Genomic DNA, 55,235 nt, shown 5'->3' with positions numbered 1-55,235 from the left:
CCACATATCTCTAATACATACAGTAACTACTCCGCTGTGTATACTAAAACGCTTAGTTCTTTCTCTCGCATAATTTCATTAATTAATTCATCTAAAAGGTCACAAAATTCGGACTTCGTTTTAACAGCAATATCATAATGTTTACAAAAGTCTTTCAACTTACTGTCAGGAGAGTTGTATTTGATTAATCCTTCGATGTTACACGTGAACATATCAAATGAACGATGGCCTGCACATCACATTTGTTTACTGATGTTAGCCTGATTTAGAGTGGCCTCCCCGTGTGAATCTGTACTTCCGGGTCCAAACAAACACTCACGTGGGTTTGCCGACTGAGTTGTTCTTATTTTGATGGGGAGATGAGCTTACTTTCACAATATTTCTGGATTCCCTGTCGTACCTGAACACTTCATTATGAGCTTATTTAGACGTACTTTAGGTCGTTTTCCAGTTTTCTGTGCCTGTGAAAACCAGCGTGAAAGAGCACGCCTCTCCTCCCGAATGCCTGCGGAGAATCCTCTGTCACTCGATGTTGTGAGTCTTTTGATAGCCTGTCTCTCGCTCGTCTGGGATTGTAACTTTTATCCGATGTTGTCACAAATTTGGCGATAATTGGTGACCTTCTATTTCTTATTTTAAGTCTGTGAGCTATGTCAATGAGGATACCATCCACATGTTGAATCTCTAGTGTGTCTGACAAGAACTTTCTGTTCCGACTGTTCCCACGTTTCATCTCCCTTTCCGCCAATTCCATGGAAAATCAAATTCTTTTTTCTGTTACGACATTCAAAATCGTCTAGTTTGTCTTGCATAATGATAAGTGATAGTTTTCTGACTTCAGTCCCTCGACCTTCTCATGCATTTCGGCTTCCATGTTGTCAACTTTTTTGTTCAAATTTTGAAAGCTTTGTGATAATGAGTGGCTATCCGATTTGATTTCTCTGAGTATATTGAGTACCTAGCTTGATTCTTTCTCCGTGACGTGTAGTCCAACCGCTCCATCCGGGTCGACGGATAACGTGGTTTGTTGTGTAGTGGGACGGGCCCCGGGATGGACTCCACACTTCCACATGTTACTAACAAAGTGCTCAACAGCACCAAGACTCTCAGGCATACAGAAACGTAGCATGTCTGAACATAATAGCATTTCAGTGTCTTCATATAATATTGACTAAAACATCCTATCTTGAGTTAAACATATCCGTATCTCGAGAGCTCCGTTCACTGACATGCGCACAATCACATGATAAGTAAATGTGTAAACAATAATTATTGTTTGACACAGCGATCAATGTATCTTTTGTTTAATTGTACGCTTTCTGACGTGGGAAATGTGTCGCCCATGTATTTGTGCAATATAGAGTGATTGACAGTATATATGTGGCATCTGGTATTAGTGATAATCCGATATCGAATTTAAAAGTTTCTAATGCTGGGATCTCGAATTTAAAAGTTTCTAATGCTGGGATCTCGTCAGTCATTGCTATATAGGAAATGGAATAATAGGCCATCATTGTATTGTACGTGTATGTGAAGAGGCCTTTTAATATTAGGGCTTGTATTGGAATTGGATGCCTGATTGTAATCTTGTTTGGGCCCGTTTGGATGTTTTGCTCCTTGGTAGAAATATGAACGCATAGGACGGGAAATATATAGATATTAAACAAATTAAGTTGTATTTATTCTGTTCAGAAAACCACACAAAAACCAATAATAAGTCTGCGATGTATACTTCATTTGGAAATGTCACTTTCTTCCAGCTGACTGAGGAATGATCAAGTACAAAAACCTTCTACAAATATGACAACTGTATTATGTAATGTATACGCATGAACACCCACTAATTATGAATGAATCGGTATATTCTACAGAGTTTGTGTACTGAAAAGGGGCGCAGGGATGGTAGAGGTGGGATATGTTTTACACTACATCAACACAACAAGCTATAAGTCGTATATATAATCATAGGGGCATACAGATTTTATAAGGGGACCATGAAATTCTTACCAAAAACAGCCATTTGAAACGTAAATCTATAATAACTGAAAGAATACAATGCCGTTTTCTGATCAAGTGGAAAACATCATAATGTGATATTATATATACCGCACACCAACATGAATACTTGTGAAATGATGTGATGATTAATAAATCTGTATGTTCTCTAGAGTTATTGAGGAGATACTGTGGTCATGAGTAAACTAACCAAGACTTACAAGGATCAGTTATGTACCTGGATAGGAGGGAGGAAGGACTTCAATCTGCTGTACCAGGCAACCAGAGACGGGTGTAGCGGCCGCAGATGATGCAGCAATTGTCGGCAAACTGAACGACACTGATTCTGAAGAACTGTATAAAGAGGACATTAATCATTTTACGACTTGGTGTGCAGAAAACCACTTACTCTTAAATGTCACAAAAACAAAGGAACTGATAATTGACGTTCCGAGTAAACCCACAGAAATGCTTCCAGTGATAATCAACAATGAATGTGTTGAGACAGTGTCGGAGTATAAGTATTTGGGAACCTTCATTGACTCTAAGCTGAACTGGAACTCTGACACTGAAGCCCTATACAAAAAGTGTCAACAACGTCTTCATCTAATGCGTAAACTGAGATCTTTTAATTTTAACCCATCTGTGATGTCATCTTTTTATGCAGCATTTATTCAGAGTATTTTAACATTTTCCTTCCATTGTTGGTACGGGTCTCTCACTTCATCTCAAATCTAAAATAGACAAAATTGTTAACACTGCAAGTAAAATCGCTGGAGTCAGATTTGAATGTTTATCATCAATATATGAGCGGCAAATCGCGAATCAAGCTGTCAAAATCATATCTGACCATACTCACTACTTAAATTCGGAATACAACCTCCTCCCTTCAGGCCGCCGCTACAAAGTTCCAATTGTGAAAACTAAGAGAGCCCGTACATCCTTTATTCCAAGTACCATATCTCTCTTAAACAAATGTGAAGATACCTAAATCAAAGAATTTATGTAAATATGTTTAGTATCTCTCTAATGTGTCAGTAGCTCTGCTGATGTAACACAAATTCCTGAAAAGGCATTAAAGTATTATTCTATTCTATTCTATATGAGTGCTCATGTCATACTATGTTTACGACACGAGTGCCTAAATGTTGGTATTTCCCGAGCGAGAGCACGAGTGTCGTAAACATAGTATGATATGGGCACGAATATAATATTCTGTTTATTACCGACGTCGTCAAATTGAGGAAAATAAAACCAAATCTACTTTCAAACACAGGCAGAACGCAACGTCACAGAAGAAACGTGACGTCATAGCCTTGTTCATGACGTCACGTCACCATGAAAATGCGATATTTTGCCCTAGGGCATCGTATGAAAAATATGAACCCCGATATGTTCGCCCTCGTAGGTAATAAATAGAGAATACTACACGAGGTCTCATTACAAACGAATTATACGAAACTCGTGTCCTTCCTTCGCACGGTCAGATACCATAGGAAGGTCACGAGTTTGATTTGCGATATAGGGTGGAACAGTGTGATTGTTTAGAAAGAGTTCACCGTTTACGATTTTAAGGTGAGAAGTTTGGCGGAGATTCGATCCTAAACATACGAAGGTCTGTGCTAATCAATAAATTTTAGCAGCCAAAACTGTATACCTTAGCCGTGTCAGAGATACCAATAATATCACGAAATTGCCAACGATTGACCCCTATAAAAGCCGAAAAACGCTGGTTTATAGTTTCAATAATGCGCGGTATGTACACATTTCTAAACAGCGCATGGTATGCCATGCTTATTTCGCAGTTGATTGATGATGTATTTATTTATTTATTTTTATTTCCCATATTTCATGTACAGGCAAACATGTATAGATAAGTTTCATAATTATACAATGGTATATGTATACATGTATGAAAATGTACAGTTGGCTGAAAAAGTATAATTGGCTGGATTAATTTCCAAGTAATAAATGTAATGTTGACCAATATTGAAAAAATAATTGCTCAGTTCCCGCTGATAGGTAAACATATCTTGACATATCATGGTGACGGACAATTTCATTTTTTAAATATTCTAACTTTGGTTTGAAACCATTTATGCTGCATCTGTAGATATAATGTTTGACTACTGAAATGATTTCATTAATCGGATTATTGTTTTATCCTTTTAATCCCAATATAACGATTTTATTTGTGAGTTCAACTTGTAACTATACTGAGTTCAACCATGATTCTATTTATTTCCATAATTTAAAAACAAATTCACATTCTCATAACATATGATTGATAGTTTCTCTTTCTTGTTCACAAAATGGCCATATTGGTGAGGATGTGTATCCAATTTTATAAAGTTGTTGTAATGTTGGGGGGATATTGTGGATAATTCTATATTGCAACCATTTCAAGTCTTTGCTTCGCGAACATTTATTTGCAATAATGTTTCAACAATTCCAGTCATTTTCATTAAAATCACCCTTTAGAACTCTTTCCCATTTTGAAAAACTTGGCTACCGAACAAATTTTGAGTTCAAGAGGGAGGCGTATAGTTTTTTACTCCCAATTATGGTGTCAATGTTTGAGAAATTAAAGGGATAAATTGGTTCGCTTAATTTCTTTTTAAATTGCTTTATATTCAGTGTTCGAGCATATGTTATAATTGCCTTTTTCACTGATTCATATGTTAAGAAATTGGTTTTCATTGAAAACATATTGGAAAATTCTTTATATGTGAACAGTCTGCCTTCTTCATGTAGTAAATCATTTACAAAAACGACACCTTTTTTGTACCACTCAAGATACAGAAAGGGATGACTATCAATTCTGATATTGTCGTTATTCCATAAAGATTGGCATTGTATCTCTTCTTCATTTACAATTTCTCTTTTACACATGGATATAAAGTTCGACCATTCTAAAGGTATGTCTTTCCAAAAGGAGTTAGTTGAAGAGGGAATTATTTCATTTTGTATATAGTAACTATCCGTCAGTAAAAATAGTGTCCTGATTTTAAACTGACTGGTGATGAGAAACGTCCATTTGAGGTCATGACCGCTTATTCTATTTATCCATTTTAATTTTTGTGAAGATATAATTTTTTTAATATTTGGAGTTTGTATCCCCCCATGCTCTGGGTTTAACATCATTACATCTCTTTTAATCTTATCAGGTTTGTGGGGCGGTGGGGTAGCGTAGTGGTTAAAGCGGTCGTTCGTCACGCCGAAGACCCGAGTTCGATTCCCCACATGGGTACAATATGTAAAGCCCATTTCTGGTGTCCCCCGCCGTGATATATCTGGAATATTGCTAAAAGCGGCGTAAAACTAAACTCACTCACTATCAGGTTTGTTTTTCCATATGAAATTAAAACACTTTTTTTAAAGTCTTTCAATGACACGTTTTTTTCGGATTTGGTAGAGATGAGAATAGGTGGTTAAGCTTAGGTAGTAGAAGTGATTTAAGAACAGTATTTCTTCCGTACCGGGTTAAGGTACGAGCTGACCAAATGTTCATGTGCCTTTCAATCTGAGCTAGTTTTTCGTTGTAGTTTATTTCAACCATATTATCAAGATCAATATCGAAATGTATTCCCAAGAGCGTGAAGTCTGTTTGTGACCAGTCAAAATTCCATTCTTTACATATCTTATATCGGGATATCTTTTTGGAGCCTATCCATATTAGTTTAGTTAATCTACGTTGACTTTTAAACCTGAAAAACGGGCAAATAGTTCTAAAGTACTCAAAACTGCATAGAGGCATTTCTCTGATCCGTCTAATGGAAGTGCTGTATCATCTGCGAACTGTGATAGAAGATATGTTAAACTTCCAAGTTTAATCCCCTTTATATTTTTGTTGTTCACGTAATCTAGTTTTTAAATTCCTGATATGGGGCGATGATTTCGTCCTCCTAAAAGAATTGTCCTTATTTCCAGTTATTCAAAATTCATTTTTTATATCATTTGTAAATAAGCATTTATAAATTTGCGCCTGTGTTCATTTCTTCTCAGCTTTCAAACTTTTGCATATTAAATAGTTCTCACCGTGACACAGTCTCCTCGCATAATATAATATTTAAGCGAGGTGGTTGTAAAATGATTAAGCGTTCGCTCGTCATGACAAATACCCGGGTTCGATTTCTGGAGTCCCCCGCCGTGATATTGCTGGAATATTTCTAAAATCGGCTTAATCTATAGTCAGTGACACGTATCGCAGTGTCACTGACCAATTATAGCCTTAAACCGAGGAGATGCAGGAGATTTATAATAAGGTGACCAACGGGATGGATGGGTCAGGCTTGCAGACTTGGTACATGTCATCGTATCACAATTAAAAAGTGCTCTTGATGTCAACCACTGGATTGCCTGGCCAAGACTTTCACATATTGCTGAGTGAGGCGTTAAACAACAAACAAACAAAGCTTATATGTTTCGTTTATGTCACGGAGATGTTGCTATTATGGGATCAGATTTATCACTTGATAGTTATAAGTTCTTAGCATCACGTCGATACGTGTTTCTTAAATTTTTAGTAAGATCATCTTCAAATCTTCTTCTATTAAATTTTCAATTTTTACGAGCATTCGCACAAAGCAAATATTGATGTTATGGTGTTCATAAAGGAAATACTGTATAAAAATATACGCGTGGTTCGTTGACTTGTAAGTAAGGAGTACATCAGAAGCTTTCAAGTTGATTGGCTGATAAGACAGCTCTGACACGCTCACCTGGAGGTGTTCCTAGATCCTGATGTAGAGAAATATAGCCTGGTATAGAGAATAAAGCGAGAAAAGAAACAGATGTATCCAGCTCAAATGATCTTTACAATCATTTAGGACGAAACAGCCACAGAAATTAATCATTGTTTTGATGTTTAGTTTGTGTACACATCGAGGTGACGGGATCGAGCCCACCTGTGACCGGTTGTAAAAAGCTTTGTGTGCAGACTGTTTCAGTGTTGTCACAACCACTAGTGCACTTAAAAGAGCCCACGAATCCGTTGGTATATGATCAGATGGTGGCCACATGAATACGTGCAAACACCCAGTTGCCGGTACAGCAACGTGCAGTAAACGTGGACAAGGTATTGTGACTATGTGTCCCAGTCCACCCAGCTGTGAATGGGTACCTCATAAGGATGGGAATGCCACACTAACTCGGTGCGCCTAGTTGCTGCAAGAGTTGTATGATCCCCAGGGAGTTGAGATTGACAATAAGATGTGCCGTTGAGATTGACAGCCAGTGATGGAGGGAAAAACAAAGCGCCTTTGAGCAGCTGAGCTGGATATGGCGCTATACAAATGAAACTCACGGGCGAAAGAAACGTCACCTCGCTTTTTTACATGTCACAAAACAACAAACTCAGATTTTGTAAATTTAACAATCATATGTGGAAAATTAATGGATTTAAAGATTCATTGTGAATGATGAAAGTGTGAACTACAGATATGAATAATCACTTAGTGTACGATAAAAGATAAAAAAATATCATTTTGGTGACGTTTCGTTTCTTTCGCCCGTGAGTTTATGTATGTATGTATGTATGTATGTATGTATGTATGTATGTATGTATGTATGTATGTATGTATGTATGTATGTATGTATGTATGTATGTATGTATGTATGTATGTATGTATGTATGTGAGGTGAGGTGAGGTGAAATTGGGTTTAACGTCGTGCTTGAGAATATTTCGCTCATATGACGACGTGCATGCGTGTGTATGTGTATGTGCGGCTGCTTGTACTAGCCCAGACTTAAGCTGGTTTTATAGTGCTAGCTCACTGAGATACCATGCCGCAATGATGCATGAATACCCCACTCAGACACATTATACTGACTCCGAGCTGACCATTCCTTGTTGTACCCATTAATGCCGAGCGCCAGGCAGGGACCAACAAGTACCATATATTAACGTCTTTTGGTATGACGCGGTCGGGGATCGAACCCGCGACCTTCCGCTCTCCGGGCGAACGCTCTAATCACTACACCACGGAGGCGGTCCGTATGTATGTATGTGTGTATGTATGTATGTATGTATGTATGTATGTATGTATGTATGTATGTATGTATGTATGTATGTATGTATGTATGTATGTATGTATGTATGTATGTACGTACGTACGTACGTATGCATGCATGCATGCATGTATGTACGTACGTATGTATGTGTTTTTCAATAGAATGTGAGTGAAAAATCTTCTTGATCTGAAGAATGGGAGTGTCATAAATTTTAAGGTGTTATAATCTGTGGTTCATTAGACGAACTGCAATTCTATATGTTATTTTCAAATTGCATGCCTCAGATGTTTGGATAACATCAATAGAATCTGTTTGTGGCGGAAATAAGTCAAACAAGCCCTACAAAATGTTATAGTTACTTCCCTTTACCTCAGGCTTCGCTTTCCTGGAAATCACGTGACAGGAAAGTCTCGACAACTCTGCACAGTGAGGTAAGTACGAGAGGATCAGTCAGACAGGTAGTCAGTGTGAGATTTAGTGGATGTGTCGGAGTGAGTGAACAAGACTGTGGAACTATTGTAACAGTAAAACCATTTCTGTTATTTGGATATCTACCAAGATTTGTACTTGGGGCGCCCAACCATGCTACAATGTGTTCAAAGTTCTACTTTCGCTATCAAACCCTGTTATCAACCCGAGACGGGACCGTTCATGAACAGTTTTTCATCACTGATAAGAGTCGTCAGTAGTGATCCGCTTAAACTGCACGCGTTGACCGGAAGTAAGAATTTCCGCCCCATTGCCTATTTGTTGTTGTTGTTGTTTCTTTGTCGAGGTGTCAGTAAATTATCTCGGGTTGACGCAAGAAGGGAGCAGAATGCATTCGAAATCGTCCTCTTTGAAAAAAACATACGAATCATGCTGACGTATAGGATTATCCCACGGCGACATGGCGAGTTGTTAAAGTGGCAAAGCAAATACCACATTTCAGTTCAGGTGATCCACTCATTTTAAATGTTATTTAGGTCATGTTGAATGATATCTGCAACGATATCTGACAAACAAGCGAGCGTAATTAATAGAATAATGCGGTATGTTTAACACAACCGTGTTCCCCTTGACAATGAATGTACTAGTATTTTAAGTAATAATGTACTCTTTAATGTAACCACATCTCAACATTTATTGTAAAAGAACTGTAATGTATTCTAACTGTAATGTATTCTGTAATGTGTTCTACACTACACACACCAACTAGTTCTATACAATACATTGTCTGTTAGTGGTCAAATATGTTTCTGTGGCAGTGTTACACCACGTCACAAACTCATATCGACGAAAGCATGTCAGATATCAGAGGTAAAATCATTTCTTGGCTCTGCTTTTCTGTTTACTAGGGTCGGTCAGAAAGTAGTCGGCCTAACTATATTCTCGATGTCCACTGTTTGAAAAGGTTCCATTTTATTTAGAAGGAATCATGAGGAAAGCCATATCCAACATTTCACATATGTGGGTAATGTGGTTAAAGAGTTATGTTAGTCATCACAACACATTGGGGTATAATATTTCTGAAAATATTGCAGAAATGAAAAACGATCTGTCATTTGGTGCCTCTTGGATAACGGTATGTCCTCAGATAATATCGTATAAAATATGTTCAGTATTGTATTGGACTTCCCGCCATAATCAACAGTCAAAGATTTGGATTGCTTGACCCCAGCCATTTTAATAAACAATGTGTCCAGATATTTAAGCTGGTACTGTTTACAATATATTGAGTGCTGACACTTGTGTGACCATTCAGTTTTTAGTTTGAACCCTTGTATGAATAAGTGAAAACATTAGAATAAATTATGTCCTTATGATTACGTCATCTGAAAGGGGTTGGGTAGTGTCTCCATAACAAGCTCTTTCAGTAAACATCATGGGGGAGTCACTTTAACAAGCGATTGTAGTTTCAAATTGCATTTTTATGGACTTTAATATCTACGTTTGATTCTACAGGACCCCTGCCTATCTCAAACACACTAAATGTTTCTTACATATTTTGTGTCCTGAAGTTTGTGATGCATTAATTGCAGATTTTGTGTTTGTGGGGGGTATCAAGATAAACAGCCAACCAAAATGGGCATCATGGGGCTGGAACATAGCAAAACCAATTTGCGTGAGGTTGACAGATAATATGTAGAAATTATAGCATAAAACAGCTGCATTTGTATCATTTCTGGGTGAGACCGACTACAAATGATGGACGGGACTGACTTTCAGCACACAACAACAGAGAGAATATTTCGATATTTCTGGACATTTAATCTCCATAAAACCAACAACGTGTAAAAGTGTCTGTGATAATAACATATACAAGATGTGTTTGCAATGTAAGAGAACATGCTGCCATCAGGTACCGTGGACTTTTGCTGCAGGTCCTTATTTGTGACCTCATATTCCCATAACCCCATTCCGTTGAAAGCACTGTCCGTAGACGAAATCTATTTGCCACGGGCCTACGGACAGGCGCTTATTTCCAACACAGAATACAATAACGCGTGGTTAATTAGTGTTTTACAACATCAGATCATGGAACGAACTTTGACGAAGAAGGATCAGAAACAACTGAACAGATGGTTAAACGCAAGGAAGGACTTTGAACTGCTGTACAAGGCCACCCGAGATGGTTGTTCCAACACCGCCTTCCACCAGAAGTGTGACAACAAGGGGCCTACAGTCACAGTCTTCTATAACACGTCGGACTGCGTGTTTGGTGGCTACACCTCGGTCAGCTGGGACTCTGCTGGTGCCTACAAGGTCGACCCGACAGCATTCCTGTTCCGTTTGTACTTCAAAGGTTCCAGCAGCCCTAAACAATACCCAGCAACAAACGGCACCAATGCAATTTACGGAAATGCTAGCTATGGCCCTACTTTTGGGACTGGTCATGACATTTACAGTTTCAATGCGACTGTGGCCTTGAGCGGTGCATCCTTCCCACTCAATGGTTCTTTGGCTCCTGGGAACAGCTACGCCATGGCGGGAGACAATGCCGCATCACTGGCCTGTTCCAGTCTCAACTGCTACGATGTGGAAGTCTACAGTGTGAAAGGTGGGTTTGACAGACAGTTTGAATGTCAGGAGTTATTGTCGACCAATGACGATCGGGGTTAGAATATGTTTTCAGCAACCCATGACTGCTAACGGGTTCGGGTGATCAGTTTCGCAGACTTTGTTGATGCATGCCATTGTATGTCAGTTGCGTAGGTCGATGTTCATGTTATTCCTCAGCTGATTGTCTGGTTCAGACTCGATTATTTTGCAGACCGCCGTCATATAGCTTTAACATGGCTGAGTGCAGCGTTAAACAACAGAGTTATTGTCATAATACTTTATACGAGTGACCACATGGTCAGAATTGTGAATTGGTTGATTGTGTGTCATTAGACCCTGGCGTTGTTGATCATTACCCACAATAGTAACTGGATTTCGCGGTACAGACTTGATTAGGCCCTTCCTGTCATGCATCATATACCTGGAACAACAAACACGTGTATTGTAATTGCCATGATTCTTATTAATATCATGACAGAAACATGCACCCTAACTTTTGCAGATGGAAGCATTATCAACGACGACCCATGGAGACAACTGACAGAATCTAATTCAGTAACTGAATTTTGTGGTTCAGACTTGATTGGGCCCTTCCTGCCATCATATACCTGGGATATTGCGGGGGTGAAGCAGCAAACACATTTATTGTAATTGATATGTTGTTGTTTTTTATTTATAAGATGCTTGAAACATGCGCCATAACTTTTGCAGATGGAAGCATTCTCAACGACGACCCATGGAGACAACTGACAGAATCTAAATCAAAGGTAGACAGCAGTTTTCCACGTCTGAACATATTTATATGTCAACTCAATTTCTGACATTAATGATTAGCTCCCTTTGAGGAAACTATTTCAGAATAGATTTCGATTACACAAATAATGTCACACCAAATTGTCCTGGAATATTCACTTACTAAGCGGACACTACAGAACACCGTTAGCGTTAAGATAGCCTTTCTGTCTATGTCCAGAAACGACAGGCGGTAGTGTATGAGCTCTTCGACAAGATTCAAAACAAGGCAGGTTTTTGATTAAATGGTTCTTTGGTTGGGGCACCAGCCTTCATATTCTGGTGGGTACCTTGAAACAGACTCCTACTTCCACAAATTATCCACCTCCCATTCATACATTGGTTGGCGTATCTCCCGAACTTAGTACCTTTTTGGTGACTTAAAATACTTTACCTCTACCAAGACTCCAGTCCCACTCCAGCTCTGTTTATTTCAGGAAACGAATCCATTTCCTGGAACAGCTAGTGAATCAAGCGAATCTAAAACCTGTCATGTGGATATTTTATTTTAGTAACTTGCATGCAGCTACTGACATCAGTGTTGGTGCTTCAGGTTCTGAAATCCGAGATCGAAACATATTCACCCATCGATGGGGTGAAGGTAGGACGAGTCAACATTCTACTGGTGGGGGCGGTAGGAGCCGGTAAGTCCAGCTACTTCAACACCATGAACTCAATCTTCAGAGGTCACGTGACTAGTCAAGCCTGTAGCGGAAGTGCCGAACACAGTCTTACGACGAATGTGAGTCGATTTATAATATTTGTGTGTGAAAGTTTCCGTTTTGATCATGCATCTTCACGAGGTAAGGGAGGTAACTAAGAAAGTCAAGTTTCCACCCTTGAGGAACTAGGCGATAATTATGGAGTAATAGTTTTGCTGGCATGAATAGTCTATGCATATTCTGAAATCACTCTAACCCCTAAAACGAAATTCTCCGTAAGTGACAAATGCTTAAAATGTGTTCCGTATATTATTCAACTTTTACAACATCGCTAGACAATTTTTGTCTTCACTTATTAATCAGAGCCACCATGATAATAGTTCATTCTATCGACAAACCTGAAATAGTGAAGGCTTACTCGTAGAAATCTGTTAGATGCTATGTACAATTTAAAGCATGTGTTTTTTTAAAAATTGTTGTTGACATATTTTATTGATGATTCATAGATATCTGAGAATACGCTGCAAGATTTATGTATATAAATTTTACTCTAAACACATTGCTAGACTTATATACTTTTTATTTATTCATTTCAGATGTGTGAGTATAACAGTCACAACGTTTTTAATCAAGTTATGTTAGCATATCAATGAATCCATGTTTGTGTTAAACACATGAACCCTAGCGTAATGATACCAAAGGCAGGAAACTGACATGTATTTTTCTCCTAGTATCGGAAGTACAAAGTCCGGTCCTCCGAGACGGGTAAACCACTTAAGTTCCGACTGTGTGACACACGAGGCCTAGAGGAAGAGCAAGGCCTGGACGCGACTGACATGGTAGCCATATTGGATGGCCACCTTCCTGACAAATATATGGTACTTCATGGTGCTATTTAGATCTCATATCATCAATGCAAAACCCAAAATGATCATTAGTGACATGTCGGGTCAAATGCCTTCCGGGTGAATGTATGTTCCATGTTCGTCCAAATATGTGCAACGTAACTCGTTTAAGTTGATTTAATCCACCATTTATCTTCTGCCCTAAATCCTTATTCACAATAATTACTCATAACGTTTAGTATGATCTGAGATCCATGTTGATTGGACCTAAAGAAAGTTCTGGAACATTGTCCGCTTCAGGTATTGGTATTTCATGAAGGTCCATAAACGACATTAATGTTTTCAAAAACATACAACAGATCCTTTTATGAGCGCATGATATCTAGATGTCACAGAATGTATTTTATATTAGTACTGTCTTGGATCAATAAATGTGTACTCCCATGTTTTTTTCGAATCATTTGTCACCACTCGCCCCTTTCCGTAACAGGTATTCGGCTTGTCCCGGAATAACACGAGTTGGTCACTAATGATTTCGAATCCCAGAAGGCTCCCTGTGAGTCGGTGCTTGTTTGGAGGCTTTGTGACATGGCTGTTCACACAACACCGTATCCCGGTGCTCTTTATTGCGTTGTTCGGTCCGTAGTCTATTATTTACAGTCTATGATGTCTCTGTAATACTGGGGTAACCTTACAGGTAAAGTGTCCGCTCATAACGCCGAAGACATTGATTCGAGTCCCCACATGTTTCAATGTGTGAAGCCCACTTCTGGTGTCACCATCCGCGATATTACTGGAATATTGCTAAAAGTGGCTTAAAACCATACTCACAGAGTCTGGAATATTGCATATTGTGGTGTTTAACAGTATGCACGCAGAATATGTTTGTTTCAAACCTACCTTTTTTGTTCCCAGTTTAACCCAGCTGTGTCAATTTCGCTTGACACCCCAGGTTACAATACGGCCCCTGTAACACAAGACAAGATACACTGTGTGGCATTCGTCATGGATGGCTGTTCCGTGGACGTTTTCTCGGACAAAATTCTGCAGAATATGAAAGCAGTACAGCAGAAAGCAAACCAGAGAGGTACACAAACTCAAACATTTTAGAGCGCACAATCCAAATTAATAACATATTCAGCCAATGAAATTCGAATTTGTTTTGAAGCTAGCTTGAGAAACCTACTACCCTTTGCCAAGAGTAACAAACCCGTGAAGATCCGGGTCTACAGCAACCCAGGAAGGAGTTACACTTCAATTGTGAAGTCCAGTTTTTACAGTTGTATTGTACAGTGTATTAAAGTTGCAGTGGTTTCACGTGAAAATTCAACGACCTGAATCTAACTAGTAGCCTAACCCGTAATGCCTAGTGTTCTAAACCACTCGCCTCTTTCTTTGAATTCTTTCCATAACCCGACTGCCACATTGTGTCTCTATGAGGTATCCGGTCGCATTTTATTTTATAGATTTTGTTTAGACTGCGCAAAAGCTAGTTGGCGTTTAACTTTTCCTCGCCCAATCAAATCTTGTTTTAATTTCTTTAGACTAGATTTCACTATAACTCAACAGGAAGGTAGAATTCACTTCCGTTCTAATTTTATTCTATACAGGTATACCACAAGTGGCCATCTTGACCAAGGTGGATAAGGCCTGTCCACATGTTGAAGAGGATCCGGGGACCCTGTTCTACAGCTCTGCAGTCAGTGAACTGGTGGAACAAGTGTCCCAACTCATTGGTCTGCCCCGTGCCCACGTTCTGCCCGTGAAGAACTACGAGAAGGAAATGGAGCTGGTGGATAACGTGGATGTTCCTGCTCTGATCAGCCTCCGTCAGATGCTAAGATTCGCCGATGACTATCTCTACAACTTCCTGGATGAGGAGGAAGATTAGAAAGGGAACCATACTGATGCCAATGATCAACGCAGATGTTCTGTACCTTTTCGTTGTATATGTTTTGGGTTCCTCATTTTGTTCATGGTTTCAAAATAGCCTGTTTGAAAGGTGGTAGGCGTTTTCCGATCAGACTGTTAAGAAAATATGAGATATTATACCTTTTGCATTTACACATTACTCATTTACTACAACATTCAAATTGTAATCTTTGATAAACATATGCATAAATTGTTGATTTCAATAATTTTGACATGCTTAGAATCATATAAAACACGCTTATGGAAGACAATAATCGTCAAACCTAATCATAAATGATAAATCGTTCCTCTCCCCAATATATATCTATAGTTAAAAATGTTAAACGGCATCGTATCAGGTCAAGTCAAAACGATAACAGAGAAGTAACTTTATTCAGTATAACAGTTGAGAACACATTTTAAAGGCACTATATTTCACACCACACTTTTCTAAAAATATATAATCCATTTCTCTCAGTAATACTAACTATCAGCCCCCGAGAAAGCTAGTATATAGTATATTCCAAAACAAATTACGTATTTAGATTACAGTGTTAAATTAAAACGTTCGAATGAATAAATGCAACTTTGCATTAAATCGACTCTTGCGCCCTCTACCGGCCGGACATTATTTCAAGCGAACCCCATAGAGTGAAAAAAAGAAGCGTTTTATTTGTCAAGTCTGAATCTCTTCCGTTGACGGACACATTCAGCGATTGGTTTGACATGCTTGTACATGATCTGTGTGCGTTGTGGACAAGCGTGTTTTTGCGTCTATAAACACATTTTATATCCATACATGTGTCTCGAGCACTTATACGTTCCTTTGGCAGAAACACTGTTTGCAAATATTTGAAACATTTCCATCTATATACATAGCTAAAACATTACTAATATGATGTAAACTGTGGACGCATTCACTGATAGTAAAGTTCGTTATTCATCATATTGAACACTGAACGTGACCGAAAAACATTGTGAAAGAAGACAAGCTGCAACTCCCTTTATTTACTTTCCGTATCTTATAAGGTTACTCCAATATTTGTCATATCCAAGCTAACTATTTTTTCGTTTGAAAACATCCTATGTATGCATCTTTCTCTTTTTATATTTTATAATTTAAATGTGTTTTTATTCCTTTTATACAGTCAATTCATTTTTAACAAATACCTTTACAATGTATGTATATTTAATTATCTTATGTATCACACCACACTTCTATAACGGTAAAGTTCGTTATTCATCATATTGAACACTGAACGTAAACGAAAAAGATTGTGAAAGAAGAACTCTGTTTTTTTACCTTCCTCATCTCATAAGGTCTACCCCAATATTTCTTATATCCTAGCTAACTATTTTATCGTTTGGTGACATTCTATGTATGCATCTTTATGGTATATTTCCCTTTTATATTTTACATTTTAAATGTGTCTTATGTCATTTCGTTCTATATTGTCTATCATAACCCATTTTTTGTGTGGCTTGCTGTACTTTTAAGTAACTTCTATGTTTGTATTTTATATTAATTGGTGAGAGGTGAATAAAAAAATCTGTCTGTCTGCCTGTCTGTCTCTACGATCGGGAAGGATGGGGGTAAGAGGCTAGGGAGGGGGATGTGGGAGGAACACACTGAGTTCATAGACATACTTCCAATAACGATGAGAAGTTTGCTAACGATGATGGGTGGTAAATATGCAATGATCAGATGAAAATGGAGAATCCACGAAATGTATCATAAACTAATGTACGACAGTTGCCAACCTGTTACACACAGGATATTCAGGAGAAATTCACCTCTCTTCTCGCGATCGGGTGGTCAGGCTCGCTAACTTGGCTGACACATGTCATCAGTTCCCAATTGCGCAGATCGGTGATCATGCTGTTGATGACTGGATTGTCTGGTCCAGACTCAATTATTTACAAACCACCGCCTTATAGCTGGAATATTGCTGAGTGCGGCGTAAAACTAAACTCACTCACTATCCTCTCCTCTACTGGCAGATTTGAAGAATTGTTTATATTTCGTGGAATCGTTGATCCATCGAACTGAGCAACCGATCAATTGGTTGCAAGACACGCATGAGGGGAATGAACTTTTTGGCAGAATGATACCTCATTATCATTCCGTTTCATTTTTATGCTTTAATAATGATATTGGTTTGTTTGTGGTTTGCTATGAAATATGGTTGGAATGGGTATTGATGTTTGGCTCCAGAGGGGACTACAGTATACGTACTTGTACTCATAAAGTTCAGACATCTCTACCTGTGGTTCGACTATGACTGTCGAATTTTTGGTGCAAAACGGATGTGTATGATTTAAATTGGAACGTGTTCCGACAAATTAGCTAAACATGACATTGTTTTCAATCTAACACAAATATAGAGATGCTGAGCATAACTGATAAGATGTTTTGGATGGACACTTTTATTCGAAAGTGGCGTTTTTTCGTTTGGCTTTTACCTGCCGTATATCTATGACCCTTAGAGTGATATGATTTTGAATAGACCATTAAGCTTCGGCATTTTCCATATATGGTCAGTGAGCGAGTGGGTTTAGTTTTACGCCACAATCAACAATATTCCAGCAGTCTGTAAATACTGTACCAGACAATCCAGTGATCAACAACATGAGCATCGATCTACACATCTGGGATACGATGACATGTGTCAACCAAGTCAGCGAGCCTGACCGCCCGATCCCGTTAGTCGCCTTTAAGGACAAGCATGAGATACCGAAGATCAATTCTAACCTGGATGGTCAGGGGTTGGGTGAAGCAATAGGCCTGGTAGGGTAGGGACAGAACCTCAAATTAAAATCAAAATCCTAAAACCCATTCCACAAAACCTATTCCACAACCAAATACTAATAACTAGATTCTAATAGTAATACCAATACTAACTAGTCATATTAATTCATAGCTACATTCGATACTGAATAGTAACTACACCATATACACTATATACTAACAGCTTTATGCCAGTATCAAGATTAATTCCATGCAAATAACTAAATATTAATATTAACATTAATAGTAACTTTACTGTATGCTTTTACTGTGGGTAACTGTAGTCATGGAACCTGTGGCTGCCCCTATGTATTACTGATAAGTGTGTATTGTTCATGTCCATCATTTCCCTACTTAATAATAGTAATAAAGCGCTCCTGTGCTCTCTAACCCATGGTCCAAACAGACAAATCTGTGATATCAACAACTTAAGCATCCCTCGAATGATAATAACTGGTTCAGGTTGTACCGTTGTAAAATGTTGTGTTATTTCCTGGATTGTTTTACATAAAGGGACATAACTCCATGACCTAGTTTACAAGTAGGCGAAACTATCGCTGTACACACGTGGTTCCGGAGGAGTCCAAACGTTGTGTGATTCAAAGGTACATACTTGATTTAACTGACGATATACGTTGGTGTTGCAATACATCCTTGACATGTCAACTAGTTTGTGTCAAATATAAGCGGAAGCCGAGTTCATAACGCTGATAATATGTGCTTGGTAAATAGCTGTCAACCCCTGATCTCGAGTTCCAATGAGTGAGAAGCCCCAACGCCAAAATTAGTTTTTTGGGTTAAAATGATGATTTTTGTGTGAATTGTATCTAGTTTATAAGAATTTCAATAATGCGTGAGTTTAGAGAGGTAATGCGTGAGTGCGTGACTTTCGGGGTAAAATGCGTGAGTTTCCCGCAGGATGCGTGAGAGTTGACAGATCAATTAAAGTACCCAATACCCAAATAAGTTGAAGTACAGTCAAGGCACGACCCTGCATCGCGGCTCTCTGATACCAATTCGTTAACTAATCTTGCATTGCAAACGTGTTTTTCCATTTCAGCTGACGCTTCGAGCGTAATCAGGCGCCGCTATCTGTAAGAAATTTACTTATAGGTGATACTCTGTAGGATCATGTCGGCTCTTAAAGGTCTCGGTACCCAATACCCAGAGGCTACAATGTTTCATGTAAACTTACAGTCATAACAATTTAGGGTTGAAGTAGCGTAAAATAATTATCCTCCGAAGAGGGCACTTAATTAAGACCACACCAATTCAGAATTTTAATCGTAGAATGTTTGTAGTTTTAATTTATGGCTAAATTGCTCAAAATTCGCCAACAGCCGAAGGGATGATGTAAATCCAGCTAGGTTCCATGCACGTAGCAAAAGTAATATAAGTCCCCATGGTCCCTAGCATGGTGATCTACTTTCAGTTGCTGGCGATATCGATCCATACCAGATTTTATATTGTGTTGTTTTGAAATGGTTTAGAGCATTTTACAATAACCTCAAACTACTGTAGTTTTAATTAATTTGTGATAATCTAGTTGTTACACTGTCCTGAGCTGACAGGTTTTTAAAAAGTATAAATATATTTATTCTTAGTACATAACAATTTAGTTCACTTGTGTGACTGTCCGTTTTCACCTACAGTTTTCCCAGAAATTATTGAGAAAATCTTTGTTTCCTAAAACTGATAATAGAGTATCACAATAGGTGTTACATTATGATTGTAGTAAGGTACTCAGTATGGGAGGCAACTCTTGTAGGCTGAAGAATGAACCTTACTACATCAATAGTTATCTCCCCTGGTGTAGCAGACAGCTTCCTTTGTTGACATGCATATGGCAGATTTGACAGCAGACGCGACTAGAGGGCTGGATCTAGATGATTTTAAATGAGTGTGATTAATGCAATACAGTTAGCTGGTAGACATGACATTCCTCTGTCATAGAATATTCTATCAGGAGTTGGGATTGAGCACAAGACAGGGGCAGGGATGCCAAGGAAGTTCAGTACTACGGATCGCCGGCGACTTGGTCAGATTGTGAGTAGGGGAAAATTGAAAAGCTTTGAATATCAGAAATGAGATTATTACTAAAGGAAGTCCTCAGGTATGTAATAAAACCCTTAGCCAAGAATTAAAAAAACTTAACTTGGTGAAAAATCGCGGATGTCCCTCACCATTGATGACAAAAAGAAAGACGTTTAATCTGGTGTAGGGCGCACGAAAATCAAGATTGGGATAATGTTTTCTTTTCTGATGAAAGCTCTGTCTGGCTTTTTCCGAACTCTGTGAAAATTTGGACTAAACCTATCTACCAATGGCATTATGCCCAAAACATACCTTTACTTCGATATTATCCATTACTATACTCAGCAGCAAAAAAAAAAGTCACTACGAATTCAAAATTAAATAGGCACTGTAATCAAATCATTACAGAAATGGACATAAGCGGATCCCAAATTTTTTGTGTGTACAATACCTTGACACAACAATAAATAACTCAGCACAATTCCAAGACATTACGTGAACGTTTGCAGTCCATTCAGACTCTTGACTTCAGTATCTAGTGAGACACACTACGAGCGGCAATATCTGCAGCACAGCGTCTATGCATGGAGTGCACCAATCGATTGATGAAGGCCATGGCACCTTGAACCACACACTGAGAGAGGCCTGGCGCAACAAACCGGCTGTGTTCGGCCTTGGTATGACATTATTCAGTCTTCTGTGAATTTCATCCCAATGCTGTTCAACTGGGTTTAAATCAGGACTAAGGGCTGGCCACTGCATAATGCTGACACTGTTCCGCTGTGGGAAGTCTGGCAGTATTGGCCCGGGCGTTATCATGCTGGAAAATGTTGTTCCGGTGACGTGCGAAATGTGGTATGAATTGAGGTCTGAGAGCTTGGTCGATGTAGCGCACCGCTGTGATGCGCCTCCCCTCCCTGGACCAAGGTTCTGGAACACCACAGGACCAATTCTCTGGTTCAGGTATATTCCACCCCATAACATGATGCTTGCACCTCCCTATGAGTCTCTAATTTCCATAACACATTGGTCTGAGTAACGCTGGCCAAGTCGTCGCCATATTATTGTTCTGCCATCTGCAATTGATACGCAGTGCCGACTCTCATCTGTGAACAGAACAGTTCTCCATATCATTGCCTGTATCGCCAGAACTGATGTATATTTCATTTGGAAATGACACTTTCTTCTAGCTGATTGAGATATGGCAGGGCCATTTGAAACGAAAATCTGTAATAGCTGAAAGTAATACAGTGTCGTATTTTGATTAAGTAGAAAACATGGTGTGATGTTATATGTACCACTTACAAATATGACAACTGTATAATGTAATGCATATGCATGAACACCTACTAATTATGAATAAATCGGTATATTCTACAGAGTTTTTGAGGAGATACTGTGGTCATGAGTAAACTAACCAAGACTTACAATGATCAGTTATGTACCTGGATGGGAGGGAGGAAGGACTTCAATCTGTTGTACCAGGCAACCCGAGACGGATGTAGCGGCCCGACCTTCCATCAGAAGTGCGACAACAAGGGAGCAGCCGTCTCTGTCTTCTACAACACTGCTGGGTATGTGTTCGGTGGCTATACATCGGTCAGCTGGTCAAGTGATGGAACCTACAGATCAGACCACCAGGCCTTCCTGTTCAGGCTTCAGGCTGCGAATAGTTTTCAACCGCAAAAGTATCCCGTAAAGACGGAAAATGTGCAACATACCGTTTATCATAACCCTGACTGTGGATCAACCTTTGGAGGAAGACATGATTTGTTCCCTTTCAGTTCAACTATTAATAAACAGAACAATTATTTCCAAGGCAATGGATACACAAGTCCAAACTCTTACAACATGTTAGGAGGCAGTACATCCACCTTCACAGGAGACAATTTACAGTTTACTGATGTGGAAGTATGTCAAGTTACAGGTGACAATCTCCTATAAACTTTATTGAACAAGTCACTCCTTACATTCCGTTTGCCCTGAACGTTGATACCAGTGATATCCTATTGGAGCGTACTGATAGACTTCACTCATTTTTGTTTTTTTCTGTCTATTTGAGTATGTCCATTACCTCTCTCTCACAATATGTGACTCCAGGTTGAACTGAAGTGAAATACTCCAGAAGCTATAATTCATAAAAGTTAACATGTTGTCAAGCCTGAATGGTATTAATTTACTTCCTGACAGGAGCGACGTCGGTCGGAATATATCATTCAGTAATTTCTAGTGTTTATCTCGATCAGCAGCTGTTGTTTGTAAGGGAAACGACTATCATGTTCGAGGAAGACTTGGATCTCGACATGGATGTTGATTTTGTTGTAACTGAAAACAAGTCAGTCACTAGAGTTAAATTAAACTCTTTAACTCAGTTTGTTAGTTGTCACATTTTTGATTTGCTGGGAATTAGCTAAATTATAGGGCCTATACAATCTGATCTGATGAGGACCCGCCACTTTTTACTTGTATGGATCTGGGTCCAAAGGTGGACCAGCAGCTTTTCAAGGTTAAGGGCAAACAATGCCTGACAGTATCAACATAATTGTCTGTCTGTACCAATTGTTACCATAACTCTACCATGAAGCGTAGAGTTTTAACTAAAAGAGAGATAGAGGCAAGCAAGCGATGGCGTCTTGATAACTGGTCACTTAAGGCTGTCAATGCCGTGAGGGTCAAGATTGCTTGAACGATATGTAGCTTCAGGTTACACAAAAGTGAAATAGTCCAGAAGCTATAATGTTGTCAAAACAAGGTGACAATTATCTCTCACAATACCAACCAGTTTATGTTGTACTACAATTTCCTCTTCATACCAAGTGTTACCACAAGTTCAACACGAGGGTCAGTTAGCAAATGTCATGTTCTGAAAATATCACATACTATGCATAAATGAGGATATTTTCAGAACACGCTGCACGCCAAGATGAGACACCGTGGCGGAAACTACCTGAGGTGAAACAAAAGGTTTGCATTTCGAAGATTGTTTTTTCTAACAAACTGATATATCGCTGAAGACATTTGTAAAACTTTGCTTTTGGTCTGATGGTGTAGTTTTAGTCACGTGAAGCGTAAGAGTATTTTGTACATCGGTCAAATAACCATTAGCTAATGCTGGAAGGTATGTCTGTCATGTCACTCTACAGAGATTTTAATGTTCAGTAACAACCTGTTGCGTGTAACTATCATTTCATTTGCCACTGTTGCTACCCATTGAGCCTTACCGTGTGTCCACAGGTACTGAAGTCTGAACTGGAGACGTACTCACCCCCGGGGAAGCTGGATCATGTGAACATCTTGTTGCTGGGGGCGGTTGGATCGGGCAAATCCAGCTACTTCAACACCATCAACTCTATATTCCAAGGGCGGATAACCTCCGTCGCCTGCAGCGGAAGTGCAGAACACAGTCTAACTACTACCGTAGGTTGATACGTATCCCATCTAACTGCTAATTCAATTATTTATTTGTTATGTTTATTAGGTGTTTCTTGTAACGAAATGCTGAAACGGTAAAATTATGTTGATATTTCACGGGAATGAAATAATGCAGCTTCATGTCAGAACTAAAAAAAAGTACTGCCGGAAATAGAAATTTATCTACAATTTATGCAGTTAATATATGAAAGTATGAAATATCTGTTAAACTAAGTTCGGCCTAACTACAGTCTCAGTAGTAGAGAGATAGGAAACGTAGAAAAAAGACTTTTCTGAGGAGAGATTAGTGCAGAAATGAGCAATGCGGTCCAAAGCGACTTATTTGTATCAGACCATGACTTTATGCAAATTAGTGTGCGATGATACTGTATTGTAAATGACACCTTTTTTAATTCCCATTTCAAAAGTAAACTTATCTTCGTGAAAAACGATAGCTGACGTAAACAATAATAACTTTAATACTGAAACTAGTAAGGATGTAGCTACCATGGAGTCTCACCATCACTATAAAAAGGAAATAGGTAGAAGGGGTCGTCTCAAATGGTGTGTCAGGACGGGTGTCACAGATGGTGGTTGGGGTCGGGCTGGGTGACAGAGATATCAGCTGAGATAAGATAATCCTTTAGGGGAAATAGACTAGGGAAGCAAACGGCATGTCATAACTATTTACAAATACTACCCTGTCCTGTTGATCATCGGGTGGTCATGCCACTGAGACATTGAGACATTTAATACGAATTCTGATTTAAGCTTTTCTATGGGTATCATACTCTTTTACAGATCACAACATAAACTATGTGAAAGAAAGACACGTAAGATGTTAATCAATAGATGAGACATATTCAAAACACATGAGAAAGCATAAAATATCTTTGAGACGACCCCTTGTGCCCGTAGGCAGCACATGCATTTCATGCCAGGTGAGTCGACGGTCTGTCGTCATACCTGGCTGAGCGACCTAATTGTCATCTATAGTCTGATCTATTGTTTTCAGCAGCTATTGGTATATTTTTGCCCAATTTTACGAGTAAACATGCTTTTCTGGATATCCTATTACGCATTCCACTGAACGCCCTGTTAGGCCGATGTGGGTTATTTCGACATATGCTATTTGCAATTGTGTAAATTGTAGGGATACAGAGTAACCGCCTAAAAACAGTTGTTTTTTTCTATTTCCGGCAGTACTTTTAGTATCAGTCCTAAATGAACAATGGTTTTGATCCAGGAGAAAGGACACGTGTACAGAAATTACAAAATTTGGACATTCTTGTCAAACAACTTTACTTCAGACCTGAACCGACAAAGTTGATATTTTCACAAATTAGTATATCAATATATCTTTTAATAACCTTAATATTTTCAGTATCGTTTGTACAAGATAAAATCGACCGACAAGTCGACAGCCCTTGAAAGTTCGACTTTGTGACACAAGGGGACTTGAAGACGGTCTCAATCTTGATCTGTCGGACCTGATGGCGATCATCGACGGTCATTTGCCGGACAGGTTCACGGTAATATTTTATGTGATATCAAGGCATGTCGTGTACTTCCAATGAAGGCAGTCGCCAGGACCACAGACTGCAGATGTGGACCCCGGTTCCATGAAACGTTCATTAATTATTAAACCCTAATGTATTAAATAGAGGATATTAGTGAGTGAGTGAGTGAGTGAGTTAGTATTTAACGTCACATCGGCAATATTTCAGCCATATCGTGACGAGAACATTTGATAGTGAAATAAAATATATGTATATTATAAAACATCTGCCGACGAAGGACAGTAAAACAACTAGAGTATCATAGATATACATGTAAAACTAGTAATTGAATCTAAAACATTTTAACTATAGGGGACAACACAATATAAAAATTGGCTATAGATCGCCACCAACTGAAGGTAGATCACCATGCTAGGAGCCATGGGGACTTACATTACTTTTGCTACCTGCATGGATCCTAGCTGGATTTACACCATCCCTTCAGCTGCTGGCGATTGTAGGAAAATTTAGCCAACAGTTAAAATAACAAAAATACTACGTTTAAAATGTGATAATTTATATTTTACTTTGAAAGTTTTGGGACTTACGTACCCTTTCAGGAGGACAATAATTTTCTACGTCAACCCCCTTTGAGGGTACAGCCACTAACAATCTCAGTGACTAATTTAAATTACCAATAATAAAATATTTATCTATTTACAAATCAGTTAACAAATCTAATTCTTTTAAAAATTCAACTATCAAATGATAAATTACATTATAAAAGAGATCCTTCAATGTTTTGACATTAATATACTTATCCCTTGTGATGGAATATTCAACACAGTCAAGCAAGACATGCTTGACTGTGATTCTTTCATCACAAGGGATACAAAACGGAGGATCCTCACCTTTCAATAGGTACTCATGAGTATATCTTGTGTGGCCAATACGACATCGTCGTATGATGACCTCTTCAAATCTGGACTGACAACCCAAGTAGGTGTAACCAATAGTTGGTTTGATTGCATGTAATTTATTGATACCTACTTGGGCATCCCACTTCTTTTGCATCAGATCGCGGATGTATGTTCTAATGCTGGCTTTATAATCAGAGTATGGGATCAGAAGTGGTGTCACAGATTTGTTGAGTGCTGCCTTGGCAGCAAAATCGGCCATTATATTCCCAGAAATGCCAACGTGGCTGGGTAACCAACAGAGGACGATGTCATATTGGCCAGTTGCAAGATCATTATATAATTCTATAATTTCTATTAAAAGTGGATGTTTACAAGAAATATTTTTAATAGCCTGAAGGCAAGAAAGAGAGTCTGAAAATATGATATATTGTTTATATTTAGGGTGTCTATTTATATATTTAAGAGCTGTTAGTATTGCGTTTGCTTCTGCTGTGAAAATTGAACTGTCATTGGGTAATCTGGAAGAGAATGTTTTGGACCCAATGACAGTGGCACAAGCAACCGCGCCACCATCCTTGGACCCATCTGTAAATAAGGATTTATATGTATTATATGTACTTTTTAATTGATTATATTCTTGTTTGTATAGTAAGTCATTAGTTTCTGATTTTTTAAATTTAGTGAGTGTTAGGTCGACTTGTGGCCTAACCAATTGCCAAGGAGGAGAAGGAAGAAGATGGGAAGGAGCTATATTTTCCAGCTCAATGCCGGCAGCAGCAATAAATGGCTTAATTCTGAGCCCAAGAGGAGGAACAAGAGAAGACGTTTTGTTATACAAATCCTCATAAAGAGGATTAAAGACACAGTGAAATGCAGGATTAGACTCGTTTGAATATAATTTTGTAATATATTGTAATGATAATTTTATACGACGTTGGTTAAGAGAAGGTTCGTCTGCCTCGACATAAAGACCGTCAACAGGAGAGGTTAAAAAAGACCCAAGACAAAGTCTTAGGCCTTGGTGATGGACAGAATCCAGTAGTTTTAGGTTGCTTTTGCAGGCTCCACCATATACGATGGAGCCATAATCAAGCTTCGAGCGGACCAGTGATCTGTAAAGGTGTAGGAGCGTAGCTTGATCCCCTCCCCACCTTGAATTAGACACGACTTTCAATAAATCGAGTGCCTTCAGGCATTTAGTTTTTAGAGATTTGATATGCGGAAGAAAAGTTAAATGGGAGTCGAAAATGAGACCTAAGAACTTGGCCTCTTTTACAACCTTGATGGGAGTGCCATTTAAAAACAGTTCTGGGTCTTTATGTGGTTTATATTTACGGCAGAAATGTATGCAATTAGTTTTTGATTTAGAAAATTTAAAGCCGTTTTCAAGACACCATTTATTTATTTTGTTTAAACACAACTGTAGTTGTCGTTCAATGGTATGCATATTCTTACCGCGACAAGAAATATTAAAATCATCCACGAAAAGTGATCCATCGATGGAATCATTTAAAACCTTGGATAAACTGTTGATCTTAATGCTAAACAATGTGACAGACAAAATACTGCCTTGTGGGACACCCTGATCCTGATTATAATGGTCAGACAGGGTAGAACCCACTCGGACTTGAAATTGCCTGTCTTTTAAGAACTGTGATATAAAAAGAGGTAAACGACCCCTTAAACCAAAATCATGTAAATCCTTTAAAATGCCATGCTTCCAGGTGGTATCGTACGCTTTCTCGAGATCAAAGAATATCGATACTGCATGTTGTTTATTGACTATAGCATTTTTTATATAGGATTCTAATCGTACCAAATGATCAATGGTACTACGATTTTTCCTGAAACCACATTGAATATTTGTTATTAGGTTGTTGGTTTCAAGATACCATGTTAATCGATTATTTACTATTCGTTCCATGGTTTTACAGACACAACTCGTTAAAGAGATTGGTCTGTAATTAGACGGATCAGTATGATCCCGGCCAGGCTTTGGTATAGGAACTACAATGGCATTACGCCACGAAGGTGGGAAATTCCCTGAAGTCCATATTGTGCCAAAAATATTTAGAAGAGTTTCCAAACATGATTCCGGTAAATGCTTCAAGAGCTGATAGTGTATATTATCAGCTCCTGTTGCTGTGTCATGAGCTTGCTCAAGGGCAGTGTGGAGCTCATGTAATGAAAATAATTCATTATAGTCTTCGCCATTGTCTGAGTTAAAATTTATTCTCCTTTTCTCTTGTTGTTTCTGATATTTTTGAAATTCTGGTACGTAATTTGACGAAGAAGAATGTTTGGCGAGAGTTTCACCAAGCGTATTGGCAATGTCAGACTTATCAGTTAATAAATTATCACCATCCTTCAGATGGTGGACAGTAGATTTGGAACCTTTGCCCTTTATTCGTTGAATCATGTTCCACACCTTTGAAATTGGTGTGCGTGAATTTAACTTGGAAACATAATTTCGCCAAGACTGACGTTTATTCTGTTTAAAGGCACGTCGAGCTTTGGCACTATTTATTTTGACATTATTTAAATTGTGAACTGTAGGATGCCGGCGAAAGTATTTCTCTGCCTTCTTCCTACACTTCCTGACCTGTTTACAATCATCAGTAAACCATGGTTTACGAATGTGTGGTGTCGCAGAGGACTTAGGAATAGTTTCATCAGCTATTTGATTCAGTTTATCCGAGAACAACTGAATAGGATCTAGAGCATTGACAAAAAAGTCAGATTTCAGTTCGTCAGTACAAAGTGTCTGATATAATGACCAGTTGGCCTCATTAAAATTCCGCCTTGTTGCAGGAGGGTCATCGGTTGGATTTACAGCTGAAAGTATTGTGGGGAAATAGTCACTTCCACACAGGTCATCATGAACTGACCATTCGAATTCGTTATAAATATTTGGGTCTGTGAGTGATAGTTCTAGTGCAAAATATGTTCCTGTACCAGGGTGTAAATACGTGGCTGATCCATCATTAAATATGCACAGGTCATTATTAGAAATGAAGTCTTCGAGGATTTTCCCTTTAATGTTAGTATCAGTACTTCCCCACAAAGGGTTATGACCGTTAAGATCACCCATGATAATACAGGGCTTGGGAAGCTGGTCGAAGAGATCCTGAAGATCAGACTGCTGAAGAGCTGAAGATGGAGAAATGTACAATGAACAAAGAGTGAAGGTTATTTGTAACGAAAGACGGACAGCAACCGCCTGAAGAGGACTTTTAAGGGGGACAGGGCTATGAATCACACCCTGCCTCACCAAAATAGAAGCGCCGCCGGTGGCTTTATCACCTGGAGGTGAAAACGAATGGAATGAATTGTACTGACGAAATTCAAATTTGTCTGTATTTTTCAGGTATGTCTCCTGTAAACTAAACACAGATGGTTTATAATCCTGCGATAATAATTGTAGATCCTGAAAATTGTTCCTAAGACCCCTGCAATTCCATTGGATTAAGTTCATAAATAATGTTTATGGTGGTTTGACTGGAGATCGAGAATGCAAGGAGCCATCACTCCTACACGTTGTGTGTGAAGAAGCAATCTCCATGTCAAGTGGTTCAAACGAATTTTGAACCACCACAGGAGGGCTCAATGAATCCATAGCAAGTGGCTCAAATGAATTTTGAACCGTCACAGTAGGTGTCAACGAAGGAGACTCTTCCAAATGGTGAAGAGTCCTGTTCTTTCTTCTTAACTTTTTCTTTTCTTTATTTGAAAGGTGGGCAACACTCTGCGTTTCCTGAGTCGAATGGACATCGTCTGGTTGAGTTTCTCAGTCTGAGAGGCTGATGTGCATCGATGATCGTTTGATATTTTATCATTGTCATCCAAGGTTATTGGATCAGCATTCAACCAAGATATAGCAGTTTGACATTCAGTTGAAACTGAGTGAGTTTTAGGAACAGGTGTCGGAGCAGAGGAAGTAACCGCGGCTGAGTATGTTGGACCGGTAGAAGATTTGGATTGAGCATTAACTACTTTCTTCGCTTCAAAGTATGAGATGTTGTTTGTGCATTTGATTTTAAGAATTTTGGCCTCATATCCAAACTTTGGGCAAGATTTTGATGATGCCAGGTGGTCACCACTGCAGTTTGAGCATTTTATGGTATTATTGCAGTTAGTACTCTCATGATCTTCACTGCAGTGGGAGCATACAGATTTACCGGTGCAAGACCTTGCACCATGGCCAAATTGTTGGCACTTGTAACACCGCAGCGGATTTGGCACATATACATCCACTCCAATGTTACAGTATCCAGCTTTAATGGATTTGGGAAGTGTAGTCATACAAAACGTGAAAAGATATGTGTTTGTTTTCACTATGTTTGATTCTTGTTTTCTAGTAAAACGCTTCACCATAGTAACGCCTTGGTCCTTCAGCTCTGCCGCAATCTCCTCTTCGGTCATATCCAACAGACAACGGGACCTGTCTCTTACAATACCTCTGCAAGTGTTGAGAGTCTTGTGCGCTGAGACAACAACCTGTTTGTTTACAAACTGCTGTAAGCCCAATAGATTGACAGATTGCTGAGGCTTTGCACATTCAACCAAGATTGAACCATTTCGGAGGCGAGTGACATTCTTTACCTTGGATGCCCTTGGATACGGCAAAGGGATTGATATTTAATGGACTTCCATCATCAGTTGCAATAACCAAGAACCTTGGCCAGGAATCATGCAATAAAGGGGATACATCTTCATCAGATGATGACGAAAGATGTCTCCGCTTATTTGTTTTGGATGAACCAGAGTGTGTGTTGTGAGCCATGGTATAATAATATTGTTCGACAACCCTGCTCCCCACCCGCCATCGAGTGTCAACAAGGACGATGTTGCAGTGGAAACAACACCAGGGCTACAGGGATGTTATACTCCAGAAATACAGACATAAATAGCTGAAAATTCTAAAAGATCACATGCCAGGCTGGTTCGGCCCATGACATTAGTCTCAAGAAACTCAGTATTCAGAGATCCATATCACCAGATTGGCCCATGAGCCACCGCCTTCTGGCATAGGACTCTAGGCAAGTTAACATATAATTAAATTGTAATCGTGAAATCGAAAAAGCCAATACCCTCAAAATGAGAAAATGTGCAAATATATATCCACCATGCACAGGGCTTGACGTGACCAGCCGATTGATAGAACCGGGCCAGTTCTACCACCCGTCTAGGTGAAGTAAGGGGTGAAGTGGTGTGTTGGGCAAAAGAAACACGGTTCCAGGCTCCCAGTGCCCTCAACCACCAGCCTCCCGTCCTCCACCGACACAGGGGCGCAACCCACGGCAAACGGGTTGGTGGACCAAATATCCCCCCGGGTCCACAACGGGGGGTTGAACGGCGCTTAGCGTTACCCAGCACCCACCACGAAGAGGTGGCCCTTCATGGGTGCCATAGAGGATATTATATGAGTGCCCATGTCATACTATGTTTACGACACGAGTGCCTAAATGTTGGTATTTCCCGAGCGAGAGCGAGGGATATGCCGATATTTAGGCACGAGTGTCGTAAACATAGCATGATATGGGCACGAATATAGTATTCTGTTTATTACCGACGTCGTCAAATTGAGGAAAATAAAACCAAATCTACTTCAAACACAGGCTGGCTACCCGCCGTCGCCGCATGTAGAACGCAACGTCACAGAAGAAACGTAACGTCATAGCTTGTTCATGACGTCACGTCACCATGACAATGTGATATTTTGCCCAAGGGCATCGTATGAAAAATATGAACCCCGATATGTTCGCCCTCGTAGGTAATAAATAGAGAATACTACACTCGGTCTCATTACATAGGAATTATACGAAACGAGTGTTTCGAGTTTCGTATAATTCGTATGTAATGAGACCGAGTGTGGTATTTTATTTATTACCCACGTCTTACATGCATTAAATTGACAAAATAGCGTATTTTTGTTATGTTTTTGGTTTCAAACCGACACCGGTTTCATAAAGAGGTTGCGGAAGAGTTTCTACTGTAGTACAATATTTGCATGACGTCACTGCCTTGGTAACCGACGTCACGATTCATGTCAGTTGTCATCGCTTCGTACAGCCTCCTACAGTAAACTACTCCGTAGCACCTCGTTTCTGGGTTTCCAGTTGCTTCATTCGGCTAACATGACTGGTGGAAACATTGCGTTTATGTTTTTCGACGAATATAATGTCTCAGTTCGACTCACAATTAAACAGCGACACGGCAACGTTCGCAATGTTAACATTCCCACAATGCATTTAAGTTGCAGAATGAATTAATTCACGTGTTTGTTATGAATGAAAAAATTGTTACGTCAGAATGTGACCTAATTGAGAGGTCATCGGTTATCCAATCAAATCGTTAGAATCTCAGGTCAAGTCGTTACGACACAGGTCAACGCGATACGACACTCGTGTGACGTACGAGATTAGTATGCAACTACCCATACGTTGACCACGTGGGTAATAAATAGAGAATACTAGCTACACGAGGTCTCATTACATACGAATTATACGAAACTCGTGTCCTTCCTATGGTATCTGACCTCGCTTCTCTCGGTCAGATACCACTTGAAGGTCACGAGTTTGATTTGCGATATAGGATGAAACAGTGTGATTGTTTAGAAAGAGTTCACCGTTTACGATTTTAAGGTTACAAGTTTGGCTGAGATTCGATCCTAAGCATTACGAAGGTCTGTGCTAATCAATAAATTTTAGCAGCCAAAACAGTACACTTTAGCCGTGTCAGAGATACCAATAATATCACGAAATTGCCAACGATTGACTCCTATAAAACCCGAAAAACGCTGGTTTATAGTTTCAATAATGCGCGGTATGTACACATTTCTAAACAGCGCATGGTATGGCATGCTTGTTTCGCAGCTGATTGATGATGTATTTATTTATTTATTTTTATTTCCTATATTTCATGTACAGGCAAACATGTATAGATAACCTTCATAATTATACAATGGTATATGTATACATGTATGAAAATGTACAGTTGGCTGAAAAAGTATAATTGGCTGGATTATCTTCCAAGTAATAGATGTAATGTTGACCAATATTGAAAAAAATAATTGCTCAGTTCCCGCTGATATCTTGACATATCATGGTGACGGACAATTTCATTTTTTAAATATTAAACTTTGGTTTGAAACCATTTATGCTGCATCTGTAGATATAATGTTTGACTACTGAAATTATTTCATTAATCGGATTATTGTTTAATCCTTTCAATCCCAATATAACGATTTTATTTGTAAGTTCCACTTGTAACTATACTGAGTTCAACCATGATTCTATTTATTTCCATAATTTAAAAACAAATTCACATTCTCATAACATATGATTGATAGTTTCTCTTTCTTGTTCACAAAATGGCCATATTGGTGAGGATGTGTATCCAATTTTATAAAGTAGTTATAATGTAGGGGGGATATTGTGGATAATTCTATATTGCAACCATTTCAAGTCTATGCTTTGCGAACATTTATTTGCAATAATGTTAAAAAGATTCCAGTCATTTTCAGTAAAATTACTCTCTAGAACTCTTTTCCATTTTGAAAACCTTGGCAACCGAACAAATTTTGAGTTCAAGAGGGAGGCATATAATTTTTTATTCCCAATTATGGTGTCAATTTTTGAGACATTAAAGGGATAAATTGGTTCGCTTAATTTCTTTTTAAATTGCTTTATATTCAGTGTTCGAGCATATGTTATAATTGCCTTTTTAACTGATTCATACGTTAAGAAATTGGTTTTTATTGAAAACGTATAGGAAAATTCTTTATATGTGAACAGTCTGCCTTCTTCATGTAGTAAATCATTTAAAAAAACGACACCTTTTTTGTACCACTCAAGATACAGAAAGGGATGACTAACAATTCTGATATTGTCGTTATTCCATAAAGATTGGCATTGTATCTCTTCTTCATTTACAATTTCTCTTTTACACATGGATATAAAGTTCGACCATTCTAAAGGTATGTCTTTCCAAAAGGAGTTAGTTGAAGAGGGAATTATTTCATTTTGTATATAGTAACTATCCGTCAGTAAATATTGAGTCCTGATTTTAAACTGGTGATGAGAAACGTCCATTTCAGGTCATGACCGCTTACTCTATTTATCTATTTTAGTTTTTGTGAAGATATAATTTTTCTAATATTTGGAGTTTTTAATCCTCCCATGCTCTGGGTTTAACATCATTATATCTCTTTTAATCTTATCAGGTTTGTGGGGCGGTGGGGTAGCGTAGTGGTTAAAGCGGTCGTTCCTCACGCCGAAGACCCGAGTTCGATTCCCCACATGGGTACAATATGTAAAGCCCATTTCTGGTGTCCCCCGCCTTGATATATTTGGAATATTGCTAAAAGCGGCGTAAAACTAAACACACTCACTATCAGGTTGGTTTTTCCATATGAAATTAAAACACATTTTTTAAAGTCTTTCAATGACACATTTTTTAGGATTTGGTAGAGATGAGAATAGGTGGTTAAGCTTTGGTAGTAGTAGTGATTTAAGAACAGTATTTCTTCCGTACCGGGTTAAGGTACGAGCTGACCAAATGTTTATTTGCCTTTCCATCTGAGCTAGTTTTTCGTTGTAGTTTATTTCAACCATATTATCAATATCAATATCGAAATGTATTCCCAAGAGCGTGAAGTCTGTTTGTGACCAGTCAAAATTCCATTCTTTACATATCTTATATCGGGATATCTTTTTGGAGCCTATCCATATTAGTTTAGTTAATCTACGTTGACTTTTAAACCTGAAAAACGGGCAAATAGTTCTAAAGTACTCAAAACTGCATAGAGGCATTTCTCTGATCCGTCTAATGGAAGTGCTGTATCATCTGCGAACTGTGATAGAAGATATGCTATACTTCCAAGTTTAATCCACTTTATATTTTTGTTGTTCACGTAATCTAGTTTTTAAATTCCTGATATGGGGCGATGATTTCGTCTTCCTAAAAGAATTGTCCTTATTTCCATTTATTCAAAATTCATTTTTTATATCATTTGTAAATAAGCATTTATAAATTTGCGCCTGTGTTCATTTCTTCTCATCTTTCAAACTTTTGTATATTAAGTAGTTCTTACCGTGACACAGAATCCTCGCATAATATAATGTTTAAGCGAGGTGGTTGGAAAATCAAATGATTAAGCGTTTGCTCGTCATCACAAAGACCCGGGTTCGATTACCCACTTGGATACAATGTTTGAAGCCCATGTCTGGTGTCTCCCGACGTGATATTGCTGGAATATTTCTAAAATCGGCTTAATCCGTAGTCAGTGACACGTATCGTAGTGTCCCTGGCCAATTATAGCCTTAAACCGAGGAGATGCAGGAGATTTATAATAAGGTGACCAACTGGATGGATGGGTCAGGCTTGCAGACTTGGTACATGTCATCGTATCACAATTAATAAGTGCTCTTGATGTCAACCACTGGATTGCCTGGCCATGACTTTCACATATTGCTGAGTGAGGCGTTAAACAACAAACAAACAAACAAACAAAGCTTATATGTTTCGTTTATGTCACGGAGATGTTGCTATTATTGGATCAGATTTATCACTTGATAGTTATAAGTTATTAGCATCATGTCGATACGTGTTTCTTACCATTTTGAGTAAGATCGTTTTCAAATCTTCTTCTATTAAATTTTCAATTTTTACGAGCATTCGCAGAAAGCAAATATTGATGTTATGGTGTTCCTAAAGGAAATAATGTATAAAATTTACGCGTGGTTCGTTGACTTGTAAGTAAGGAGAACTTAGAAGCTTTCAAGTTGATTGACTGATAAGACAGCTCTGACACGCTCACCTGGAGGTGTTCCTAGATCCTGATGTAGAGAAATATAGCCTGGCATAGAGAATAAAGCGAGAAAAAGCCAGATGTATCCAGCTCAAATGATCTTTACAATCATCTACGACGAAACAGCCACAGAAAGTAATCATTGTTTTAATGTTTAGTTTGTGTACACATCGAGGTGACGGGATCGAGCCCACCTGTGACCGGTTGTAAAAAGCTTGGAGTTAACTTTGTGTTAATTCTTTCAGTGTTGTCACAACCCCTAGTGTACAGTACACAACCCTGTGCACTTAAAAGAACCCACGAATCCGTTGGTATATGATCAGATGGTGGCCACATGAATACGTGCAAACACCTAGTTGCAGGTACAGCAATGTGCAGTAAACTTGGACAAGGTACTGTGACTATGTGTCCCAGTCCACCCAGCTGTGAATGGGTACCTCATAAGGATGGGAATGCCACACTAACTCGGTGCGCCTAGTGGCTGCAAGAGTTGTATGCTCCCCAGGCAGTTGAGATTGACAATACGATGTGCCATTGAGATTGACATCTATTGATCGAAGGAAAAACAAAGCGCCTTTGAGCTGCTGAGCTGGATATGGCGCTATACAAATGAAACTCACGGGCGAAAGAAACGTCACCTCGCCTTTTTACATGTCACAAAACAACAAACTCAGATTTTGTAAATTTAACAATCATATGTGGAAAATTAATAGATTTAAAGATTCATTCTGAATGATGAAAGTGTGAACTACAGATATGAATAATCACTTAGTGTACGATAAAAGATAAAAAATATCATTTTGGTGACGTTTCGTTTCTTTCGCCCGTGAGTTTATGTATGTATGTATGTATGTATGTATGTGAGGTGAAATTGGGTTTAACGTCCTGCTTGAGAATATTTCGCTCATATGACGACGTGCATGCGTGTGTATGTGTATGTGCGGCTGCTTGTACTAGCCCAGACTTAAGCTGGTTTCATAGTGCTAGCTCACCATGCCGCAATGATGCATGAATACCCCACTCAGACACATTATACTGACTCCGAGCCGACAAGTCCTTGTTGTACCCATTAATGCCGAGCGCCAGGCAGGGACCAACAAGTACCATATATTAACGTCTTTTAGTATGACGCGGTCGGGGATCGAACCCGCGACCTTCCGCTCTCCGGGCGGACGCTCTAACCACTACACCACGGAGGCGGTCCGTATGTATGTATGTATGTATGTATGTATGTATGTATGTATGTATGTATGTATGTATGTATGTATGTATGTATGTGTGTGTGTGTGTGTGTGTGTGTGTCTGTCTGTCTGTCTGTCTGTCTGTCTGTCTGTCTGTCTGTCTGTCTGTATGTATGTGTTTTTTAATAGAATGTGAGTGAAAAAATCTTCTTGATCTGAAGAATGGGAGTGTCATTAATTTTAAGGTGTTATAATCTGTGGTTCATTAGACAAACTGCAATTCTATATGTTATTTTCAAATTGCATGCCTCAGATATTTGGATAACATCAATAGAATCTGTTTATGGCGGAAATAAGTCAAACAAGCCCTACAAAATGTTATAGTTACTCCCCTTTACCTCAGGCTTCGCTTTCCTGGAAATCACGTGACAGGAAAGTCTCGACAACTCTGCACAGTGAGGTAAGTACGAGAGGATCAGTCAGACAGGTAGTCAGTGTGAGATTTAGTGGATGTGTCGGAGTGAGTGAACAAGACTGTGGAACTATTGTAACAGTAAAACCATTTCTGTTATTTGGATATCTACCAAGATTTGTACTTGGGGCGCCCAACCATGCTACAATGTGTTCAAAGTTCTACTTTCGATATCAAACCCTGTTATCAACCCGAGACGGGACCGTTCATGAACAGTTTTTCATCACTGATAAGAGTCGTCAGTAGTGATCCGCTTACACTGCACACGTTGACCTAAAGTAAGAATTGCCGCCCCATCGCCTATTTTTTGTTGTTGTTTCTTTGTCGAGGTGTCAGTAAACTATCTCGGGTAGACGCAAGAAGGGAGCAGAATGCATTCGAAATCGTCCTCTTTAAAAAAAATAAAATGCGAATCATGCTGACGTATAGGATTATCCCACGGCGACATGGCGAGTTGTTTAAGTGGCAAAGCAAATATCACATTTGAGTTCAGGTGATGTACTCATTTTAAATGTTATTTAGGTCATGTTGAATTTTTTCCAATGCAATGATATCTGACAAACAAGCATGTCAGATATCAGAGGTAAAATCTTTTCTTGGCTGTGCTTTTCTGTTTACGAGGGTCGGTCAGAAAGTAGTCGGCCTAACTATGTTCTCGATGTCCACTGTTTGAAAAGGTTCCATTTTATTTAGAAGGAATCATGAGCAAAGCCATGTCCAACATTTCACATATGTGGGTAATGTGGTTAACGAGTTATATGCTAGTCATCACAACACATTGGGGTATAATATTTCTGAAAATATTGCAGAAATGAAAAACGATCTGTCATTTGGGGCCTCTTGGATAACGGTATGTCCTCAGATAATATCGTATAAAATATGTTCAGTATTGTATTGGACTTTCCGTCATAATCAACAGTCAAAGATTTGGATTGCTTGACCCCAGCCATTTTAATAAACAATGTGTCCAGATATTTAAGCTGGTACTGTTTACAATATATTGAGTGTTGACACTTGTGTGACCATTCAGTTTTTAGTTTGAACCCTTGTATGAATAAGTGAAAACATTAGAATAGATTATGTCCTTATGATGACGTCATCTGAAAGGGGTTGGGTAGTGTCTCCATAACAGGCTCTTTCAGTAAACATCATGGGGGAGTCACTTGAACAAGCGATTGCAGTTTCAAATTGCATTTTTATGCACTTTAATATCTACGTTTGATTCTACAGGACCCCTGCCTATCTCAAACACACTAAATGTTTCTTACATATTTTGTGTCCTGAAGTTTGTGATGCATTTATTGCAGATTTTGTGTTTGTGGGGGGTATCAAGATAAATAGCCAAACAAAATGGGCATCGTGGGGCTGGAACATAGCAAAACTAATTTGCTTGAGGTTGACAGAAAATATGTAGAAAATAAAACTTAAAAACAGCTGCATTTGTATCATTTTCTAGGTGAGACCGACTACCTTTTAACCGACCCTCGTAATAATGTAAAATTAAATGATGGACGGGCTTGACTTTCAGTACACAACAAAAGAAAGAATATTTCGATATTTCTAGGCATTTAATCTCCTTAAAACCAACAACGTGTACCAATGTCTTGGATGATAACATATACATAAACTATTGTTTGCTATTTAAGGGATCAGGCTTTCAGAGTTTTGCTGCAGGTCCTTATTTGTGACATTCAAATAGACATGTAAATTTATTGTAGACTTCATATTCCCGTACCCCCATCCCTTTGAAAGCACTGTCCCGAGACGAGATCCCTTTGCCACGGACCTACGGACAGGCGCTTATTTCGAGCACAGAATACAATAACGCGTGGTTAATTAGTGTTTTACAACATCAGATCATGGAACGAACTTTGACGAAGAAGGATCAGAAACAACTGAACAGATGGTTAAACGCAAGGAAAGACTTTGAACTTCTGTACAAGGCCACCCGTGATGGTTGTTCCAGCACCGCCTTCCACGTGGAGTGTGACAGCAAGGGGCCTACAGTCACAGTCTTCTATAACACGTCGGACTGCGTGTTTGGTGGCTACACCTCGGTCAGCTGGGACTCTGCTGGTGCCTACAAGGTCGACCAGACAGCATTCCTGTTCCGTTTGTACTTCCAAGGTTCCAGCAACCCTAAACAATACCCAGCAACAAACGGCAACGAGGCAATTTACGGACACGCGACCTATGGCCCTATGTTCGGTAGTGGTCATGACATTTACAGTTTCAACGGGACTGTGGCTTGAGCGGTGCATCCTTCCCACTGAATGGTTCTTTGGCTCCTGGTACAAGCTACGCCATGGCGGGAGACAATGACGCATAACTGGCCTGTTCCAACCTCAACTGCTACGATGTGGAAGTCTACAGTGTGAAAGGTGGGTTGGTGAGACAATCAGGAGTTATTGTCGACCAGTGAAGATCCGGGATACATTGTCTTCAGCAACCTGTGATTGTCGTAAGATGCTGCTAACTGTATCGGGTGGTCAGCTTCGCAGACTTGATTGCTGCATGTCATTGTATCTCAGTTGCGTAGGTCGATGTTCATGATGTTCATCAGCGGATTGTCTGGTTCAGACTCGATTATGTTGCAGACCGCCCTCACATAGCTTAAAAATGGCTGAGTGCAGCGTTAAACAACAGAGCTATTGTCATAACATAACTTTATGAATACGAGTGACCACGCGGTCAGATTTGTGAATTGGCTGTTTGTGTGTGTTTCGACCCTAGCGTTGTTGATCATTACCCACAATATCAGTAACTGAAGTTCGTGGTCCAGACTTGAGTAGGTCCTTCCTGCCAGCATATACCTGGAAGATTGCGGGGGTGAAACAACAAACACGTTTATTGTAATCGATATGTTGTTGTTTTTATTTATACGATTATTGAAACATGCACCATAACTTTTACAGATGGAAGCATTCTCAACGACGATCCATGGAGACAACTCACAGAATCTAAATCAAAGGTAGACTGCAGTTTTCCACGTCGGAACATATTTATATTGTCAACTCAATTATTGACATTACACGATAAGCTCCTTTTGAGGAAGCTATTGCAGAATAGTTTTCGATCAGACAAATTCGACAAGACAGGCTTATAATCAAATGGTTCTATGTTTGTGTCTCCAGCCTGCATATTCTGACTGTCCACAACCTCACAAATTATCTAACTCCCATTCATATATTGGTAAGGGTACTTTATGCCTATTTTGGTGACTTAAAATACACTTTTCAAAATAGAAACGCACAGGCCAAAAGTAAGAACGTGTATTAAAGGAGAATACTAACATTAACACAACTTTTCATAGAGGTAAAGGCATTCTATACGTCACCTTCCGTGATTAAATTTGAACTAGAAGTTCACAGTTCACAATGGCTCTCTCTTTGATTTTACCTCACAACTTAACATTGTCTATGGATTCTGAAGCAATAATAGTGGACGGTTTCTGATGTCATTTCTGAAATGGATGTTAGACCGTATCAATACGATCCGATTATACATCTTGCAAGAAAATGTTCCAGTGAAGATGAAGAAGAATCAAGCAAAACGAAGCCACCGCTTGATGTCAAAATAATTTTAAAAAGTAGACCATATACTTTATCAGGAATATCATTTGTCAGCAAAATGTGACACATTCCAACCAGCACACCCACCCCTATAAATGAATGACAAGTTTCTAAGAAAATATGTTTTTGAAATGTGATTGCAGTTCCCTTTGTGTCAAATGTGGGTGTCTGGGCTTAAAATATAATCATGCTTTTGACGGGAAAAAATAAAGAAATTATCAAAAACAAACAAAGAAAAAAAAGAATAATACAAAGATTACACTGGAATTATTTTGTCGAAAAAAAAATAGGATCCATAATTCTCATTAATAACGTATCAAGTTTCCAAACAAGATCCCAACCTTGTCGAGAAGAGATAATATAAGCGACGCAGATAAGTTATTCCCCGAAAACTGGTGAATTATAAAATACTAGTCAGGGCAATGTATATTTCCCTAGGTTTAGCTTATGTAAATAGTTATGGTGCTCTGTCAAAACCTTAGAATGACATCTTGTCAGCCAATGAAAATACAGAACAACTTTAACGGCACACACTACTGACAAATAGCGAAACTTATGCCGAGGTGCGTAATTGGACAACATAGAAAACAGTGAATGTTACAAGTACTTCATGATTTGCCGTTGTATTCGGCAATGTTTAATTTCGGGTCAGATTGCAGCATGTAGGCATATATAGCGAAATATTTTCAAGCTTATATGAAATCGCTTACTGATTTTATTAATATATATCTCATGAACTGTCCCAGTATTTAAGTGTCGTACTTAAATGTACGTACGTAGATTAAGCTTGAACATGGATGAAGGGAATTCGAAACACAGATGAATGTATGTAGTGTTGTCATTGTCAGCATTAATTCAGTTTACTCACTGCAAGGTAGGACACAAGGGGGCGTCCAGGTCAGTATCTGGTGACACCACCCCTTGTAGCCGTCACTGCTCGACACCGCCTTGGGAGGGATTTCACAAGTCGTCGTATTTTGCTTGGGGAATTGTTCGTCATTCCTACTGCAATGCGTTGGCAAGTTCTGTAGATGTCTGAGGTTTACGGACGCGTCGATCAAGCTCGTCCCACAGGTGATCGGTCGGGTTCAGATTAGGTGATTTTGAAGGCCAGCGAAGGACACATTGGCGAGATAGGCACCTGTTACACGAGCTGTGTGGGATCAAGCGTTGTCGTGTTGAAACAGTTCCCTCTGGCCGTTAAAAAGTGGGAGGAGGTGAGGTCGCAGGATTTGGTTGATGTAGCCATTTGAGAGTGCCTTGAACCACCAGTAGATCTGATCTACCCCTGTAGGACATGTCGCCCCACGCCATGACGCTTTCCCCACCAAATCTGTCATCTGTTGGGAGCGGACCGCCTCCGTGGTGTAGTGGTTAGAGCGTCCGCCCGGAGAGCGGAAGATCGCGGGTTCGATCCCCGACCGCGTCATACCAAAAGACGTTAACATGTGGTGCGTGGCGCTCGGCATTAATGGGTACAACAAGGACTGGTCGGCTCAGAGTCAGTATAATGTGTCTGAGTGGGGTATTCATTCTTCACTGCAGCATGGTATGTCAGTGGGCTAGCACTATAAAACCAGCTTAAATCTGGGCTAGTACAAGCAGCCGCACATACACATACACACATGCACGTCGTCATATGAGCGAAATATTCTCAAGCACGACGTTAAACCCAATTTCACCTCACCTCTGTTGGGAGCAGTTCGGCGCTAAACATTCCGTATCGACGTCGATAAACTCATCGTCTCCATCCCGTCGTTGCAGGAGGAAACGCGATTCATAGCTGAAACAAAATCGTTCCATGCGTTCGCCGGGCCCCATACCTGTACCGTGTTGCACCATTTGACACATCGTTGTCGATGTAGTCGTGTCAGCTTTTGTAGATATGCTCGAATTCCCAATTCTCTCAGACGATTTCTGAGGGTGTTGTCGGAAATTCTTCGAAGACCAGGCACCTGTACTGCAGTGTCCGTTGCTGTAGCAAGTCGGTGACGTAGGTGAAACACTCCGCCCTGAGCAGGAATGGTCACTCTTGGTCTTCCACTTGGTCTGGGAGGATCTTGCGTCGAATTGAAGCGGGTATACCAATGTCATAATCGAGATATGGTGCTGTGGCGGACGTTGAAGTGTCTTGCAACGGCAGACTAGGACTCCCCTGCTTCCAAACGTCCAATGGCGATATTTCGGTTTGTAGCATTCAATCTAAGCATATTTTCTCCTTGTTTACGTGAATTTCGTAATGAAATGATGAATTTGGTTTGGCCGTTTTTAGTCGATGTCTCCACTCATGTGTCCATCGCATTACGTGCACAACGTTTCCGACGTGCACTTTTCATGTATCGTTTTCATTTTTTATGACTAACGTTTAGAAACACATTCTGGGTTGCGCTTGCGCTCAATACACAACAACCACGACGTGATTAACGGGATTCAAACATACAAATCGTTTTAATGACGATTGCTATCAAAATATTTTGAAATGAACTGCTGAAAACGCCTATGCGTTTCTTTTTTTGAATAGTGTATCTTTCACTCCTAAATTGGTATGGACAAAAGCAACGTAAGCACTTTTCACAACAACCTGAGAAAGTATGCCCAACCTCTATAACATACATTATCTATCTGGAGGTCTGCCAATAAATACTGCATTTAGGATGTTTGATTCCTTGGTTTTACAAATATTAACATATGGCTCTGAAGTGAAGGGTTTCCAATACAGTGAAACAATCGAGAAGGTACGGACTAAATATTACAAACGGATACTTATCCTGCCAGCCCACGTAAAGGTCCGGGTTAGAATGTTCCTTCAGTAGCCCTTGATTGTCGAAAGAGGCGACTAACGGGATCGGGTGGTCAGGCTCGCTGACTTGGTTGACACATGTCTTCGGTTCCCGATTGCGCAGTTCGATGCTCATGCTGTTGATCACTAGATTGTCTTGTACAGACTCGATTATTTACAGACCGCCGCCCTATAGCTGGAATATTGCTGAGTGTGGCGTAAAACTAAACTCACTCACTTATCCTGCCAGTTAATGCAAACAACGAGGCTGTTCTAGGGGAATCTGCAAGACAACGACTGTATGTTTATCACATCACTAAATGTATTAAATATTGGACAAATTTTATCTCTATGAACAATAACCGTCTACCTATATACCGGGAGTACTAAGGTCTCGCGAAGTGCCGTGACCTGCTTACGGACCTATACCCAGGGAACAGTGGGGTAGCCTTGGGATTAACGCGTCCGCTCCTCACGCTGAAGACCCGGGTTCAATTCCCCACATGAGTACAATGTGTGAAGCCCATTTCTGGTGTCCCCCGCCGTGATATCATACTCACTCATTCATCACGGATTCTACAATTATACGCTTGTTACACTTTACCCCCCATTTTATCATACGCATAGTGATATTAATTTTGTTCTGGCATGCGTGTCATTTTTAATAAGCTATTACTCATCTTGCAGCTACTGACATCAATGTCTGTGCTTCAAGTACTGAAATCTGAGATCGAAACATATTCCCCCATCGATGGGGTGAAGGTGGGACGAGTCAATATTCTACTGGTGGGGGCGGTAGGAGCCGGTAAGTCCAGCTACTTCAACACCATGAACTCAATCTTCAGAGGTCACGTGACTAGTCAAGCCTGCAGTGGAAGTGCCGAACACAGTCTTACGACGCATGTGAGTCGTTTTGTGATATTTGTGTGTGAAAGTTTCCGTCTTGTTCATGAAAAGAATATTCTTACAGTACTACAGGAGAAAGAAAACACAAAAAGAAAAGTTTCCGTAGACTTCCTTGTCCTGGTGACCTACTATAATTCAGCTTATATCAGGGTCCCGATCCACAAAGAATTCGTAACGTTCCGATCTGTCGTAATTCAATAGTATAACATAGGCCTACGAATGTCCAAGCACTACGAACACATTCTTGATCTAACACCATATCCCACGCATCTTCACGAGGCAAGGGAGGTAACTAAGAAAGTCAAGCCTTTTTAAGGCGTTAATGATGGAGCGATTATATGCTGAAAGCCATTAAAAATGCAATTTGACATTCATACTTTCTTTACTCACACTAATTTCAACATATATAAACCTAACTGGCAGAAATGTTTTAAGTGAACATCTGTGAATAATTTCATCTGAAAATGTCCAGTCAACAACAACATCAGTGACGCAACAACGACATCACACAAAGGAGGGGTCACTTGCAGTCAATATCCTATGTGTCCACCGTGCGCTGTAAGACATGCTCGCAGTCTTTGGGGCATTGAAAGACACTCATTTCTCAGGAACAGCTGTTGGATGGTCTGCAGCCTCTGATGGTCTGTGGTCTGATCATGATACCACCCCCTCCAAAACGATCATGTTCAAGGACACAGTTTGGCGCAAGTATTTCTCCTTTACGTCGATAAATCTGTTGACGTCCATCTGCAAAGGATAAGTTAAACCTGTATTCATCTGAAAAAATGACATCTGGGCATGTCCTGTTGCCAAGATTGGCCCCATTTGCTGCCCATCGCTGTCTGGCAAGTCTGTGGCGATGCAATAAGGTTGGACCGCGGTACGGGTGACGACACCGGATGTTGAAGGCAGCAAGGCGTCCTTGCACCTTTTGGGCGCTGAAATGACGTTGACTTGTCCCAGTTGTCCTCCCTGCCTAATCATCAGCTGTTTGGAACCGATTTCGCAAGTGTTAAACTCGGAAATTGCGGTTTTGTCGAGCTGTTATCACAGGTGGTGCACCAGGTCGCGGACGATCAGCAACACTTCCGTTAGCACGAAAACGTTGTCTGAGTCGACTTACAGTGGATGGATGCACATTAAAGTGCCTGGCAATCATCACATCTGAAGCACCTTGGCTGACCATACCGATAACCTGATTCCTTTCGTCTCGTGTCAAGTGTGGCATTTTCTCAAAGTGATTGAGTTCCACAATTCCTTGTGCTTTAACAGGGACTGGGTGCAGGTAATGCATGTGCACAACGTGTTTCATGAATGTGGTTGTGTTTACGAGAAATGTCAAAGGTTTAGTTTTAAGTATCAAAGTTCATGTGAGAGGAATGCTCCGGGACTCGAACTCGAAATGGGCCAGAATAACAGCCTGTTATCCCTACATCCTCTGTATCGCAGGAAAAATCTTGAATAGAACTTTTGTAAGTTTCAGGACAACAAATACCAGTTGCGTTTTTAATGGCTTACAGTATAGTTTTGCTGGAGACAAGTCTATGCATATTCCGAAATCGCTCTAATCCCTAAACAAAAAAATTCCGTAAGTAACGGAGAAAAAATTGTTCCCGTACATTATTCAACTTTTACAACATCGCTGGACAGTTGTCCTACTTGTTAATCAGAACCATCATAATAAACGTGCGTTCGATCGACAAACCTGAAATGGTGACAACTACGTGTACTCGTAGTAACCTGGAAGATGCTATATATATATAAATGTAAATCAAGTGTTCTCTTGAAATTGTTGTTGACATATTTTATTGATGATTCATAGATCTATGAGAAGCGGGATTATCAAACCCTTTGCTAGATATACATATTTAAATGTAAACACATTTGCTAGATTTATTAAGTTTTAAGTATTCTTTCCTCATGTATGAGTATAACAATTATAAAGTTTTTAATTAAGTTTTATTAGCATATCTCGATAGATCCATGTTTATGTTATGCACATGAACATAGTGTAATGATACCAAGGGCAGGAAACTCTGACATGTATTTTCTCTTAGTATCGGAAGTATAAAGTGAGATCCCCTGAGGGTAAACCACTCAAGTTCCGACTGTGTGACACGAGGGGCCTAGAGGAAGCCCAAGGAATGGACGCGGCTGATGTGGTAGCCACATTGGATGGACACCTTCCTGACAAATATATGGTACTTCATGACGCTATTTAGATAATAGATCTCGCATCATCGATACAAAACCCAAACAGAAGCAAATTATGATCAGTGAAATGACTGGTCAAATGCCTCGGTTGGTATAGGTATTCCATGTTCATCCAAATATGTGTAACTTAGTTCGTTTTAGTTAAATTAATCCACAATTTATATGCTGCCCAAAATCCTTATTCAACATATTTCCACATAACGTTTAGTATCATCTGACGTCCATGTTGATAAGTGAAGGTCTGGAACATCGTCCGCTTCAGGTATTGGTATTTCACGCAGATCCATTCACGACAGTATGCTTTCGAAAACATATATAACAGATCCTATTTGTGTATTAATACTGTCATTGATCAATAAATGTTTACTTCTGTGGTAAAGTCGGATCATCCGTCATCATTCGCCCCTTTCCGTAATAGGTATTCGGTATAACACGAGTGGGTCACGAATGATTTCGGTTCACAGAAGGCCCCCGGTGACTGTGCCTTGAGCTATTTCACAAAACACGTGCACTGTACGCAGGTGCTTCTGATTCTGTGGTTCGGTCCATAGTTTAATATGTACAGTCTATGATGTCTCTGTGATATTGGGAAGGCCTTATGGGTAAAGCGTCTGCTCGAAACACTGAAGACCTTGGTTTGATTTCGGATTTTGTTTCAATGTGTGAATTTCGGGTGTGATATTACCGGAAGATTGCTAAAAGCGGCTTAAAATCATACTCAGTCACTCACTCTGTAATGTAAGAGCACGCAGACTATGTTTGTTTCAAACCCACTGTTTTGTGTTCCCAGTTTAACCCAGCTCTGTCTATTTCGCCTGACACCCCTGGATACAAGAAGACCCCTAAAACACAAGACATGATACACTGTGTGGCATTTGTCATTGATGGCTGTTCCGTAGACGTGTTCCCGGACAAAATTCTGCAGAATATGAAAGCTATACAACAGAAAGCCAACCAGAGAGGTAAACAAACTCAAATATTTTTGACCCATGAAGAGACCAGAGTTAGAATTGGTCTTCAGTAACCAACCAATGCTTGTCGTGAGAGGTGACTAACGGGACCGTGTGGTCAGGCTCGCTGACTTGGTGGACACATATCATCGTATCCCGACTGCGTAGATCGATGCTCATGCTGTTGATCACTGGAATATATACTGACCGCCGCCACATAGCTGGAATATTGCTGAGTGCGGCGTCAAACAAGAAACAGAATTTAACTACTTCAGCCGGTGGAAATTGGAATTTCATTTGAAACTGTCTTGAGAAACCTACTACCACTCTTGCCAGGAGTACTATACATGTACATGTAGATATCACGCTGTGTCATTGCGAGTGGTACTACTGTCATGTGAGAGCAACTGGGAAGTTTTATACGTGAATTGTAAGACCTGTTTGAAGGATCTCTCTCTTTAATTGTAAGACCCAGCGTAAATAGTTGTATTAGTATCATGTAAATGTGACATTTATGTAGCTGAAAGTTACAGTGCTGTCACCTGAATCTAACCGTAGCCTAACATGTTACATGTATATATATATATATGTCTAGTGTTCTAAAACACAAGCCTGTTTTCGTGGAATTCGTTTCTTAACGCGACTGCCACGTTGTTTCACTGTGAGGTATTCGGTCGCATTATATTTTATTTATTTATATTTTCTTATTCATTTCGTTTAGACCGTGCAAAACTTAGTTGGCTTTTTCCTCGCTCAATCAAATCCTGTATTAATTTCTTTGATATATTGATTTTAATATGACTCACCAGGGAAGTCAAAATTAGTTCTGTTCTGAATTATATTCTATGCAGGTATACCACAAGTGGTCATCTTGACCAAGGTGGATAAGGCCTGTCCACATGTTGAAGAGGATCCAGGGACCCTGTTCTACAGCCCTGCAGTCAGCGAACTGGTGGAACAAGTGTCCCAACTCATTGGTCTGCCCCGTGCCCACGTTCTGCCCGTGAAGAACTACGAGAAGGAAATGGAGCTGGTGGATAACGTGGATGTTCCTGCTCTGATCAGCCTCCGTCAGATGCTAAGATTCGCTGATGACTATCTCTACAACTTCCTGGATGAGGAGGATAAAGATGAATAAATATATGTTATTCATTACTCCATTTGGTCATAAACAACCAGACCAATGTACCGTTTTTCAAATCGCAAAAATGAAAAATACGTTGTCCTTTTCACCCCTGGCTTATCTCAATGAAGTAGCACGGTTTTTTTGCCACACAGCTAGTACATGAGATTTATGGTTGATCATGATGAGAACACATTCGATGTAGCCTACATAATCAAAACTTGCCTCTCCTTTCTTGAATCCAGCAATATAAAGTGCTACTGCTTTAAGTATTCGGTTCAATATATTTGTATATTTATCGGAGTCACGCTATGTCTTCCCACTTTTGATTAAATGGACAGCTGGGTAACAGATCGCATCTGAGATTCAGAGAAACGAAACTTGGAACAGTGTCAATGTTTTTCCGGGAAACATTCTGTTCCGGTCAGTTATGAAGACAAAGACCCATAAACGTGACATGCCTTTCCTGTACTGAGGAAATGAGACAACTTGTGTATGTGAAAATTCCTTTCATTTGGATGTGATAGATGTGTGGTTTGTTATCCTTAGATGTCGATTGACGATGATGATGGTGCTGAGATCACAACTGTTGATTCTGTTGACATGGCCTATATGTTATATCATCAAAGGAGCTTACTATCTGAAAATAAACAGAATCATATGAAATTACGTAAAGCCTTTTTGTTTTAAAGTTTGTAATTATTGTTTTTTCTTGCATTACTGTTCAAGTCAAATGTATAGAAACTGCCAGTAGGTTTCGGATTCCTTTGTTATTGAAAAGAGCTCGATCATATTGGTTTGAAAAATAAAGGTTTCAGAGATTGTAATGCTGTAAAAATAATTAGTCAAGCGACTGTGCAACCCGAGCCGCCTGTGTGCCCTGAACATATAGCGGGCCATTGGAGACAAACCATACCAGTGGGTAACTACGTAAGTCTGTGGAATATATTCGCCAGGAAGCTTGTATGCTTGTCCTTGATCTGGTGGTCAAGCTCTGACACCTTGTATCATATCAACGTTGCTCATAATATCATTCACCAGTTACTCTTGTTCAGGAAATCTCGGAAGACCCGGGTTCGATTCCCCACAATGTGTGAAGTCCATTTCTGGTATTCCCCGCCGTGATATTGCTGGAATATGGCTTAAAGCGCGTAAAACTTCACTCACTCACTGACTCACTCACTCACTTGTTACATGCGGAGTTAAAAGACATAACACATTTTAACATTTTGAAGATATTTCGAAATTTGCGGAATAACCTTCTAATGTTATTGCTAATGAGTCGCTTTGAAAGTGGTATGTGACCGTAAAATTAGCAAGCCGTTCACATCGTAGGAGAACTTTGAACTATCAAATGTAGCAAGTAACACTTTACTTTCAATCAGGGATTGTGTCTTGGCAGGACCTGGTCATCACAATCATTGGTCTCCTCGGTCTTCCAGGTCTTGGACGATCCTGCACTTCACCGATGGCAATTAACGTCCTTCCTCGGCTAATAACCGCGTGGTTAATGTTCCGGTCAGCATCGATGTTGCCACACGACATCATTCCTGCGTCATGCATGCTAATGACTTACCCATATTCGTATATATTCGGAAAGTCCTGTCACGTCAGGAAAGGTTAAATTGTAGTGCTGTCGCCTATTAAATTAGTCCCAAAACCTGTAGTGCACATACTGAAATGAGGAAATTTATACCCCCAAAGTGCTTGGCGCCAGCGCAACCCGTGCACATCCGACCCACAGCTTTAGAGATGAAGTATCGATGCATTTTACCTATTTCTATGTAGATGTTGAGAAACTCACCCTCGGACAAATAATCTATTTTTTAGATACCCGATACTAAAGGCTTTCGTCCTCCAAATTCAATTTTCATTTTTTCAAGATTCAGCCTTTTTAAATCAATGAATAAATTCATTTATAAATTTGCTCCTGTGTCTTCTTATCTCGTAGACCTTCGCATATTTAGTAGTTCTTACCTTGACACAGAATCCGCACACTATAAAATGGTAAAGAGAGTTATATGGAAAGCCAAGTGATTAGGCCTTCACTCGTCACTCTTAAGGCTTGGGTTCGATTCCCCACATGGACACAATGTGCGAAGCCCATTTCTGGTGTCTCCCGACGTGATACTGCTGGAATATTGCTAAAAGCGACGTGAACATACTCACATACGAGTACAAGTATCGTAGTGTTCCTGACTAAGTATAGCCTCAATAGAATATGCTGGTAAGAATTGGTTTACAGCACCCACGCTTGTCCTAATTTCTAAAAAGGTGACCAACTGGATGGGATGGATCAGGCTTGCGGGCTTGGTTGATGCAACTCATCTTATCCCAATTAAGGAGTGCTCATGATGTTAACCGGTGGCTTGCCTGGCCAAGACTCAGTTGTCTACAATCTGCTGTCATAAACTGATGCGCAAAGAAAGTACACAGGTTGTGTTTCTTCCAATAAGATAAAAATAACTAAACCTTTTGATGAAATGGAAAATGTATGTTGAAGCACACTGCAATACACGTGTTTTATCAGCAAAATGACATAGTAACAATAAACAGCGATGTAGTGATGACCACTGCAGGCGGTTCCTACGATGCTGGAAGGTCAAGGCCATTCCACGCAGCGGTCGGTAGGCCCATACATGCCAGCAGGACGAAGTCGTCTTGCCACTGTGAATCGGCTTACGCGATGACCCAATGATGTGGCTTCTGATGACGTCACCGTCAACATCCAGTTGCGTAGTTGAATAACCCGCAGATAACGATCCTCTTGGGGTGTTGTGACTCTGGAACGTCCACTTCTGGGTCGATCACATGTCTGGCCTGTCGTACTGAAACGGTTAAACAGCCGAATTATGGTTTGTCTTTTGCAACCCAATGTCCTTGCAATATCGCTGTTGAAAGTACCCATTTGTGTCATTCCTTTGGCCCGTTCTCGTTGCGCCGACGTCAATCTTGGCATTTTCTCGTGAGATTTCTGTCAACTGATTGTTCAGTCTTCACGACAAACAGGTTTTATACTCTCTGTCAGAAAAGTGCAGGTGCATGGGACAATAATCACAATTTTACAAAAATTCGTGCAAAACACGTACAAATGTTTTTTGGTTGCATTTTGGCTAAAAAAACATGATGGTTGCGTTCTATACAATCAATGTTTTTCAATAATTTTATTAGTTAGAACGCATATTTGGGATTGCAACAACAATTACACCTGTGTACTTTCTTTTGCTCGTCAGTATATATTGCTGCGTGAGGCGTTAGACAACAAACAGACAAACAAACAAAGTATATGTTTATGTCGCGGAGATGTTGCTGTTGCGGGATGCGATTTATCACTAACTTAATAGTTGCATATTCTTAGCATCACGCCGATGCGTGTTTTATAACATTTTAATCTGATCATCTTCAGATCTTCTGTTTTCAAATATTTATGTTTACAAGCGGAAACAAATATTGATGTAATGGTGTTAATCGAGGACATAATGTGTAAATATACGCGTTTCGCCCTCTTGTAAGGAGAACGTAGAAGCCTTCATGTTGATTGGGTGCTAAGAAAGCTCTCACACGCTCACCTGGGGGTTCCCAGATCCTGACGTGACGTGAGTGAGTGAGTGAGTTTTCAGCAATATTCCAATAATATCGCAGCGGGGGACACCAGAAAAGGGCTTCACACATTGTACCCATGTGGTGAATCGAACCCGGGTCTTCAGCGTGACGAACCAACGCTTTAACAACTAAGCCACCTCACCGCCCCGGCTCAGTGAAGAATGCGGAAAAAGAAACGATTATAATCTCCCTCTAACTCAAGGGGGATTATCATAAACATAAACATAAAGTAGTCATTGTTTTGATATCTATTTGAAGACGCATTTGTGTCTGTGTACACATATGAGATATTCAATAGAATAAGAGTGAAATATCTGATTAAGCTGAATAATGGATTTTAACTGGTTATAATATGTGGTTCATTAGATGAAGTGCAATTCTATATCTCATTTTCAAATTGCATGTCTTAATTGCTTGGGTAACATCGATCAAATGTATTTCTTTGTTCCCTGTAGCAATCAAAATTAAATTAAACATCTTTCGTGACACAAAACAATCAAATATGCCCTACAGAGCTACTTCCCTTTTCCTCAGACTTCGCTTTCCTGGAAAACACGTGACAGGAAGTCCTCATTTGTTTATTATGACATACAAATAGTCATGAAAATGTATTGCAGACCTCATAGGTCCATAACATTTTGAAAGTCCCTAGACAAAATATATTTGCCACGGGCCTACGGCCAGGGGCTTATTTTAAGCACAGAATACAATTACACGTGGCTAATTAGTGTTTTACAACATCAGATCATGGAACGAACTTTGACGAAGAAGGATCAGAAACAACTGAACAGATGGTTAAACGCAAGGAAAGACTTTGAACTTCTGTACAAGGCCTCCCGTGATGGTTGTTCCAGCACCGCCTTCCACCAGAAGTGTGACAACAAGGGGCCTACAGTCACAGTCTTCTATAACACGTCGGACTGCGTGTTTGGTGGCTACACCTCGATCAGCTGGGACTCTGCTGGTGCCTACAAGGTCGACCCGACAGCATTCCTGTTCCCGTTTGTACTTCAAAGGTCCCAGCAGCCCTAAAAAATACCCAGCAACAAACGGCACAAATGCAATTTACGGACACGCGACCTATGGCCCTACTTTCGGGGGTGGTCATGACATTTACAGTTTCAACGGGACTGTGGCCTTGAGCGGTGCATCCTTCCCACTCAACGGTTCTTTGGCTCCTGGTACAAGCTACGCCATGGCGGGAGACAATGACGCATCACTGGCCTGTTCCAATCTCAACTGCTACGATGTGGAAGTTTACAGTGTGAAAGGTGGGTTGGTCAGATACTTTGGTTCCAGGAGTTATTGTCGATCAGTGCAGATGCGGGTTAGAATACATTTTCAGTGTTGTCGATCGAAGCTGATAATGGGATCGGATGGTCAGTTTCACTGATGCATGGCGTTGTATCTCTGTTGCGTAGGTCAATGCTCATGACCTATAGTGGCCATCAGTGGATTGTCGGCTTCAGACTCGATTATTTGCAGACCGCCGTCATATAGCTTAAAGGTCAAATGCAACGTAAAACACAACTTTGCAGATTCTGATACCATTCGGTATGGACTAACGAAACAAATCGTCAAAAATGCAAATTCAACTTATAAAGTTGAAAAATAACGTTTCACTAATTTTCCCCCGAAACTGGTTTCAACAGCTGGGCTGCTCTCATAGCACGTGCGCAGTGAAATAGGTTTGCGCAGCTTGGAAGCAGGTTGTCCGGCGAATAATTGGTGAAGGCTTTGGTGTGAGCTATTTTTCTAATGTTTTGTTGATATCTCACAGGCACGAGTTTTTTATACGTTATGATAGTAAATTAACTGTTTATATAATTTCATTTGTCTATTTCACCACACGTTCTTCTTACCGAGTCACTTTCTCAGTTCGATACTTAAAAGGAATGTCATTATTTAGCGTTGACAGAATTTCTAACTGTGATATAGATATGTCGTTGTCACAGACAAAACTCAATGTCTTGTTTTATTGACACCTGTGTGTCTGCCTGCCTGTCTGCTAATGACAATATTCAATACACAGCTGCTATCACTGACCACATGCAATTTGAACTTAACACCAATCAGGCTATACACCATAAACAAAATGCATTGATTTATGGCCCGAGTTCGGTCTCTGTCACATTATGTAATTACACAGACAGGCAGGTGTGATACTTGAACACATGACATGTTATGATGTCTGTTGATTGCAAAATGTTATACACAAAAAATGAGCATGTAGTTACAAAACCCAACATCTCTATATATACACACACATTGAGCCGTGAGGGCATCTGCAAATGAACCAGCCGTTACACTTGAGTGCACACCCACCCGCTCTGACTGGGTTCGGTATCCCGGCTGCTTCGTCTCTTGGGAAGTAAACCCAAGTACACAATATTGCACTTTTGATTTGCGATTGTACGCTTATAATTTTGTTTATATGTTTTTTCATAACCAACAATGTATATTATATGTCATGAATAAGTGATAATTGTGTTTTGATTATGTTTGATTTTTGGTTGCATGTGACCTTTAAACATGGCTGAGTGCAGCGTTAAACAACAGAGTTATTGTCATAATACAACTTTATACGAGTAACCACATGGTCAGAATTGTGAATTGGTTTATTGTGTGTCATTAGAACCTGGCGTTGTTGACCATTCCCCACAATAGTAACTGGATTTCTGATACTTCCTTGATACTTCTACAGACTTGATT

At 39.7% G+C, this 55,235-nt stretch overlaps 2 protein-coding genes across 2 annotated transcripts; both read left to right on the top strand.

Annotated features, from left to right (window-relative positions):
* Positions 1 to 2,166: 2,166 nt before the first annotated feature.
* Positions 2,167 to 49,458, top strand: LOC124275774 (interferon-induced protein 44-like). The gene is given in 13 exon segments (XM_046711443.1): positions 2,167 to 2,287; positions 21,582 to 22,009; positions 22,988 to 23,046; positions 23,317 to 23,499; positions 24,878 to 24,901; positions 24,903 to 25,025; positions 39,095 to 39,584; positions 39,707 to 39,757; positions 40,292 to 40,347; positions 44,442 to 44,630; positions 46,691 to 46,834; positions 47,638 to 47,809; positions 48,649 to 49,458. Coding segments are annotated over 13 exon segments (2,301 nt in total). The 5' UTR covers positions 2,167 to 2,192; the 3' UTR covers positions 48,936 to 49,458.
* LOC124275737 (interferon-induced protein 44-like) lies at positions 8,420 to 17,856 on the top strand. The gene is made up of 7 exons (XM_046711383.1): positions 8,420 to 8,532; positions 10,523 to 11,048; positions 11,762 to 11,817; positions 12,396 to 12,584; positions 13,236 to 13,382; positions 14,265 to 14,436; positions 14,960 to 17,856. Exons 2-7 carry the CDS (start codon positions 10,526 to 10,528, stop codon positions 15,238 to 15,240), a joined length of 1,368 nt encoding a protein of 455 aa, XP_046567339.1. The 5' UTR covers positions 8,420 to 8,532; positions 10,523 to 10,525; the 3' UTR covers positions 15,241 to 17,856.
* Positions 49,459 to 55,235: the final 5,777 nt, after the last annotated feature.

Source organism: Haliotis rubra, unplaced genomic scaffold (assembly GCF_003918875.1).
Source record: "Haliotis rubra isolate DU_JTF1 unplaced genomic scaffold, ASM391887v1 Scf202, whole genome shotgun sequence".
Classification (NCBI taxonomy): Eukaryota; Metazoa; Mollusca; class Gastropoda; order Lepetellida; family Haliotidae; genus Haliotis; species Haliotis rubra.
This window is presented reverse-complemented; position numbering and strand designations above follow the sequence as displayed.

What these genes read in the sequence shown, in the direction of transcription:
- LOC124275737 (XM_046711383.1), top strand. Translation starts at nt 10,526, where the DNA reads ATGGAACGAACTTTGACGAAGAAGGATCAGAAACAACTGAACAGATGG. An exon ending in AACACAGTCTTACGACGAAT is followed by an intron (nt 12,585 to 13,235) that starts GTGAGTCGATTT and finishes TTTTTCTCCTAG; the next exon opens with TATCGGAAGTACAAAGTCCG. An exon ending in ACCTTCCTGACAAATATATG is followed by an intron (nt 13,383 to 14,264) that starts GTACTTCATGGT and finishes TTTTGTTCCCAG; the next exon opens with TTTAACCCAGCTGTGTCAAT.